The sequence below is a fragment of the Tachypleus tridentatus genome, chromosome 1, assembly GCF_004210375.1.
Source record: "Tachypleus tridentatus isolate NWPU-2018 chromosome 1, ASM421037v1, whole genome shotgun sequence".
NCBI classification, from domain to species: domain Eukaryota; kingdom Metazoa; phylum Arthropoda; class Merostomata; order Xiphosura; family Limulidae; genus Tachypleus; species Tachypleus tridentatus.
The window spans coordinates 174,833,795-174,905,883 of NC_134825.1; the positions used below are offsets into that span (position 1 = coordinate 174,833,795).

A 72,089-nucleotide genomic window follows, 5' to 3' on the forward strand; every position below is an offset into this window, starting at 1 on the left:
CTGCCTTCCCTCTTGTCTTACACTGCTAAATTAGGGACGACTAGTACAGATAGCCCTCGTGTAGCTTTGTACAAAATTAGGGACGACTAGTACAGATAGCCCTCGAGTAGCTTTGTACAAAATTAGGGACGACTAGTACAGATAACCCTCGAGTAGCTTTGTGCGAAATTCAAAAACAAACCTTTACACCTTAACACGAATTAATCGTTTAGGTCACACTTCTGTTTTACCATTCAAATCGACTGTTTGAAAGAAACGCTGTTGGTCACGAATCTAACTTCTTGCTGTTTATTACTTTCTTGACAGTATATGCAGACTGTTCAAGAAAATGTTTTGTTCAATGCAGTGAAATAAAATGAAAAACTGAATATGTAAGATTGTTATTTAAAAATATGAAGTGCAGACCAGTTAAATCCATCACTAAAGTGTACATATTTAATACAGAGGTGGCGCGGTAGCATTTCAGTTATCGATGGCGCAACGAAATTTGAATTTGAGTTTTGTGATAAGAATTTGTTTTTATTAAACAGTATTTTAGTTTAAATATTTTTCTTTACACTTTTGACACAAATAATATCAAGATCGTTAATAGTAATAATTTTATAATGGATACTACAGAAGAAGAAAAAGAAAACCTGCCTGAAAATTTGAAAATCTCACCAGCTTTGCGCTCTGAGTCAGATACTGCAGTTAGTAAGAGAACAGAATCTGATATTGATACTGTGAAAATGGTAAGTTAATGTGCTTGTTCACTGAATAACTAAAAATAAGTTATTGAAAAAAGAATATAGTATTGTTGTTTTAGTCCAGAATTTTCCCAAGCTCTTCCTTGAGAGCAGAAATTTACACATAACCATATGAGATTTGATTATTTTTTAACAGAAATTAGAATAGTATTACCATTAGTACTATGTGGTGTAAAATAAGATGAATTGTAATGTAAATAATATTTAAAATATTAAATGGAATATTAGGTACTGTTTTCTACATGTCATTAATGATTTAATTTAGCTTGCACTTCTAAACACCAAACCCAAACACACTAATGGAGAACAAATATTCTTGGTTTATAAAAGCCTCCACAATATGTGTAGAATTCCTCAAGATAAAAGATGTCTTCATTAATATTTTATACACTTCCTTTAAAGATACAAATCAATGTATTAATTACTTACACTGTTACTTGTGATACGGTTAGCTATAAATTACTTACATTGCTACTTGTGATACTGTTCGCTATAAATTACTTACATTGTTACTTGTGATACGGTTAGCTATAAATTACTTACATTGCTACTTGTGATACTGTTCGCTATAAATTACTTACATTGTTAGTTGTGATACTGTTCGCTATAAATTACTTACATTGTTAGTTGTGATACTGTTAACTATAAATTACTTACATTGTTAGTTGTGATACTGGTAGCTATAAATTACTTACATTGTTACATGTGATACTGGTAGCTATAAATTACTTACATTGTTACTTGTGATACTGTTAACTATAAATTACTTACATTGTTAGTTGTGATACTGTTAGCTATAAATTACTTACATTGTTAGTTGTGATACTGTTAGCTATAAATTACTTACATTGTTAGTTGTGATACTGGTAGCTATAAATTACTTACATTGTTAGTTGTGATACTGTTAGCTATAAATTACTTACATTGTTAGTTGTGATACTGGTAGCTATAAATTACTTACATTGTTAGTTGTGATACTGTTAGCTATAAATTACTTACTTTGTTACTTGTGATACTGTTAACTATAAATTACTTACATTGTTAGTTGTGATACTGTTAGCTATAAATTACTTACATTGCTACTTGTGATACTGTTAGCTATAAATTACTTACATTGTTACTTGTGATACTGTTAGCTATAAATTACTTACATTGCTACTTGTGATACTGTTAGCTATAAATTACTTACATTGTTAGTTGTGATACTGTTAGCTATAAATTACTTACATTGTTAGTTGTGATACTGTTAGCTATAAATTACTTACATTGTTAGTTGTGATACTGGTAGCTATAAATTACTTACATTGTTAGTTGTGATACTGTTAGCTATAAATTACTTACATTGTTAGTTGTGATACTGTTAGCTATAAATTACTTACATTGTTAGTTGTGATACTGTTAGCTATAAATTACTTACATTGTTAGTTGTGATACTGGTAGCTATAAATTACTTACATTGTTAGTTGTGATACTGTTAGCTATAAATTACTTACATTGTTAGTTGTGATACTGGTAGCTATAAATTACTTACATTGTTACTTGTGATACTGTTAACTATAAATTACTTACATTGTTAGTTGTGATACTGGTAGCTATAAATTACTTACATTGTTAGTTGTGATACTGTTAGCTATAAATTACTTACATTGTTAGTTGTGATACTGTTAGCTATAAATTACTTACATTGTTAGTTGTGATACTGGTAGCTATAAATTACTTACATTGTTAGTTGTGATACTGTTAGCTATAAATTACTTACATTGTTAGTTGTGATACTGTTAGCTATAAAATTACTTACATTGTTAGTTGTATATACTGTTAGCTATAAATTACTTACATTGTTAGTTGTGATACTGTTAGCTATAAATTACTTACATTGTTAGTTGTGATACTGTTAGCTATAAATTACTTACATTGTTAGTTGTGATACTGTTAGCTATAAATTACTTACATTGTTAGTTGTGATACTGTTAGCTATAAATTACTTACATTGTTAGTTGTGATACTGTTAGCTATAAATTACTTACATTGTTAGTTGTGATACTGTTAGCTATAAATTACTTACATTGTTAGTTGTGATACTGTTAGCTATAAATTACTTACATTGTTAGTTGTGATACTGTTAGCTATAAATTACTTACATTGTTAGTTGTGATACTGTTAGCTATAAATTACTTACATTGTTAGTTGTGATACTGGTAGCTATAAATTACTTACATTGTTAGTTGTGATACTGTTAGCTATAAATTACTTACATTGTTAGTTGTGATACTGTAGCTAGCTATAAATTACTTACATTGTTAGTTGTGATACTGTTAGCTATAAATTACTTACATTGTTAGTTGTGATACTGGTAGCTATAAATTACTTACATTGTTAGTTGTGATACTGGTAGCTATAAATTACTTACTTTGTTAGTTGTGATACTGGTAGCTATAAATTACTTACATTGTTAGTTGTGATACTGTTAGCTATAAATTACTTACATTGTTAGTATAAATTACTTACATTGTTAGTTGTGATACTGGTAGCTATAAATTACTTACATTGTTAGTTGTGATACTGTTAGCTATAAATTACTTACATTGTTAGTTGTGATACTGGTAGCTATAAATTACTTACACATTGTTAGTTGTGATACTGTTAGCTATAAATTACTTACATTGTTAGTTGTGATACTGTTAGCTATAAATTACTTACATTGTTAGTTGTGATACTGTTAGCTATAAATTACTTACATTGTTAGTGATGTGATACTGTTAGCTATAAATTACTTACATTGTTAGTTGTGATACTATAAATTACTTACATTGTTAGCTGTTAGCTAAATTACTTACATTGTTAGTTGTGATACTGTTAGCTATAAATTACTTACATTGTTAGTTGTGATACTGTTAGCTATAAATTACTTACATTGTTAGTTGTGATACTGGTAGCTATAAATTACTTACATTGTTAGTTGTGATACTGTTAGCTATAAATTACTTACATTGTTAGTTGTGATACTGTTAGCTATAAATTACTTACATTGTTAGTTGTGATACTGTTAGCTATAAATTACTTACATTGTTAGTTGTGATACTGTGCTATAAATTACTTACATTGTTAGTTGTGATACTGTTAGCTATAAATTACTTACATTGTTAGTTGTGATACTGGTAGCTATAAATTACTTACATTGTTAGTTGTGATACTGTTAGCTATAAATTACTTACATTGTTAGTTGTGATACTGTGTATAGCTATAAATTACTTACATTGTTAGTTGTGATACTGTTAGCTATAAATTACTTACATTGTTAGTTGTGATACTGTTAGCTATAAATTACTTACATTGTTAGTTGTGATACTGTTAGCTATAAATTACTTACATTGTTAGTTGTGATACTGTTAGCTATAAATTACTTACATTGTTAGTTGTGATACTGTTAGCTATAAATTACTTACATTGTTAGTTGTGATACTGTTAGCTATAAATTACTTACATTGTTAGTTGTGATACTGGTAGCTATAAATTACTTACATTGTTAGTTGTGATACTGTTAGCTATAAATTACTTACATTGTTAGTTGTGATACTGTTAGCTATAAATTACTTACATTGTTAGTTGTGATACTGTTAGCTATAAATTACTTACATTGTTAGTTGTGATACTGTTAGCTATAAATTACTTACATTGTTAGTTGTGATACTGTTAGCTATAAATTACTTACATTGTTAGTTGTGATACTGTTAGCTATAAATTACTTACATTGTTAGTTGTGATACTGGTAGCTATAAATTACTTACATTGTTAGTTGTTAGTTGATACTGGTAGCTATAAATTACTTACATTGTTAGTTGTGATACTGTTAGCTATAAATTACTTACATTGTTAGTTGTGATACTGTTAGCTATAAATTACTTACATTGTTAGTTGTGATACTGTTAGCTATAAATTACTTACATTGTTAGTTGTGATACTGTTAGCTATAAATTACTTACATTGTTAGTTGTGATACTGTTAGCTATAAATTACTTACATTGTTAGTTGTGATACTGTTAGCTATAAATTACTTACATTGTTAGTTGTGATACTGGTAGCTATAAATTACTTACATTGTTAGTTGTGATACTGGTAGCTATAAATTACTTACATTGTTAGTTGTGTGATACTGTTAGCTATAAATTACTTACATTGTTAGTTGTGATACTGTTAGCTATAAATTACTTACATTGTTAGTTGTGATACTGGTAGCTATAAATTACTTACATTGTTAGTTGTGATACTGTTAGCTATAAATTACTTACATTGTTAGTTGTGATACTGGTAGCTATAAATTACTTACATTGTTAGTTGTGATACTGTTAGCTATAAATTACTTACATTGTTAGTTGTGATACTGTTAGCTATAAATTACTTACATTGTTAGTTGTGATACTGTTAGCTATAAATTACTTACATTGTTAGTTGTGATACTGGTAGCTATAAATTACTTACATTGTTAGTTGTGATACTGTTAGCTATAAATTACTTACATTGTTAGTTGTGATACTGGTAGCTATAAATTACTTACATTGTTAGTTGTGATACTGTTAGCTATAAATTACTTACATTGTTAGTTGTGATACTGTTAGCTATAAATTACTTACATTGTTAGTTGTGATACTGGTAGCTATAAATTACTTACATTGTTAGTTGTGATACTGTTAGCTATAAATTACTTACATTGTTAGTTGTGATACTGTTAGCTATAAATTACTTACATTGTTAGTTGTGATACTGGTAGCTATAAATTACTTACATTGTTAGTTGTGATACTGTTAGCTATAAATTACTTACATTGTTAGTTGTGATACTGTTAGCTATAAATTACTTACATTGTTAGTTGTGATACTGTTAGCTATAAATTACTTACATTGTTAGTTGTGATACTGTTAGCTATAAATTACTTACATTGTTAGTTGTGATACTGTTAGCTATAAATTACTTACATTGTTAGTTGTGATACTGTTAGCTATAAATTACTTACATTGTTAGTTGTGATACTGTTAGCTATAAATTACTTACATTGTTAGTTGTGATACTGTTAGCTATAAATTACTTACATTGTTAGTTGTGATACTGTTAGCTATAAATTACTTACATTGTTAGTTGTGATACTGTTAGCTATAAATTACTTACATTGTTAGTTGTGATACTGTTAGCTATAAATTACTTACATTGTTAGTTGTGATACTGGTAGCTATAAATTACTTACATTGTTAGTTGTGATACTGGTAGCTATAAATTACTTACATTGTTAGTTGTGATACTGTTAGCTATAAATTACTTACATTGTTAGTTGTGATACTGTTAGCTATAAATTACTTACATTGTTAGTTGTGATACTGTTAGCTATAAATTACTTACATTGTTAGTTGTGATACTGGTAGCTATAAATTACTTACATTGTTAGTTGTGATACTGGTAGCTATAAATTACTTACATTGTTAGTTGTGATACTGTTAGCTATAAATTACTTACATTGTTACTGATACTGTTAGCTATAAATTACTTACATTGTTAGTTGTGATACTGGTAGCTATAAATTACTTACATTGTTAGTTGTGATACTGTTAGCTATAAATTACTTACATTGTTACTTGTGATACTGGTAGCTATAAATTACTTACATTGTTAGTTGTGATACTGTTAGCTATAAATTACTTACATTGTTAGTTGTGATACTGTTAGCTATAAATTACTTACATGTGATACTGTTAGCTATAAATTACTTACATTGTTACTTGTGATACTGTTAGCTATAAATTACTTACATTGTTAGTTGTGATACTGGTAGCTATAAATTACTTACATTGTTACATGTGATACTGGTAGCTATAAATTACTTACATTGTTACTTGTGATACTGGTAGCTATAAATTACTTACATTGTTACTTGTGATACTGGTAGCTATAAATTACTTACATTGTTACTTGTGATACTGGTAGCTATAAATTACTTACATTGTTACTTGTGATACTGGTAGCTATAAATTACTTACATTGTTACTTGTGATACTGGTAGCTATAAATTACTTACATTGTTACTTGTGATACTGGTAGCTATAAATTACTTACATTGTTACATACTGTTAGCTATAAATTACTTACATTGTTACTTGTGATACTGGTAGCTATAAATTACTTACATTGTTACATGTGATACTGGTAGCTATAAATTACTTACATTGTTACTTGTGATACTGGTAGCTATAAATTACTTACATTGTTACTTGTGATACTGGTAGCTATAAATTACTTACATTGTTACTTGTGATACTGTTAGCTATAAATTACTTACATTGTTACTTGTGATACTGGTAGCTATAAATTACTTACATTGTTACTTGTGATACTGGTAGCTATAAATTACTTACATTGTTACTTGTGATACTGGTAGCTATAAATTGTTACATTGTTACTTGTGATACTGGTTACTTGTGATATAAATTACTTACATTGTTACTTGTGATACTGGTAGCTATAAATTACTTACATTGTTACTTGTGATACTGGTAGCTATAAATTACTTACATTGTTACTTGTGATACTGGTAGCTATAAATTACTTACATTGTTACTTGTGATACTGGTAGCTATAAATTACTTACATTGTTACTTGTGATACTGGTAGCTATAAATTACTTACATTGTTACTTGTGATACTGGTAGCTATAAATTACTTACATTGTTACTTGTGATACTGGTAGCTATAAATTACTTACATTGTTACTTGTGATACTGGTAGCTATAAATTACTTACATTGTTACTTGTGATACTGTTAGCTATAAATTACTTACATTGTTACTTGTGATACTGGTAGCTATAAATTACTTACATTGTTACTTGTGATACTGTTAGCTATAAATTACTTACATTGTTACATGTGATACTGGTAGCTATAAATTACTTACATTGTTACTTGTGATACTGGTAGCTATAAATTACTTACATTGTTACTTGTGATACTGGTAGCTATAAATTACTTACATTGTTACTTGTGATACTGGTAGCTATAAATTACTTACATTGTTACTTGTGATACTGGTAGCTATAAATTACTTACATTGTTACTTGTGATACTGGTAGCTATAAATTACTTACATTGTTACTTGTGATACTGGTAGCTATAAATTACTTACATTGTTACTTGTGATACTGTTAGCTATAAATTACTTACATTGTTACATGTGATACTGGTAGCTATAAATTACTTACATTGTTACTTGTGATACTGGTAGCTATAAATTACTTACATTGTTACTTGTGATACTGTTAGCTATAAATTACTTACATTGTTACTTGTGATACTGGTAGCTATAAATTACTTACATTGTTACTTGTGATACTGGTAGCTATAAATTACTTACATTGTTACTTGTGATACTGGTAGCTATAAATTACTTACATTGTTACTTGTGATACTGTTAGCTATAAATTACTTACATTGTTACTTGTGATACTGGTAGCTATAAATTACTTACATTGTTACTTGTGATACTGTTAGCTATAAATTACTTACATTGTTACTTGTGATACTGGTAGCTATAAATTACTTACATTGTTACTTGTGATACTGGTAGCTATAAATTACTTACATTGTTACTTGTGATACTGGTAGCTATAAATTACTTACATTGTTACTTGTGATACTGTTAGCTATAAATTACTTACATTGTTACATGTGATACTGGTAGCTATAAATTACTTACATTGTTACTTGTGATACTGGTAGCTATAAATTACTTACATTGTTACATGTGATACTGGTAGCTATAAATTACTTACATTGTTACTTGTGATACTGTTAGCTATAAATTACTTACATTGCTACTTGTGATACTGGTAGCTATAAATTACTTACTTTGTTACTTGTGATACTGTTAACTATAAATTACTTACATTGTTAGTTGTGATACTGTTAGCTATAAATTACTTACATTGCTACTTGTGATACTGTTAGCTATAAATTACTTACATTGTTACTTGTGATACTGGTAGCTATAAATTACTTACATTGTTACTTGTGATACTGGTAGCTATAAATTACTTACATTGTTAGTTGTGATACTGTTAACTATAAATTACTTACATTGTTACTTGTGATACTGTTAACTATAAATTACTTACATTGTTACTTGTGATACTGGTAGCTATAAATTACTTACATTGTTACTTGTGATACTGTTAGCTATAAATTACTTACATTGTTACATGTGATACTGGTAGCTATAAATTACTTACATTGTTACTTGTGATACTGGTAGCTATAAATTACTTACATTGTTAGTTGTGATACTGTTAGCTATAAATTACTTACATTGTTACATGTGATACTGGTAGCTATAAATTACTTACATTGTTACTTGTGATACTGTTAGCTATAAATTACTTACATTGCTACTTGTGATACTGGTAGCTATAAATTACTTACTTTGTTACTTGTGATACTGTTAACTATAAATTACTTACATTGTTAGTTGTGATACTGTTAGCTATAAATTACTTACATTGCTACTTGTGATACTGGTAGCTATAAATTACTTACATTGTTACTTGTGATACTGGTAGCTATAAATTACTTACATTGTTACTTGTGATACTGGTAGCTATAAATTACTTACATTGTTAGTTGTGATACTGTTAACTATAAATTACTTACATTGTTACTTGTGATACTGTTAACTATAAATTACTTACATTGTTACTTGTGATACTGTTAACTATAAATTACTCACATTGTTACATGTGATACTGGTAGCTATAAATTACTTACATTGCTACTTGTGATACTGGTAGCTATAAATTACTTACTTTGTTACTTGTGATACTGTTAACTATAAATTACTTACATTGTTAGTTGTGATACTGTTAACTATAAATTACTTACATTGTTAGTTGTGATACTGTTAGCTATAAATTACTTACATTGCTACTTGTGATACTGTTAGCTATAAATTACTTACATTGTTAGTTGTGATACTGTTAGCTATAAATTACTTACATTGTTAGTTGTGATACTGGTAGCTATAAATTACTTACATTGTTAGTTGTGATACTGGTAGCTATAAATTACTTACATTGTTAGTTGTGATACTGGTAGCTATAAATTACTTACTTTGTTACTTGTGATACTGTTAGCTATAAATTACTTACATTGTTACTTGTGATACTGTTAGCTATAAATTACTTACACTGTTACTTGTGATACTGTTAGCTGTTTGATTTTTAACGTGGTTGATTCTCATAATGAGCATTGAGAATTTGGTCAGTATTTTATTTTTTTTTTAAGTGTTTAAGTTATGAATTTGTTTCTTAGGATACTTAAAACACTTGATTATTTATGTTAAGTATATTAATGTTAAAGAAAATAAATATTAAAAACAACTGCTAAAAATATTTTTTCTTCAGAGTAATTACCAATGAAACACTTAAACATTATTAAATTTTTTTCAGTGGATAAAATACTGCATGTTATTACTTTTGGCTTGTTACTTTTTCCCACGATTCACTTAAAAATATTTGGTTCCCCATTCTTATGAATCCTATATGTTGCATGTAAGGGAAATGAGTATATATTATGATCCAAACACCTCATTGTATTATAAGTATTGATAATTGCAAATGTACCAAGATATGGATAACAGATTATGTTGTGTATGATGAACTTATGAAGAGTTTTTTTACCTATTCATTTTATCTAACAGATGCCAACAATAGAAGACTTCAATGTAATTAAACCTATCAGCAGAGGTGCTTTTGGGTAAGTTGAGTATTGTAATAAAAATAGTGTCATCAATTCTGACAAAGTTGCAGTTTTTATTAAATTGACTATTATATAAATAGATAGGTGTGTATACTTTACATCTATACATAGAATATATATATCTGGTTTGTACAAAACTGAGTTTCTTTCAATTTTTTCCTTCATATTTTGAGTGATGGTTCCTGGTCAACAAATCTTTAGCTCTTCTGTGTTGACTGCAAGTGCTTGAGTTCCTTAGACTACATGCACTCTAGACTGCTTTAGAGCAGTATGGATGAAGCTGCCTAGGTATGAAGTGAAAGAACTTCTGTCATTATAAGGTGTTTCTTAAACAGTCCTTTATACATGTATTTGGTGTTTTTCTACAATGTTTTTAGGGGTATATGTTGTTATTAATGTGACTACTACATTTTTGACTGCTTCTTTATATATCATTTCCAGAATTTATCACACATAATTGGTCTGTTTTCTTAGGAATTATTTGCAATATTTTTATTTGGTGCATGAAGATTGAAGAGCTGCTACTGTTAGCCACATTTTGATAAGAATTGTTTGGAAATTACAGACCAAGTGGTCTTACATCTAAAGAAGCCTAGTGAAGTCAATGTGGATTAACAAAAGGGAAAACCTTCCTTTACTTGTTTGTTAACTTTGAATATGCTACCATTACTACCCAAGCTGGGACCCTTGATAAATTTAGGAACCAGGATTACTGAGGATTGTCCTTTCTTCAACTGGTTTGTTGGACAAACATTTGACAATCTAAGTGGGGGAACATACTCAATAGAATAACGTAAAGTATCTTGGCAAAGCAGTGGATAGGCTTTCCAAGCTGTTTGGTCATTGCTTTGTGGTAGTGGCAAAGTTAATAGAGTTTTTGGATATATTTATTGACATATTGATACAACTGTACATAACAGTGTTTAGGTCTCACTTTGAATACTGTTTATAGTTTTGCTGTCTCATATGAAGAGATATTGACTTGTTGGAAAATGTTCAAAAGAAAGCTGTCAGTGTAGTATACAGATATAACGTATGTTTTAACCGTTTTATTTTAATTTAAAGATTTTTTTGTATTTATTGTACATCTATTAAGTTTTCCATAACACATGATATAGAAAGTCATTAAGTTGATGTCATTTCAGTGTTGCTTTTGTTTTCCTTGTCAAACATATTCTGTCCATGGGAGGAATGTTTTGAGGCTGTTCGTTATAAGAGAGTGCTGGTGGCTGTTGTTTTCCAGTAGTAGATCAGGTTGTATCTCTAGGTTATGGTCTTTTGTAATGAGAATAAGAGATAGACAGCACAAGTGGATTAAGGGCTAATCCAGTGCTTCCTCTTTAAGCAAAAAAATAAAATTTATATTTAAACATTCTTGAATAAATCTTCATAGTACTTGTTAATCCATTGATTTATTAATATAATATTCCTAAGACCATCGTACATACAGACACAAAAAAGTTGATGGTAGGTGTTGCCAACCAGGTACTTTCCCAATACTCAGCAGTTCAAACAATAAACAGAAGAATGTTGCTAGGTGATAAAGATTTTATTCTCCATGTTTCTCTAAAAGCAAAATATTTGAATTGCTGTAATTATTAAATAATACTAAATTAAGTTTACACATTACAAAATCTCACTATAAACTTTAACAAAACCTGTTTGATAAATTATTTGGCATAAATATCTCACAACATGTTGTACAAATTAACAGGAAAACTTGTAGAAGCTCATTTTCTCCAGCAATTAAAATAACTTATTTATCAAATAATCATATTATCCACTATTTGTTTTCCAATGTGGCTTTATAAATTGGTTCACATTTAAGTAAACAGTTTCCTTAATAGATGATTTGAACTCTTAAGACTAACATGTTTCAAGTATTAAATAAGCAGTTTCCTTGCTAAATCTTAAACAGTATCTAAGCACTAGATCAATAACAAACTACAAATGAAAACTCTGTAATCATACTTTCTTCTAAATGTACGTTAACACCCACAACATATGCATTAATTTGTTTATTTTCACTAATATATCAGTGATGTGAGACCACCATACTGAATAATGTAATGATTTTTTGCTGTTGTTCATTATAAAGAACTACTTTTTCTTCCCTTAATTAAATTCCTCATTCTGTATTGCCATAAGTAATAGATTAATTAATTGCAATATTGATTAAACATTTAAAAGTATTAGAAATCCTGTAACCATCAAAGTTATTGACTTACAAGTAGGTAAGAAACATCTGTTTGAAAGGCAAGTGGAGTTCCATGAGGACCCACCACTGGTAATTTGAAGGTTGAAAGGCAGGTGGAGTTCCATGAGGACCCACCACTGGTAATTTTAATACATTATGTTTAACATTGTTCAGCTAATTGTATTGATAACTTATTTTTCTGTAAGAATGACATTTTAGCAAGTAAAATATCTCTAATACTTGATTATATGTTTAACACGTTGGCTCCCACATGGCACACTGATGGGTTGTGATAATGTTCCAGTGAGTCATGTGGCTCCCACACAGCACATTGATGGGTTGTGATAGTGTTCCAGTGAGTCGTGGCTCCCACACGGCACACTGATGGGTTGTGATAGCATTCCAGTGAGTCATGTGGCTTCCACATGGCACACTGATGGGTTGTGATAATGTTCCAGTGAGTCATGTGGCTCCCACATGGCACACTGATGGGTTGTGATAATGTTCCAGTGAGTCATGTGGCTCCCACACGGCACATTGATGGGTTGTGATAGTGTTCCAGTGAGTCATGTGGCTCCCACACGGCACATTGATGGGTTGTGATAGCATTCCAGTGAGTCATGTGGCTTCCACATGGCACACTGATGGGTTGTGATAATGTTCCAGTGAGTCATGTGGCTCCCACATGGCACACTGATGGGTTGTGATAATGTTCCAGTGAGTCATGTGGCTCCCACACAGCACATTGATGGGTTGTGATAGTGTTCCAGTGAGTCATGTGGCTCCCACACGGCACACTGATGGGTTGTGATAATGTTCCAGTGAGTCGTGGCTCCCACATGGCACACTGATGGGTTGTGATAATGTTCCAGTGAGTCACGTGGCTCCCACATGGCACACTGATGGGTTGTGATAGTGTTCCAGTGAGTCATGTGGCTCCCACACAGCACACTGATGGGTTGTGATAATGTTCCAGTGAGTCATGTGGCTCCCACATGGCACACTGATGGGTTGTGATAATGTTCCAGTGAGTCATGTGGCTTCCACACAGCACACTGATGGGTTGTGGTAGTTTTACAGTGAGTTGTACTCTTTTTATACATACATAAAAGGCCACATATTGGCTGGGACATAACAGCTACATATACACTCTTCCTGAATTGTAAAATGACTAGTGGGACCCTAGAAAGTATCAGCAAAGTAGGCCTGGGAGGCAATGCATTAATATGATATGTATTTTGTTGTTTGGGAGACAATGTATTAATATGATATGTATTTTGATGTTTGGGAGACAATGTATTAATATGATATGTATTTTGATGTTTGGGAGACAATGTATTAATATGATATGTATTTTGTTGTTTGGGAGACAATGTATTAATATGATATGTATTTTGTTGTTTGGGAGACAATGTATTAATATGATAAGTATTTTGTTGTTTGGGAGACAATGTATTAATATGATACGTATTTTGTTGTTTGGGAGACAATGTATTAATATGATATGTATTTTGTTGTTTGGGAGACAATGTATTAATATATGTATTTTGTTGTTTGGGAGGCAATGCATTTATATGATATGTATTTTGTTGTTTGGGAGACAATGTATTAATATGATATGTATTTTGTTGTTTGGGAGACCATGCATTAATATGATATGTATTTTGTTGTTTGGGAGACAATGTATTAATATGATATGTATTTTGTTGTTTGGGAGACAATGTATTAATATGATATGTATTTTATTGTTTGGGAGGCAATGCATTAATATGATATGTATTTTGTTGTTTGGGAGACAATGTATTAATATATGTATTTTGTTGTTTACACAATGGAAAAATAAGAGACTATTTGCTTTGACTAATTCGTATTTCTTCACTTTGTGCCTGTAGTATTGTGACAAGTCATGAACAAACAGTATATTTAGCTTTGTGAAAACTGTAGTATTGATTAAAATCCAAATACAGACTGCATTTATCAAAATTTCATAATAATTTTTTCATGGTCTCCACTTCCAGAAAAAGGTCACTTTAACATTAAAAAAACTGGAAGAAATAAAGAAATTAAAATTAAAACTTTTTTGTATTTTTTGTTACATGTATCCGTTTTATTTATTTATTCTAGAAATAATTTAGTGAACTGTAATTTTTCTATTAATAATAAATATTTTGTGAAACACATCATCTGCAAAAAGAGTTAATTTCAGTTTTGCTGTATTTTTGTGATATCAAGTTTAAACTTTTGATAAGTGAAGATTCTTCCATATGTTAAATGTAAATAGAAAATAATATCAAAGTTCACTCATAAACAGATAGAAATATTTCAGTAAAAACTCAGTTCTTTGGATATGTTTGTAGCTTTCAAAAGAACCCTACTGAATATTGCTGGTTTAGACAATGACAGCTAATTTTTATTTGCTTATTTTAAGTGTTTATGTCATTGGTTGATTATAAATAACTTGATGTAATGAAATTCTTGCATTTTAATTGTTTCCTAAAGGAAAGTTTTTCTTGGCCATAAAAAGGAAAATCCAAGGCAGTTATTTGCCATCAAAGTAATGAAGAAAGCTGAGATGGTGAACAAAAACATGGTTCATCAAGGTAAGACTTGTGAGGTACTGTTAGAAAAGACTAAGTTTCATTTTTGGTTATTAATTTGTTATTGGATATTTGTATGACTTTATTTGATATTTTAATCAGACATAAACATTTAATTTAAGGACAACAATGGATTTCTCAGTCCATTTAGACCATCTCATCCACTGAGGTAAACATCAGAATAAAAATAGAAAGTCCTTATCTTTCAAATATTTATCAACAAGTCGTCCTCTATATTCCCTTAAAAAAAACTGCACTCACCACATCTGAAGGCAAGTCATTCTAAAAGCCAACCAACCTGTTAGAAAAATAAACTTGTCTTAGCTGAAGATGACCTCTTGCCAAAATTTGTATTTGTGCCTCCAAGTTCTACCGTTCTCACCATGAAACATGTGATACTCCAACATTATTAACTCCATTAACAATACCATTCTCACCATGAAACATGTAATACTCCAACATTATTAACAATACCGTTCTCACCATGAAACATGTAATACTCCAACATTATTAACAATACCGTTCTCACCATGAAACATGTAATACTCCAACATTATTAACTCCATTAACAACACCGTTCTCACCATGAAACATGTAATACTCCAACATTATTAACAATACCGTTCTCACCATGAAACATGTAATACTCAACATTATTAACAATACCGTTCTCACCATGAAACATGTAATACTCCAACATTATTAACAATACCGTTCTCACCATGAAACATGTAATACTCCAACATTATTAACAATACCGTTCTCACCATGAAACATGTAATACTCCAACATTATTAACAATACCGTTCTCATCATGAAACATGTAATACTCCAACATTATTAACAATACCGTTCTCACCATGAAACATGTAATACTCCAACATTATTAACAATACCGTTCTCACCATGAAACATGTAATACTCCAACATTATTAACAATACCGTTCTCACCATGAAACATGTAATACTCCAACATTATTAACAATACCGTTCTCACCATGAAACATGTAATACTCCAACATTATTAACAATACCGTTCTCACCATGAAACATGTAATACTCCAACATTATTAACAATACCGTTCTCACCATGAAACATCTAATACTCCAACATTATTAACAATACCGTTCTCACCATGAAACATGTAATACTCCAACATTATTAACTCCATTAACAATACTGTTCTCACCATGAAACATGTAATACTCCAACATTATTAACTCCATTAACAATACCGTTCTCACCATGAAATATGTGATACTCCAACGTTATTAACTCCATTAACAATACCGTTCTCACCATGAAGAATGTGATACTCCAACGTTATTAACTCCATTAACAATACCGTTCTCACCATGAAACATGTGATACTCCAACATTATTAACAATACCGTTCTCACCATGAAACATGTGATACTCCAACATTATTAACAATACCGTTCTCATCATGAAACATGTAATACTCCAACATTATTAACAATACCGTTCTCACCATGAAACATGTAATACTCCAACATTATTAACAATACCGTTCTCATCATGAAACATGTAATACTCCAACATTATTAACAATACCGTTCTCACCATGAAACATGTAATACTCCAACATTATTAACAATACCGTTCTCACCATGAAACATGTAATACTCCAACATTATTAACAATGCCGTTCTCACCATGAAACATCTAATACTCCAACATTATTAACAATACCGTTCTCACCATGAAACATGTAATACTCCAACATTATTAACAATACCGTTCTCACCATGAAACATGTAATACTCCAACATTATTAACAATACCGTTCTCACCATGAAACATCTAATACTCCAACATTATTAACAATACCGTTCTCACCATGAAACATGTAATACTCCAACATTATTAACAATACCGTTCTCACCATGAAACATGTAATACTCCAACATTATTAACTCCATTAACAATACCGTTCTCACCATGAAATATGTGATACTCTAACGTTATTAACTCCATTAACAATACCGTTCTCACCATGAAAAATGTGATACTCCAACATTATTAACTCCATTAACAATACCATTCTCACCATGAAACATGTGATACTCCAACATTATTAACAATACCGTTCTCACCATGAAACATGTGATACTCCAACATTATTAACAATACCGTTCTCACCATGAAACATGTAATACTCCAACATTATTAACTCCATTAACAACACCGTTCTCACCATGAAACATGTAATACTCCAACATTATTAACAATACCGTTCTCACCATGAAACATGTAATACTCCAACATTATTAACTCCATTAACTCTTAATTACTTCAATTAGGTTCCATGTAACTCTTGTTTAACAGGAAGTCATTTCAGAGAAGACCTCAACCTGTCATTCTGACAACATGGGAACCCTTTGCAATAGTTTAATATTGTTTCTAAGGTAAAGTGTCACTGACTGAATGCGGTAAATCAGATGTGGTCTGACCAATGGCTATATAAGGATATTATAACCTCTTTAGACTTATTTTCAATATTTCTATAGAAACAACCTAAAATCATATTTGCTCTGCCATTAGTAACAACACACTGTTTGGATGTTTAAAGAGATTGATCAGTTATAAGATTAAGATCCTTTCAGTCCATAATTATGTGATTATGAATGTGAAAATTAAACAACTGTGATATTTGTATATTGAATAAATGATTGCTCTTTGAAGTTGAAGTTTTATAATTTAAAATGTTTTGATCTTCTGTAGTGATGGATAAAATGTAGTTAAAGCAGTCTCTGTTGTTGGGTGGGTTTTTTAGATTATTCAGTGAAGATAATAACACCTAATTAATCCTATCATAGACTCCTATTGGAATGAATAGTTGTTTCCACACTGTTTGAAATGAATAGTTGTTTCCACACTGTTTGAAATGAATAGTTGTTTCCACGCTGTTTGATTTGATGATCACATAACTTCTTATTTTAGTTGTTTATCTGTAACGTTATTTGATTCAAGTTGCCAATTGGACACATATTTTTAAAGATCTTATTTCTACTACTTTGCTTTAGTTTAATTTCATATTGTCATCCACTGTAACATCCATGAATTGGTTGCATGCAAATGAATCCATCATTTCACTTGGAGCTTCTGAATAAGATAATTGGACAAGTCCTTCTACATCTTATCCCTGTCACACCAAACATGTCCGCCCTTTCAGCCATAGGGATGTTATAATGTGATGGTCAAAACCATTATTTGTAAAAGAGTAGCCCAAGAGTTGGCGGTGGATGATGATGACTAGCTGCCTTCCCTCTTGTCTTATACTGCTAAATTAGGAATGTCTCGTACAGATAGCCCTCGTGTAGCTTTGCACAAAATTCAAAACAGACCAAACCTGTTCTTATCATCTCTCTACTCCTAAATTTTAGAAACTTCCTTCTTCCTGATATAGAACTCCAAATATTTTTGTTAGTGCATGTTTGGAAGTTTAGATTGTTTCACATTGTTGAAGCTAGTGTTTTTAAATTCACTCCAGAATAAATAGTTTTTGTTAACTGCTCCGTCCTTACAACTTGTAAGTTATTTCAAACAATACCCGATACATTTTCCTTGGTACCTTTCCATCATAATCTCCTTGGTTCTCAATTAGGTGATGTTCAATTAACGTTTTGAATTCCTTAATTAATTAGTGCTGCAGCTGGAGTAGTTTTGGAAGGTCCTGGAGCTATAGGTAGTAAAACACTGGTGCTAACAAGTTAGATGTATTAATCTTCTTCCATATTGATCTTCTTGCAATTTTCTGACTTTCTTGGTAATATTATTTTATTTTTCTGATTCATTTCTTAATCTTGTTTTCACTGTTTCATTATTTTCTTTAAATTTTCAATTTCCCTTCAAGCTCATGTTGTTATCTTGGAGCTTAATCTTGATTCTATTTTATTTCTACCAAAATAATCCCACTTTTTTCATCAGTGTTTAATGGTTTCTGTTGTGCATGTTCTTAGGGAATATTTAACAAACATAATATAAAGTCCAGTCTACTTAATGTGAACAAAAGCATTTTATTTCTTCAAATACTACTTGTACAAGTTAGCTTAAGTAATTTTCACTGATAGGCCTAAGTTTACAATAGTCACTAATACTAATAAACAATTCCACTTATTAATTTTCTTTGTACCTGCAACAGTTTCTTCTTCTTGTACACTGTTGAAAAACAAACTCAATCTAACAAAAGTAACCTGAAGTAACAGATATACTAAATAATAAGCCAACTCAGTAATCAACCATTTCTTTTAGTCTCGCTTAACTTGCTTTTTACATTGTCCAAATGATTTGCCAAACTTTAACCACAATTACTGTCATTAAACTGTGTTCTCTAATGAAAAAAACAAACAAACTTCTAACGAGAAACAAGTTAGTGTATTGTATTAAAAATACAAATACTAAGTTAGTATTAAAAATCTCAGAAATATCATTTTAAAGAAAGTTAAGTTATTTTGAGATTTTTGTTGTATTGAGATTATATAATGTGAGAAGTAACATTTGGAAGAATGCTATTAGCTGTATGCAGTTTGTTTTGTGAGGTTATTAGCAGAGATTCTTGGGCTGTTAGTGCACCTAAATAAGATGACTGAAATGAGTTGAAAAGTCTTATGTACTACAAACATTTCTTCTAGTAACATGTACATAAATACATCTGTTGACAAGTGTTAGTTTCCCTAGTGGCTCAGCAGTAACTCTGAAGGCTTATAATCGTAAAAACTAGATATTTGTACTCGTGGTAGACAGTTCAAATAACCTATTGTGTAACCTTTTGCTTAACAAAAAAATGGACAGGAGTAAAACAAAGTACATTGTATTCGTAAAGATAAAATATTAAAATAATTGAGGCTTTCAGTAGCAAATCACCATTTTTTGTTAACAGAGTAAGAAACTTTGTTCTAAAAATTGATCTAATTTCACAATAGAAATGTACATGTTACATTCAAGGGTTTCACCTTGTCCTTCTCAGTTTTGAAAAACAAAAAGACTTCTAACAGCCAACTTGTAAAGATTTATATTAAGTCCTAACTGTTAACCCTAGAATTAGTGGCAGGAATTACTTGAGCACAATGGATTTTTATGTTTTTATGTTGTGTCATTACTAGTGAAGCCATGAGTTTATTCTTACAGTAGCCCTACTAAAAATATTCACTCACATAAATAGTACTCACTGTGTTACAGTTAATTTCACTGGTTATTGCTGAGGGCCCTCTGTGTATTTTTATGTTGTAAGTGAAGTAATTACATCTAGATGTTTGAGGGAAGATGCGACCAATATTTGTTACACTAAGTGTTGTAACAAACAAATACATAAAGTTACTCAATATGATCTGTGGGCTGCTTTGGTAGTTAACAGCATAAAAAGAATTTGTATATTAAAGTGGGAAGACGTGTTGATTTTTTTTTTAGTCAACATAAGAAGCATGTGTGAACATCTATTGAGTAATGGTTGTTGGGTGATGACAATACACATAAACGTTCAGAATAACCATAAGTAGTCGCTGAGAACATTACATACACCACTGATATCGTGCATAGATAATTACACAGATCCTTCAGATAGAATGCCATGAAATCATGTTTTTGTGTAAGTATTGACAGTTTAAGAAGGCCAGATCCTTGTATGACTTTTCCCAATTTCTTTTTTTATCCTATATTTTTAATCTTTTATTTTGTTCTAATACTATGACTGAAATCATAACTTATGTAGTAGCAAGGTTTAGTACATACAAAGTTTGTTTTTAGTTTAAGACTAAATAATATTTCAAAACATATTTACCAGTGGTAAAACCAGTTTCCATTTTAAGTTCTAGCCGAGAGGGATGCCTTAGCTCTCAGCCACAGCCCTTTTGTTGTGCAGATTTTCTACTCATTGCAGTCCAGACAGAATATTTACCTGGTACGTATCTTAGTGCCCAGATGAGTGCAGAAAATTTGGATTGCGTATGAACTGCCAGAACGTTTTTTTTTCTTTTCACTAATTATAGGGTAACTGTACCTTATCGTAGTAGTCAATACAGTACATATCTAGATATTGATACTGTGACACGATGTGTCTGGATACAGATAATTTAACAATGGTTTGTTATAAAGTTTGACAGCCTTTTCTGTTGTTTATTACCTGTATTAATAATAATACCTTATTTAAGCACTTCACACTCTAAAGTGTTTTTTTCAAATTCTTGGGTTGGGCTCCATGTATTAAAACATTAATTTTTAGCAGAAATATTGTATTAGAAATTCTAATTTTTTTCTGTACAAAAGACTTGTAATGTTTACTGAAAGCTTGCTGAATTTTATGAAAATACATAACTTATTAGGTAGTGTATTGATATAATCATATAGCTTCATCATACAATACTTGTATAATGTATCAACACCCCTACTAATTACACAAGAGAAAGCACCCTCTTGTGATAAGGATGATAATTATTTTCATCTGGGATAGTAATCTATCAAAATGTAACATGCATGTAAATAAGCACTGCCTTTATCTAGTGTGTAAAGATAGTTATTGTGTGTCTGATTCCTCTCTGTTCTGCACACTACCATTAAAAACATTTAAAATTTTGTATAGAACATTGTTATTCAGGAATGGATGGTTAGGTTATATTGTATAAATAAAAATACTTTAGAATAATTTACTGAATTACTTGAGATGCTACCTCAAATATTCGAAGGGAATTATTTTTAATTACTTACAACTTAGTTAGGCAGCCAGTTATATTATAATAATTATAGTAAACTATATATTGTTTACCAGATTGGTCAAAATGACCTTGTCCATTAATGGAGAGGCAATACAAACAAGAAACGGAGTATCCAGTGCACAGAATAAACTTGTCTTTAAAATTGTAGAACACTGCTGCTTTTTTGGAAGAAATAAACAAAATAAGAAAAGTTAGCAAATGTAATTTTGTTAAGAGTCCTGGTGGTCCTGCTACAAGTACCTTGTAGACCATGCAGGTGACCTCCTTAGTTTTTATTACATGTTTTCACTGATTGTATTTGGTACATAGTATCATTTTGTTGAACTATTTATTTAATTACTGGATTCCTTAAAATTAATTTTTTTCCAAAAATCAATTAAAAACACAACAGAATTTAAGGAAAACAGCTGAGTGGGAACTTTATGGACTTCAACATCAAACCCACTAATATAACTAATTGGGGACAAAGCTTTATGCAGTAACATTATATGTTGTTGGAACAGTAAATGTTGTAAAACAATAAGACTTTGTCAAAATGTTATCAGTACACATCTTTATAAAGAGAGGTTTAAGGCTGTTTAGATTAACTTTTAATTTCATTTCTTGAAAAGTCGATGTATTACCAATCATAATGTTTCCAAATTGTTTTTATGTAGTTCTATAAAGTGACCTCAAAATTCAAAGGTAAATCTAATTATTTTAAAAAGAAAGATACAGCAGATGTTTATTAAATATTTGTACATTTACATGAAAACAAATTTTTGGTCCAGATTATATGATTTTGATTCTCTACGTTTGGTGACTAAAATATGCAGTTTTATTGTCTTCACATGATCTAGATAATGGAATATATGATTGGAGGAGATGCAAAGTCTTTACTTCATATGTATGGATACTTTGATGAGGATATGGCTGTACTCTACATTGCAGAAGTTTCCATGGCACTAGAGTACTTACATCGGCACAACATAGTCCACAGGTAGGCAATGACCTAAATACAGAATTATAATAAAAAGACAAATTAACCTGTTTTGTTTTGTATGATCATAACACCATGTTAAGCTGTTTTGTTTTGTATGATCATAACACCAGGTTAAGCTGTTTTGTTTTGTATGATCATAACACCATGTTAAGTTGTTTTGTTTTGTATGATCATAACACCATGTTAAGCTGTTTTGTTTTGTATGATCATAACACCATGTTAAGCTGTTTTGTTTTGTATGATCATAACACCATGTTCGTTTTTCCCATTCAGATTCAGTAATTCACAAAGTATATCACCTCTTGTCCAGGAAATTTAAAAATTGATTTAAAAAACATAATTTTTGGAATTCATGTTTCCTTGTTATTAGTTTAACTTTCTGTACTGTCACTGTATGATGGTGTTTAATGGTAGTCACATGAGATATGAACTTTCCACTATCTAAATACCAGCAGAGCATTGGATAGTATATTAATCAGTTGTGTGTTCTGTTTTATGAGTTTTTTTATTTCATAACAGAGACTTGAAGCCTGACAATATGTTGATTTCTAGTAAAGGTCACATCAAACTCACTGACTTTGGTTTGTCAAAGATAACTATTAAGAAACGTAAGTACATTGAATTCTGTTCAGGCTGTGACTCTCTATAATATGTTGAATTCTGTTCAGGCTATGACTGTCTAAAATATGTTGAATTCTGTCCATGTTATAAGCATCTGAAAATCAGATCAAACTGCCTAAGAGACCATGATATTCTTCTTGTAATGTTTAATTTTACATACAGAGGACAGCACTTAATATCTTACTTGGTTTCACACATCAGAGTTGCTGAAAATTTCACTTGTATAATTTAGAATTGTGAGTAGCACTGTTTTGTTTTGTTTCATAAAATGGTGCAACAGTTGTAAATTCCACTGTGTAAATTATTGTTTTCTGTGTAAATTCTTTGTCAACATAATATTGCAAACCCATTGTTTTAACTTTGTATTAGAAATCAAACCTCACTTCCCATTGACAACTTTTTGCCTGTGTCAGTATAATGCTTCTAGGCTATTTTTAAACAAACAGTTCAGATGTATCTCAGAACAGCTGGTATGGGTATTAACACTTATTGATAAGTATCTCAGAACAGCTGGTGCGGGTATTAACACTTATTGATAAGTATCTCAGAACAGCTGGTATGGGTATTAACACTTATTGATAAGTATCTCAGAACAGCTGGTGCGGGTATTAACACTTATTGATAAGTATCTCAGAACAGCTGGTATGGGTATTAACACTTATTGATAAGTATCTCAGAACAGCTGGTGCAGGTATTAACACTTATTGATAAGTATCTCAGAACAGCTGGTATGGGTATTAACACTTATTGATAAGTATCTCAGAACAGCTGGTGCGGTATTAACACTTATTGATAAGTATCTCAGAACAGCTGGTGCGGTATTAACACTTATTGATAAGTATCTCAGAACAGCTGGTGCGGGTATTAACACTTATTGATAAGTATCTCAGAACAGCTGGTGCAGGTATTAACACTTATTGATAAGTATCTCAGAACAGCTGGTGCGGGTATTAACACTTATTGATAAGTATCTCAGAACAGCTGGTATGGGTATTAACACTTATTGATAAGTATCTCAGAACAGCTGGTATGAGTATTAACACTTATTGATAAGTATCTCAGAACAGCTGGTGCAGGTATTAACACTTATTGATAAGTATCTCAGAACAGCTGGTATGGGTATTAACACTTATTGATAAGTATCTCAGAACAGCTGGTATGGGTATTAACACTTATTGATAAGTATCTCAGAACAGCTGGTGCGGGTATTAACACTTATTGATAAGTATCTCAGAACAGCTGGTGCGGGTATTAACACTTATTGATAAGTATCTCAGAACAGCTGGTGCGGTATTAACACTTATTGATAAGTATCTCAGAACAGCTGGTGTGGGTATTAACACTTATTGATAAGTATCTCAGAACAGCTGGTGCAGGTATTAACACTTATTGATAAGTATCTCAGAACAGCTGGTATGGGTATTAACACTTATTGATAAGTATCTCAGAACAGCTGGTGCGGGTATTAACACTTATTGATAACTATCTCAGAACACCTGGTGCAGGTATTAACACTTATTGATAAGTATCTCAGAACAGCTGGTATGGGTATTAACACTTATTGATAAGTATCTCAGAACAACTGGTATGGGTATTAACACTTATTGATAAGTATCTCAGAACAGCTGGTGCGGGTATTAACACTTATTGATAAGTATCTCAGAACAGCTGGTGCAGGTATTAACACTTATTGATAAGTATCTCAGAACAGCTGGTGCGGGTATTAACACTTATTGATAAGTATCTCAGAACAGCTGGTATGGGTATTAACACTTATTGATAAGTATCTCAGAACAGCTGGTGCGGGTATTAACACTTATTGATAAGTATCTCAGAACAGCTGGTGCGGGTATTAACACTTATTGATAAGTATCTCAGAACAGCTGGTGCGGTATTAACACTTATTGATAAGTATCTCAGAACAGCTGGTGCGGGTATTAACACTTATTGATAAGTATCTCAGAACAGCTGGTGCGGGTATTAACACTTATTGATAAGTATCTCAGAACAGCTGGTGCGGGTATTAACACTTATTGATAAGTATCTCAGAACAGCTGGTGCGGTATTAACACTTATTGATAAGTATCTCAGAACAGCTGGTGCGGTATTAACACTTATTGATAAGTATCTCAGAACAGCTGGTGCGGGTATTAACACTTATTGATAAGTATCTCAGAACAGCTGGTGCGGTATTAACACTTATTGATAAGTATCTCAGAACAGCTGGTGCGGGTATTAACACTTATTGATAAGTATCTCAGAACAGCTGGTGCGGTATTAACACTTATTGATAAGTATCTCAGAACAGCTGGTGCGGGTATTAACACTTATTGATAAGTATCTCAGAACAGCTGGTGCGGGTATTAACACTTATTGATAAGTATCTCAGAACAGCTGGTATGGGTATTAACACTTATTGATATTCTTTATTTTAATGACATTTTGTGATATTGGAAGTAATGAAAACAATATTTAATTTTCCTAACTGTATCAACATAGAAAGAAAAATTATTCAGTTAAGTAATAATTGTTTGTAATAATTCTTTACATCTTAATTTTTTAACCTTAGTATTTAATTGTCATTTAAATTCTCAAAAATATACAATGTTTTAAGTTTCATAGGTAGCCAAATATTTATTCATGTCTCAACATTTACATATGATTAAGAGTGACACTTAGATGTAGTTTTAAACTGATATCCATTACTTTTCTTGAAATATATTATGATTCTTAGAGAGTTTTTGGAAAAAGGCAGTCAGGACTCTCATGTTGGGTTCTTTACATTAAAAACAGTGTTTTAATTGACACTTTAGAATATAGCCTTAATTTTGTAGATTTGAGCATAAAGTTGTTCTTTCTGAAAGACCGATGACATTTGTGATTCATTACAGTATTAAAAACTAAAGGGTGTTTTAAGGTAGTTACACTTTAGTTTTGCTAATGTTCATCAGATGTTTTATATAACAGAGATAGAGTTAGCTGACGTGTTGGGAACCCCTTCGTGCCTGAACCATTTCGGCTCCCCTTTCCTCAACACCAGAACTCCAGGACAGATCCTGTCTTTAACGTCATCACTAGCATTTGTAAGTTTTTCATTCTTCCCTGAGCATTCCTTACCTGCTTTTGTACAAGAAACACCTTCTTGTTCATTGAATTTCCTGTATTAAGGATTAATATTGCAACTTGTTGAATACTGTTTGTTTCAGACTTAATAGATCACCATCAGTAAGAAGAATAGATGGGCATTATTTTGACCTATTAATCTCCTTTTGGAGTCATCATTGGTTTTGATACATACGTTATTATATTAATCAAATAATTTAATAAGGGCCTCCTCTTCTGTCTTATTTTTAAGTTTTGTTAAATATTTATTAGGTTTTTTCTTTCTTCATAATCACATGATGCTCTAGTTTCAAGCTTCTGTCAGTTGCTTTAATCTCAACAGAAACTGATTATTTCTTAATGATACTGTAAACACAAAATATCTTATGCTTACACAATTAAAACTGATAATGTAGTTTCAATCGTAAATTCATTATACATGAAATGAAAACTAAATTATTATGATGGGTTTTTTCCTCCTAGAATACAACTCCTTCTTTTAGACGACCAACTCTTTTATCTGACGGTGAGAGCCCTTACTTTCCTTACAAGCAAAGAGATGATCCTAAAAAGCCAAACAACATAAGCCCTTCTGGTATTTCCAAAACATATGAGGTAAAAGAATCAAAAATAAGCCCACAAAAGGAGGGAAAATCATCTTCCATAACAGAGGCTATGAAAGGTGTGACTTATTTTATAAATTAAACAATAGGAAATTAGCAAATCAAAGACAATAGGTGTTTTCAGTTTAGTAAATAATCTCAAAATTAAATCTAATTATTAAAAATATCTTGAACGTTTATGTTGATTTTTTCTCATCATCTTCCTCTTCTTGTTCCTTCCCTCTCCATCTACTACAGTGTCTACCCCTAAAGAACCAAGGACACCAGCAAATCTCCATATCAAGCCTACAACAAAAGGTAATTTTAAATGCTCCCAGGCAAAAATTACTCCAGTTGGTGGACGGCCTCGGGTAACACTTCGTAACTCCAACTCTGCCAGAAACTTGAGAGGTTTGAGAGGTATTAGTTCTTCCAAAGACATTGAAGACAGTCCAAACAGTAGTGAGAAAAGAGTGCTTCAATTTAGTTCTCAAACTGATGAAGCTACTGTCTTCAAAAGACCTATTTCACACAGTGTAAAACGAAACCATTCAGACTCGCCCAGCCCCGGAGAGACTGAAGGTGACCAATTTTCTACAGGATTAACAGCAGAACTGTCAGCTTTGGGGATTCAAAAGACATCAAAAAAGATGCGATTTAGCAGCCCTAATCGTTCTTGTACTGTTATGTCGATAGACACAGAGGATAGTGTGTTTGGATCATCCCCTTTCACGAATGAGCTTAGACAACCAACTTGTTTGTCTGACTGTTTATTAGGTCAGACTGCGTTTTCAGAGAAATCAAATGAAGATGGAAACAAACAAGAACAACTTCTTCATAGCAAAGGTTCAGAAAAACCAGTGTCTTTTGCTTTAACAGAACAAACACCGAGTAATTCTGAAGCTCCACAAGTCACAAAATTCACAAGGTTTGCATCTGTTAAGTCAATGATATCGGACATTTCCCATTCCTCTACTGCGAGTTCTTATGTAGGAGGAAACAATTCTACAAAACACGTCTCTCTCATGATTACCCCTTCACATCCTTTCCAAAGGAGAACAAAATCTGTAAGTTGACCTTGTAGGATCTCATAACTAAAAACTGATGAAACTACACTTTGCTAATTTAATCCAGTTCGCACTGTAACAGTTGTTAAGTAATTTGCTAATATAACTAGCATCTAAATCAGTACTATGTCAGTTAACACTGTAACAGTTAAGTAATTTGCTAATATAACTAGCATCTAAATCAGTACTATGTCAGTTAACACTGTAACAGTTAAGTAATTTGCTAATATAACTAGCATCTAAATCAGTACTATGTCAGTTAACACTGTAACAGTTAAGTAATTTGCTAATATAACTAGCATCTAAATCAGTACTATGTCAGTTAACACTGTAACAGTTGTTAAGTAATTTGCTAATATAACTAGCATCTAAATCAGTACTATGTCAGTTAACACTGTAACAGTTAAGTAATTTGCTAATATAACTAGCATCTAAATCAGTACTATGTCAGTTAACACTGTAACAGTTAAGTAATTTGCTAATATAACTAGCATCTAAATCAGTACTATGTCAGTTAACACTAACAGTTAAGTAATTTGCTAATATAACCAGCATCTAAATCAGTACTATGTCAGTTAACACTAACAGTTAAGTAATTTGCTAATATAACTAGCATCTAAATCAGTACTATGTCAGTTAACACTGTAACAGTTAAGTAATTTGCTAATATAACTAAAATCTAAATCAGTACTATGTCAGTTAACACTGTAACAGTTAAGTAATTTGCTAATATAACTAACATCTAAATCAGTACTATGTCAGTTAACACTGTAACAGTTGTTAAGTAATTTGCTAATATAACTAGCATCTAAATCAGTACTATGTCAGTTAACACTGTAACAGTTAAGTAATTTGCTAATATAACTAAAATCTAAATCAGTACTATGTCAGTTAACACTAACAGTTAAGTAATTTGCTAATATAACTAGCATCTAAATCAGTACTATGTCAGTTAACACTGTAACAGTTAAGTAATTTGCTAATATAACTAAAATCTAAATCAGTACTATGTCAGTTAACACTGTAACAGTTAAGTAATTTGCTAATATAACTAACATCTAAATCAGTACTATGTCAGTTAACACTGTAACAGTTGTTAAGTAATTTGCTAATATAACTAGCATCTAAATCAGTACTATGTCAGTTAACACTGTAACAGTTAAGTAATTTGCTAATATAACTAAAATCTAAATCAGTATTATGTCAGTTAACACTGTAACAGTTAAGTAATTTGCTAATATAACTAACATCTAAATCAGTACTATGTCAGTTAACACTGTAAAAGTTGTTAAGTAATTTGCTAATATAACTAACATCTAAATCAGTACTATGTCAGTTAACACTGTAACAGTTGTTAAGTAATTTGCTAATATAACTAGCATCTAAATCAGTACTATGTCAGTTAACACTGTAACAGTTAAGTAATTTGCTAATATAACTAAAATCTAAATCAGTATTATGTCAGTTAACACTGTAACAGTTAAGTAATTTGCTAATATAACTAGCATCTAAATCAGTATTATGTCAGTTAACACTGTAACAGTTAAGTAATTTGCTAATATAACTAGCATTGAAACCAGTACTGTATGTATTATATCTCAGTTGGTCTGAAGAGCCCTGATGGTATTGGGTGAAAAGCCTCATTGGCACTCGATGTGGAAGATAACATGATTGGCATGTCATTAAACATTCTTTACTTTCAATCATGAGTTTTAGCATTTCAGTTTCAAAGCTAGAATTTTAGACTTGGCAGTTTTGATAACAGTGTTGACGTTTAAAAGAATAATTTTTTTAAAATTATATAATGAAGTACAAGAGCAAATAAGGTGAAACAATAACTTTGTTAGTTCTATACACAAGTTAAGCTGTAAAATGATAATTTATTAGTTCTGTTGTATCTGAGGTAATTATTAAAGTGTATACAATATATTCTTTTCAGAGCTTTTGTTTTAGTCATTTCTGTATTATTCTATTTAAGAATGTTATTATGATACTATGAAGGATACAGATTATTATTTTTTATGCATTGTAATGAGATATTAGAATACTTGTGCTTGGATGTCTGGTATTAGCTTTAGTATTGAAACTTGTTTGATATTGCATTTCATGATAAAACCATTAATTGTGTGTTTTGCAGATACCTAGTGCAGCAACCTGTACTCCTACGATGTTAACCCAGACTCCTTTCAGAACACCAAAGAGTGTAAGAAGAGGACCAGCTCCATCTAGTGAGTGCCGTATACTTGGCACTCCAGATTATCTTGCTCCAGAACTATTGTTACACAAAGAACACAGTAAGTTAATTTGGAATGCTACTCACATCTTCACATGACCGTAAGAGTCTCTTCCCTCACTGACACAAAGCTTCCACCAACTTGTAATGTAAATGATACACAGTAATTCCCTTGAGCACAATCATGTGAATACAAACTTGTTCTCCATTTGATATTGGTTCCTCTGTTTTTAATTTACCACCATTTCTACAATTATTGTTTTAATCTATTGTTACTTTGTCATGTTATTTTTTCTTTTCTTAATGTATAAAAGAAATACACTAAATTCTAAACTTTACAGTTAGAACTTTCATTGAAATTATCCTTCAATACAATTTCTACTTTTGAAACATGTCTCACCTGAAGTTATCATTAGGCCTATTCACAGGCTCCAACCCTGGCCTGTTTTCCGTTTTAACTGATAACAAGAAAACAAAAAATAAGAAGACTGTTTTCTATGTACAAAAGTGGACCACCACAACATAAGTTTTGTGTACTAATGGATCATTTATGTTATATTTCTGACATGTCTCAAGGTTTTTAACATTTTTTTCACTTGAACACATTCATGTGATCTCACAATCAGTGATATTACTACCATTGTTGGTTCCATTCTGATATCATATCTAGGGTCCCTTGCTAGGACAGCAGTAAGTCTACGGATTTACAAATCAGGGGTTTGATTCTCCTTGATGGACACAGCAGATGGCCTAGAGTGGCTTTGCTATAAAAAAAACCATAAATACACTCAGATCCAGGATTTCCGACCTCCTGCTTTTATTACTTCAGCTGAGCCTTTTCATCATGTGTTGGTTTAACTACCATTGTCGTCTGCACAACAGTTGGAAGAGAGAATGAAATGAAAGGCAGTATTATTTTTGCAGTTAACATCTTTCTTACCAAAAAGATATTTGTGATAATAGGATAATGGGGCAGAGAGGTTTCTCACCATTTCCAGTCTGTTTAGTTTGCCTCTTGAAGATTAAGCCTTTGTTCACTTGCTACTTCTAGCAGGGATGACTTGGAATGTACGATGTATCAGTCTTCTACTGGTGGAGTAGTCTAAAGATGATTAGATTACAGGCTTGTAACACTGTTACCTTGTCTCTTGTGGGGATGGGATCTCTGTTCAAGATGTTTTATGGGGTTCTGCAGAGGTGAGTATCCACGTGAAATACGTTATCAGATAAGGAAGACATTAACTTCTGGTTGATGAAGTTATGTAGCATGCATTACACAAAATTTACTTATGAAAAAAAGAATAAACAAGTGATAGAAATATTTAAACATTTAAGTTAATGATAAACTCACCAGGTGAAGCATATGAATATTGTGGAAAAAGTTTAATTAGAACCAGAAAACTTAAAAATTTAACTACAATTTGTTTTTCTTTCCTCACAGGTTTTCCAGTCGATTGGTGGGCTCTGGGTGTGTGTTTGTTTGAATTTCTTACTGGTGTTCCCCCCTTCAATGACCAGACCCCTGAGGCTGTATTTAATAACATACTGAACAGAGGTCAGATATTTAAAAAAAATTTAAAGTTTATAAAAAGTGTTTATTGTACATCAGTACAACTTTCTAAAACTGTAAGTTATTTTTTTCCATTAGTTTCTGTATTCATTAGCTTCCAGCTGATATTTTTATGCTATTCCATTTGATTTGGATATATGTTTTTTGCAAAGGCTTAAATAAAAGTGAAACTTATGTTAATATTTCTTTACCTTTTTGTTTTTAACATAAGAACTCTAATGGTATAAGAGACCATATCTTAGTGTATTTCACTACTGGATCACAACTGTTTTGTTTTTGCTAAAAACTGTGAATTACTTAAAACTAGAAGGCCCAAGAGTAGTTACTCCTAGGAGTTAAAGAAGGAAGTCCACAAAACATTAAGGTTTGGAACATGCATCCAAAAGAATGTTTTTTTTAATCATTTAAGATAACTGTCTAATTTCACATTCTCTAATTAAAAATTAACTTCTTCAAGAAAAGTTTTGTTATTGATAGAAAAAGTGAGAAAACGTGCATCGAACTGTATCCACCAGAAATAAAGTAACTCGCATTGAACTGTATCCACCAGAAATAAAGTAACTCGCATCGAACTGTATCCACCAGAAATAAAGTAACTCACATCGAACTGTATCCACCAGAAATAAAGTAACTCACATCAAACTGTATCCACCAGAAATAAAGTAACTCGCATCGAACTGTATCCACCAGAAATAAAGTAACTCGCATCGAACTGTATCCACCAGAAATAAAGTAACTCGCATCGAACTGTATCCACCAAAAATAAAGTAACTCGCATCGAACTGTATCCACCAGAAATAAAGTAACTCGCATCGAACTGTATCCACCAGAAATAAAGTAACTCGCATCGAACTGTATCCACCAGAAATAAAGTAGCTCGCATCGAACTGTATCCACCAGAAATAAAGTAACTCGCTCCGAACTGTATCCACCAGAAATAAAGTAACTCGCTTCGAACTCTATACATAAGATGTAAAGTAATGTGCATCAAACTGACAATGTGCTGACAATGAAAACGTTTTCAATAGTGCCTATGTTTTGGCAGCAATAAAACTTAAAAATATACCATGTTTTTCTTCATCAGTGTTATTTGTTTTGAAATATTGTTTCAAACATTTCAAATAAAATTAATTATCTTCCTTTGCCAGATCATACTTTTCAATTCTGCAAAAATTATCCACGGTAGACAGTTGTTCTGTTATACCAGAAAAAGGGAGGGGTGAGAAAACTTGTCAGTTTGTTTTTTACTTGACTCTACTCATGGTGGACAGTTGTTCTGTTATACCAGAAAAAGGGAGGGGTGAGAAAACTTGTCAGTTTGTTTTTTACTTGACTCTACTCATGGTGGACAGTTGTTCTGTTATACCAGAAAAAGGGAGGGGTGAGAAAACTTGTTGTCAGTTTGTTTTTTACTTGACTCTACTCATGGTAGACAGTTGTTCTGTTATACCAGAAAAAAGGGAGGGGTGAGAAAACTTGTTGTCAGTTTGTTTTTACTTGACTCTACTCATGGTAGACAGTTGTTCTGTTATACCAGAAAAAGGGAGGGGTGAGAAAACTTGTTGTCAGTTTGTTTTTTACTTGACTCTATTCATGGTAGACAGTTGTTTTGTTATACCAGAAAAAGGGAGGGGTGAGAAAACTTGTTGTTAGTTTGTTTTTTACTTGACTCTACTCATGGTAGACAGTTGTTCTGTTATACCAGAAAAAGGGAGGGGTGAGAAAACTTGTTGTCAGTTTGTTTTTTACTTGACTCTACTCATGGTAGACAGTTGTTCTGTTATACCAGAAAAAGGGAGGGGTGAGAAAACTTGTTGTCAGTTTGTTTTTTACTTGACTCTACTCATGGTAGACAGTTGTTCTGTTATACCAGAAAAAGGGAGGAGTGAGAAAACTTGTTGTCAGTTTGTTTTTTACTTGACTCTACTCAGCTGCAGTCAAAACATGTTTTAAGTATTGGGTATTTATAGAAAACAAAATCAATTTACAGTCAGATTCATACATTAGAATAAATATTTCCAAATTAACAAATGTACAAAAAAATTAAATCCTGTAATTATTAGAATGCATTAAATCTTCAGTTTGAATTTTCTATGTTCATGATATTTTTAGCTACATTTTCATTTGAAAGGCATATGCTGTCAATAATTTGTTCCTTTAGTTCAGTTTTATTTTCTGTGGAAGCAAAAGTACAGTGGATAATTCTAAGTAAAGAATGTATAAACCAGTGTAATTATTTATATTAGCCAATTACCCATTGCACCAGTGCATCATATCCACGTGCAATGTATTCATGATGTCATATCTGTACCCTGAGAATGGAAAAAAATAAAGTTTTCCATGATGGGAAATTGAGGAAAAATAGGAATGTTATGTAATAAAAAAAATATTTTTCAAATATCATACACATAAGCAAGAGCTCCATTACAGCGTGAGTATGATGGATTCATGACGTCCCTTCTGCACTCTGAGGATAGAGAAAAATGAACTTCATGACAGTAAACAGAAGCAAAACAGCAAAATTGTGACCCCTATCTCAATCCTACATGCATATAAGATAAAAATTTTGAAAAGTTGGAGGTTACATATCGTGTAATACAATAGTTTTTCCAGTATCATAAAAGCAAGAGTTTCATTATAGTATTGATTTAAGCCAGAGTTGATAAGAAAGCAATTTGGACTTCTTATAAGAATGAGTGAATAATGGTTAATAATTTATTTATTTAATACTTTAAATATAAAAAAGTGTAGTTCACTGGGTAAGATGTTTATGATAATAAAAACCATCCTATTAAAATGTAATACATACCACAGATACATGTTTTATGAAAAAACCTATTACAATAGAGAGGAAAAAATATAATGCAGCTGTTAGGAGTGTTCTAAACATCCATTTCCTAAAGTTTAGAAGATTAATTTGTGTTCATTCCAGACATCCCCTGGCCAGAAGATGAGGAAGCATTGTCAGAGGATGCTCAGCTTGCTGTCAATAAACTTCTAACTCTGGATCCTGTGAAAAGACCCAGTGCTGCTGGCAAGTAGCTTGTAAAGATCTGTCAGAATTAATGTTTGATCCATACCTCTCATTATGTATTGTATGCCATACTATCATTTCATCCACACCTCTCATTATGTATTGTGTGCCATACTATCATTTGGTCCATACCTCTCATTATGTATTGTATGCCATACTATCATTTGGTCCATACCTCTCATTATGTATTGTATGCCATACTATCATTTGGTCCATACCTCTCATTATGTATTGTATGCCATACTATCATTTCATCCACACCTCTCATTATGTATTGTATGCCATACTATCATTTGGTCCATACCTCTCATTATGTATTGTATGCCATACTATCATTTGGTCCATACCTCTCTTTGTGTTCCATACCATCATTTGGTCCATACCTCTCTTCGTGTGTCGTGTTTCATACCATCATTTGGTCCATACCTCTCTTTGTGTGTCATGTTCCATACCATCATTTGGTCCATACCTCTCTTCGTGTGTCGTGTTTCATACCATCATTTGGTCCATACCTCTCTTTGTGTGTCATGTTCCATACCATCATTTGGTCCATACCTCTCTTGGTGTGTCATGTTCCATACCATCATTTGGTCCATACCTCTCTTCGTGTGTCATGTTCCATACTATCATTTGGTCCATACCTCTCTTCATGTGTCATGTTCCATACTATCATTTGGTGCATACCTCTCTTGGTGTGTCATGTTCCATACCATCATTTGGTGCATACCTCTCTTCGTGTGTTGTGTTCCATACCATCATTTGGTCCATACCTCTCTTCGTGTGTCATGTTCCATACTATCATTTGGTGCATACCTCTCTTGGTGTGTCATGTTCCATACCATCATTTGGTCCATACCTCTCTTCGTGTGTCATGTTCCATACTATCATTTGGTCCATACCTCTCTTCATGTGTCATGTTCCATACTATCATTTGGTGCATACCTCTCTTGGTGTGTCATGTTCCATACCATCATTTGGTGCATACCTCTCTTCGTGTGTTGTGTTCCATACCATCATTTGATCCATACCCCTCTTCGTGTGTCATGTTCCATACTATCATTTGATCCATACCTCTCTTCGTGTGTCATGTTCCATACCATCATTTGGTCCATACCTCTCTTGGTGTGTCATGTTCCATACCATCATTTGGTCCATACCTCTCTTCGTGTGTTGTGTTCCATACCATCATTTGGTCCATACCTCTCTTGGTGTGTCATGTTCCATACCATCATTTGGTCCATACCTCTCTTCGTGTGTTGTGTTCCATACCATCATTTGGTCCATACCTCTCTTCGTGTGTCATGTTCCATACCATCATTTGGTCCATACCTCTCTTCGTGTGTTGTGTTCCATACCATCATTTGGTCCATACCTCTCTTCATGTGTTGTGTCCCATACTATCATTTGGTCCATAGCTCTCTTCGTGTGTCGTGTTCCATACCATCATTTGGTCCATACCTCTCTTTGTGTGTCATGTTCCATACCATCATTTGGTCCATACCTCTCTTTGTGTGTCATGTTCCATACCATCATTTGGTCCATACCTCTCTTAGGTGTTCCATGCCATCATTTGGTCCATACCTCTCTTCATGTGTGCGTGTCCCATACTATCGTTTGGTCCATAGCTCTCTTAGGTGTCGTGGTCCCATACTATCGTTTGGTCCATAGCTCTCTTAGGTGTGTGTCGTGTCCCATACTATCGTTTGGTCCATAGCTCTCTTCGTGTGTCGTGTTCCATACCATCATTTGGTCCATACCTCTCTTTGTGTGTCGTGTTCCATACCATCATTTGGTCCATACCTCTCTTTGTGTGTCATGTTCCATACCATCATTTGGTCCATACCTCTCTTCGTGTTCCATGCCATCATTTGGTCCATACCTCTCTTCATGTGTCGTGTCCCATACTATCGTTTGGTCCATAGCTCTCTTCGTGTGTCGTGTCCCATACTATCGTTTGGTCCATAGCTCTCTTCGTGTGTCGTGTTCCATACCATCATTTGGTCCATGCCTCTCTTGGTATTCCATGCCATCATTTGGTCCATACCTCTCTTCGTGTTCCATGCCATCATTTGGTCCATAGCTCTCTTCGTATGTCATGTCCTCGTGATAACAGAATGTTTCTCCTTTGTTTCTGTAATAGATGTTCATTGAAGAAGATAAAGTCTATCACATAATTATCACTAAACATCTCATGCCTAATTGGAAATTTGACTTGATTTTTATAACACTGTAACACTTACCACACAATAGTAGCTACAACACCAGTACTAAAATATTGACATCAGTGTCATCTTACTGAATTTAACACACAAAAGTAGCTATAGCATCTTGGTGTAACATGTAACACATAAAAGTAGCTTTAATCCTGTTGACATCAATATCCTCGTGTTGGTGTAACATATAATAGTAACTCTAGTACTAACTCTATCAAGTAACTGTTTGAACAATTGTGGTAAACATTTTTCAAGTTTTCAACGAACTTCATCATGTAAAAATGTGTCATACATAAGGTTATGTTTTATATGTTTTAGTAATATTAGTTTGGTGAAAGAAATATTATACATGTTTCACTTAAGATCTTCGAACTGTTTAATTTATTGAAAGTAATGTATTGAACACCAGGTTTTTTTCTTTTTCTACTTCAGTAAATGTTGTTTCCTTCTAACTACCTAATTTGAAAGTAACCTCAAGAATAACATAAAGTCCAACAATGTTATTGTTATTTCCAAACATTTTTATAAAGCAGTTTATGATATATTAGGTATGTTAATCTAGGTAAACAGTTATAAATATTACAATAGTTGTGGTAGTACACAACTATCAGGGCCATTGTATGGTCTCCCAAAATCGTCAGATACGCTTTCTAAATTTTGAGGTGTAGTTAAAGGTTGGTATGTTGTAAATAATTTTTTCATTAGTTTGGCAGAGAGGTACCAGAATAATTACCTTCAGACGTCGTATGTGTTTATAAAATTATTTTTACACATGGTGACGTTTGTTTTCATGAACTCCTTAAACAGTGCCAGACTTGTTTAAATAAGTAATAAATACATAAAACAGATTACTTATTTCAAAAATATAATAATAGCAGCTAAACAGTAGGTACGCTCTCACAGTATGAAGTTGATAACTCAGTATGATGGGTTGAAATGTTTTAATTATTAAAATCAGAAACTGTTGTTATCGATATTTTTCACTCATTCAGTCCCATAACTTTCTCAGTAAACACAAAACATGATTTTACTTCTGTTGTAAGTTTATTTTTTGCTTGTAATATTTCCTGTTATTAGTTTTTCTATGTATAACAATAGATAACTATAATTTGTTAAAATGCTCTCTTTAACAGTTTTCCTCTTCAAGAATTGTGAATTAATTTAGTTTGTCATTACTTAGTCTTTCCTTTCATATATATTTATGAAACCTCTACCTCACTGCATTGTTTTATTCATCTCTTAGACTTAAAGTCGTTCCCATTGTTTAAAGAGACTGACTGGGAAAATCTGTTGGTCAAGGAAGGGCCTTTTGTTCCACAACCTGATAATGATATGGACACTATCTACTTCGAAGGTGAGGCCATAAAATATGTAATTCCACTGTTATATTAACTGTGGTTTATGAAAGACTGCTGAACCTTTTCTCTTTTCTTTTCCAGCACGGAACAACATGCAGTGTTTGAATGTATCAAACTTTGAACTTTGACAAGTCAACAGTTGAATATTTATTTCTCTTGAATAGATAGTTGTGAAGAACTTGTACTGTACTGTATGTATAATCAGATCACAATCTTGTATATAATTCTGTAATCGTATGAACTATTTTCCATTTGTTATATGGCTCATATGTGTCTTTTATGACAGCCCAGAAAAATCAAAATCATTATTTAGGAAACAGAACATTTAAATTGTACACTGTGTGTAAGATTAGGTTAGAGATAAATATATAATATTCATAAGATCAGGTTACAGATAAATATATAATATTCATAAGATCAGGTTACAGATAAATATGTACTATTCGTAAGATCAGGTTACAGATAAATATGTACTATTCATAAGATCAGGTTACAGATAAATATGTACTATTCATAAGATCAGGTTACAGATAAATATATACTATTCATAAGATCAGGTTACAGATAAATATGTACTATTCATAAGATCAGGTTACAGATAAATATATAACATTCATAAGATCAGGTTACAAATAAATATATAACATTCATAAGATCAGGTTACAAATAAATATATAACATTCATAAGATCAGGTTACAAATAAATATATAACATTCATAAGATCAGGTTACAAATAAACATATAACATTCATAAGATCAGGTTACAGATAAATATATAATATTCATAAGGTCAGGTTACAGATAAATATATAATATTCATAAGGTCAGGTTACAGATAAATATATAATATTCATAAGATTAGGTTAGAGATAAATATATAATATTCATAAGATCAGGTTACAGATAAATATGTACTATTCATAAGATCAGGTTACAGATAAATATGTACTATTCGTAAGATCAGGTTACAGATAAATATGTACTATTCATAAGATCAGGTTACAGATAAATATGTATTATTCATAAGATCAGGTTACAGATAAATATGTACTATTCATAAGATCAGGTTACAGATAAATATATAACATTCATAAGATCAGGTTACAAATAAATATATAACATTCATAAGATCAGGTTACAAATAAATATATAACATTCATAAGATCAGGTTACAAATAAATATATAACATTCATAAGATCAGGTTACAAATAAATATATAACATTCATAAGATCAGGTTACAAATAAATATATAACATTCATAAGATCAGGTTACAAATAAACATATAACATTCATAAGATCAGGTTACAGATAAATATATAATATTCATAAGGTCAGGTTACAGATAAATATATAATATTCATAAGATTAGGTTAGAGATAAATATATAATATTCATAAGATCAGGTTACAGATAAATATGTACTATTCATAAGATCAGGTTACAGATAAATATGTACTATTCGTAAGATCAGGTTACAGATAAATATGTACTATTCATAAGATCAGGTTACAGATAAATATGTATTATTCATAAGATCAGGTTACAGATAAATATGTACTATTCATAAGATCAGGTTACAGATAAATATATAACATTCATAAGATCAGGTTACAAATAAATATATAACATTCATAAGATCAGGTTACAAATAAATATATAACATTCATAAGGTCAGGTTACAGATAAATATATAATATTCATAAGATCAGGTTACAGATAAATATATAATATTCATAAGATCGGGTTACAGATAAATATATAATATTCATAAGATTGGGTTGCAGATAAATATATAATATTCATAAGGTCAGGTTACAGATAAATATATAACACTCATAAGGTCAGGTTACAGATAAATATATAACACTCATAAGATCGGGTTACAGATAAATATATAATATTCATAAGATCGGGATACAGATAAATATATAATATTCATAAGGTCGGGTTACAGATAAATATATAACATTCATAAGGTCAGGTTACAGATAAATATATAACATTCATAAGATCGGGTTACAGATAAATATATAATATTCATAAGGTCAGGTTACAGATAAATATATAACATTCATAAGGTCAGGTTACAGATAAATATATAACATTCATAAGATCAGATTACAGATAAATATATAATATTCATAAGATCAGATTACAGATAAATATATAATATTCATAAGATCAGATTACAGATAAATATATAATATTCATAAGATCAGATTACAGATAAATATATAACATTCATAAGATCAGATTACAGATAAATATATAACATTCATAAGATCAGATTACAGGTAAATATATAACATTCATAAGATCAGGTTACAGATAAATATATAACATTCATAAGATCAGGTTGCAAATAAATATATAACATTCATAAGATCAGGTTACAGATAAATATGTACTATTCATAAGATCAGGTTACAGATAAATATGTACTATTCATAAGATCAGGTTACAGATAAATATATAACATTCAAAAAGATCAGGTTAGAGATAAATTTTTAACATTCAAAAAGATCACGTTACAGATAAATATTTAATGTTTATAAGATCAGGTTACAGATAAATGTTTATTGTTTGTAAGATCAGGTTACAGATAAATATATAATATTCATAAGATCAGGTTACAGATAAATATATAACATTCATAAGATCAGATTACAGATAAATGTATAACATTCAAAAAGATCAGGTTTCAGATAAATGTTTAATGTTTATAAGATCAGGCTACAGATAAATCTTTAATATTCATTAGATCAGATGACTTAACAAATAATTTAACAAGATGTAACTTTACTCAGTAGACTGATAGTTATTTCTGATCTTAATCAGCAAATCGATATCCACATACAACAAAGTAAAAAATGTCCCTTCACAAACTGACAGTTTCACGCCCCATGTCCCTTCACAGACTGACATGTGCATGTCTTGTAACACATCACAACAGAGTAAGATGGAGCAAGAATGGAACAAAACATTACGAGAATACTAGAGTGAGTTATTGTGACGATACAACCAGTAGCAAGATGTGAAATGAAACACACACTAGTAGGCTTGTATGTGATGTCAAGAAGAGTCAGTGAAGTTCTGTTGAAAACATGCTAAACCAAAGTTTCTTTGTGGTAACTGATTTAAGTAGAAACAAATGAAGGATATCCTTTTGGGATTAATGAACTGGATAAAGATTTTAAGAATGAAACGTTATTGATCTTGAGTGTAAACTTCAAGATGGTGCAGTAATAATCAGGACTTGAATGTGTAAGAAACCAGAAAAATGTGTTAAAACATCACTAATATAATTTACAGAAATAGATATTTTTGTAACGATATAAAAATTTGGTGACATTTTGTTATAGCAAGAAATTCAATATCATTTACAACAATGAAGTAATTTTTAATTTTACTGTTGTTATTTAACTGTGTTATTACAGTTTTTAATTAGCACTACTATTTTCTATAACATCATTGTTTATTATGCACGTTACATTAATATTAAATAATCAGTGGAGATCAAAGGTGGCAACACGTTTCCACAAAGTATAATTTTTAAAGCTTTAATCATGAAATCAGACAAAAGAATTAGACTTACTATCGACCTCCGCTAATGTAATTTTCTGCTGCTGTTCTTAATAGCTAATGTGACCATTCCTGTAAGCTGTAGTTGCTGTTGGATGACAGAAACTTGCTGTGGGGTGGGGAGGCTGGTCTGACACTGTTATTTTGTTAATTTTTAGGCAATTATATTTCTATTAATTATTTTTATTATTAGTTGTGAATCACTGCACTTTTTTTGTCATTTTTCCTACAGTAATTACTTCTCATTCTGTTCATTTAAATACGAAACTCTGAGTTGTTTCAACTGAATATCTTATAGAAGACTGTTTTATTTTTTTGTTGTTGTCAATATTTATTACTTTAGATGAATGAAAAGTATGTACCAATACTATTCATATTTTATAAAAGTAGGTTGAACTTCTACTGTTGCGACATCTTTTGGCAGGATGATTAATCAATATAAGAAATAGAACTACCATCTCATACAATGCGTTGATTATAGACTGCGAACATATGTGATAGGAAAATAATTAGATATATTAATTCCTTCACTCAGTGAAAACAGCAATAGGATTTTTTTTGTTATTCACAGCAGTAACTGTTACAGATAAAAGTTTCCATGCTTTTTTAGATATGGGCGTCTTCTGCAATTTGACATTTCAGTTGGGATATTTTTTTAAAATAAAGTGATGAGAATTGCAATTAATAAATCAATTAAAAGTATAAATCAATGAATAAAACATGTATGTATAGTTTTATGTAATGACTATGATTATTTATAAACCCCAGATATCGATTAATTTATAAAATGAATAAAAATGTTTCATTTTTTACGAAAAAGGAACATTACATTATTGCCAGTTATCGGAATGATAATATTTCGATCTTAAATTCGTATAGCAACACACGTACCCCTGACTATCTTTAAAAGGATTTTAAATATCGTAATAATATTATGCTTTAAGTTTTCTAAATCTAAAGGAAAATAGCTAATTTATTTCACCTAGAAATATTTTATCCATTAATTGTTACCTAAGGTAACAACTTTTTTATCACTAGAGGGTAGCAAGAAAAATTATGTATGCAACCTTTTGACATGGTCAATAAAAATATTGGATTCTAGAACATCAGTAGCTTTGTTTGTCTGAATGTTGTTATATTACAAGACAGGAAATTTACAACTGTTTCAGTGCTAACTCTATAGGTCTTTTATAACCTGACCTATTTAGAGCACAATACATCTCGAGACAAACATAGAATTTATTAAAGGGCAGAATGAAGTAGACTGCTATAACAATTTCATAATTTTTTTCTTTAAAACAGATTTTATTTTGGTATATCAGTGAATTCTGTTTCATCTAGTGTTTCGTAAATATTAAAATATGGAAAATTAAGCATGATGAAAAACGTTCAATTACTTTTATTAAGGTGTATTTCTGTAACTGCTATATTAAGTTGGAAATTTTTTTTTCTGTTGTTAAAGTTAAATATAAAGATCCCCTAGTGGTTCAGTTTATAGGCTTTTTCGATATTTGTGGATATTGAATACCTTTATTACCTTCGTACTTAACAACGAATAAGTAAGGATAAAATGTATAGATTTTTTTTCCTCTGATTTTATAAATTAAAAATCTTGAGAAATGGAGAGAAATCAAAATGTCAACCAGAGCAATGGTTGTAAACTATGGCAAAACTAATTAATGCCAAGGTTAAAAACGTTGTAAAACAATGTTCTGGTTAAAACTTATTAAACATTTTAGGTCAAACTGTGTCCTAGTTAGACCTTGTTATAAAACATTGTCAAAACAAAGTGTTCTAGTTAAAAGTTTTTGGGTACAGCATGGCCAGGTGGTTAAAGCACTCGTAATCTTAGGGTCGCGGGTTCAAAACCTTGTCATACCAAACATGCTCACCCTTTTAGCTGTGAGGTGTTATAATGTGACAATCAATCCCACTGTTTGTTGGTAAGAGTTGGCAGTTGGTGGTGATGTGATGACTATTTGCCTTCCCTCTAATCTTACACTGCTAGATTAGAGACAGCTAGTGCAGATAGCTCTCGTGTAGCTTTGCGTGAAATTTAAAACAAACAAACATTAAAGCTTGTTATAAAACATTGTTAGGTCAAACTGTGTTCTAGTTAAAACTTATTATCAAAGTTTGTTGTGTCATACAGTGTCTCAGTTAAAACTTGTTATAATATATTATTAAGTCAAACTATGTTCTGGTTGAAACTTGTTATAATAGATTGTTAGGTCAAACAGTTTCCTGGTTAAGAACTTAATGTAAATTATTGCTACAAAACAATGTCTCATTTAAAACTGGTCACAAAACATTGTTAAACAAAAATTGCACTAGTTAAAGCTGATTTTGTAATATTGTGAAATCAAATTGTTGGGTTCGTTAATGTTTGATGAACCACCTTTTATTTGTAGTTTTTTAGTTTGTTTTTTACTACAAAAACTACATATTCTTTCGTAAATGATTTGATTTTAAAAATATTTCAAGACAGTTTTTTTAGTGATTTATCCTCTCTTTTTTTTTCAGCGAAAACGTTTTTCTGTGTTGATTTGAGTTGAACTTCAAATCCGTTTTTATTTGTCTTGTTCACCAGGTTTAGTAGATGTGAAGGAATTTTGTTTTCATTTCCAAGCTTTTGGACTGGTAATCATTAAAAACAAAACAGAAAAGAAATTGTGACAAATGATGTACGATGCAGGCAAGATTATAAAGATAGGTAAATTAATAACCACAGTATTAAATTTTTGTACTGTCATGGCCTGTTTGGTTTGCAGTCAAATAGTGCTATTGCTTGTACATTAAAATGCTCTCCACGGTTAAAGAGTTACTGGTAGGTGGTGTTGTCTAGCTGTATTTTCTCTCGTCTATCCCTTTTAAAGTTAGGGGCGACTGGCGTGATAGCCGGAAATAGCCCTACCCAAATCACTGTTGTTGTTTGGAGTTAAGCGCAACGTTAAACAATGGGCTATCTGTGCTCTTCCCATCATGGGTATCAAAACCCGGTATTCTAGCATTGTAAATCCCCCAAAAATGCAATCAAACAGTTTATTGAATTTTAAACAAGCCCCAGAAAACTTCTTAACTCCGTTATATGTTCCATCTTATCATGCTGGTGAGACTGGTTATGTACAACTCTAGTTTTTCTGAATAATATTTTGGTCCTTATGTTATTAAACAATACTTGACCAAGTTGAAATATATTTTCATTTATCACTTTTGGATAGCTGGTTCTCTTCAGCTTAAGAGCATATGGCCCGAGTATTATAAACTAACTCAGTAAAATCTGCAACAAAGGCAATCCAAGTTTTATCTCCAGCCGACTTAAATTTGTGGACTAAAGGTCCAAGTTGACTAAATGTTGTGAGAAAATAAAGTGTTTTAAACCAAAAATCTCACCCTTCTGTGAGTCAGAGACATGAATGAGAGCTTATACAGTAAAACTCAGGTTTAGGTATCTGAAGTGGACACCACAGAGAACACATTGTGTAGTTTTATGCTTAACAACAAAGTATCTATAATTTGTTTCTTTAATGGTTGAAATATAAAGTAACTCTATGGTTATGAGAAAATATTGAATTTATTTTAAAACCACATTGGGCTATGTGCTGTGGCCACAACAGAGAATCAAACTCCAGATTTTAGCTTTGTAAGTCCATAAAGCTTACCACTGTCCTCCTCCACTGGATGAACAAAATAATATATTTTTTTAAATCTGTTTGAAGTTGTGAGAATATTAAGTATTTTAAAATAGTAAAATAGTGTATATTGATGGTCAGCAGACAAAACCAGCTTCAGGTGAGAACACTGGTGTTTAAAAATCAGTGTTTCTTTTGTTGTTTTACCAAAGAGAATGTTTGTAGCAAAGACAAAAATAATCACAATTGTTTATACCATGAACGAAATAATCATGCTATTATTCTTTTAGTGAAACTTTACCCAGAACATTGTTAAATATTATTATTCTTTTAGTGAAACTTTACCCAGAACATTGTTAAATATTATTATTCTTTTAGTGAAACATTACCCAGAACATTGTTAAATGTTATTCTTTTAGTGAAACTTTACCCAGAACATTGTTAATTGTTATTATTCTTTTAGTGAAACTTTACCCAGAACATTGTTGAATGCTCTTATTCTTTCAGTGAAACTTTACCCAGAACATTGTTAAATGTTATTATTCTTTCAGTGAAACTTTACCCAGAACATTGTTAAATGTTATTATTCTTTCAGTGAAACTTTACCCAGAACACTGTTGAATGCTCTTATTCTTTAAGTGAAACTTTACCCAGAACACTGTTAAATGTTATTATTCTTTTAGTGAAACTTTACCCAGAACATTGTTAAATGTTATTATTCTTTTAGTGAAACTTTACCCAGAACATTGTTAAATGTTATTATTCTTTTAGTGAAACTTTACCCAGAACATTGTTAAATGTTATTATTCTTTTAGTGAAACTTTACCCAGAACATTGTTAATTGTTATTATTCTTTTAGTGAAACTGTACCCAGAACATTGTTAAATGTTATTATTCTTTTAGTGAAACTGTACCCAGAACATTGTTAAATGTTATTATTCTTTTAGTGAAACTTTACCCAGAACATTGTTGAATGCTCTTATTCTTTCAGTGAAACTTTACCCAGAACATTGTTAAATGTTATTATTCTTTCAGTGAAACTTTACCCAGAACATTGTTAAATGTTATTATTCTTTCAGTGAAACTTTACCCAGAACACTGTTGAATGCTCTTATTCTTTAAGTGAAACTTTACCCAGAACACTGTTAAATGTTATTATTCTTTTAGTGAAACTTTACCCAGAACACTGTTGAATGCTCTTATTCTTTAAGTGAAACTTTACCCAGAACATTGTTAAATGTTATTATTCTTTTAGTGAAACTTTACCCAGAACATTGTTGAATGCTCTTATTCTTTCAGTGAAACTTTACCCAGAACATTGTTGAATGCTCTTATTCTTTCAGTGAAACTTTACCCAGAACATTGTTAAATGTTGTTATTCTTTTAGTGAAACTGTACCCAGAACACTGTTAAATGTTATTATTCTTTTAGTGAAACTGTACCCAGAACACTGTTAAATGTTATTATTCTTTTAGTGAAACTTTACCCAGAACATTGTTGAATGCTCTTATTCTTTCAGTGAAACTTTACCCAGAACACTGTTAAATGTTATTATTCTTTTAGTGAAACTGTACCCAGAACACTGTTAAATGTTATTATTCTTTTAGTGAAACTTTACCCAGAACATTGTTGAATGCTCTTATTCTTTCAGTGAAACTTTACCCAGAACATTGTTAAATGTTGTTATTCTTTCAGTGAAACTTTACCCAGAGCACTGTTAAATGTTATTATTCTTTAAGTGAAACATTACCCAGAGCACTGTTAAATGTTATTATTCTTTAAGTGAAACATTACCCAGAGCACTGTTAAATATTATTATTCTTTAAGTGAAACTTTACCCAGAACACTGTTAAATGTTATTATTCTTTTAGTGGAACTTTACCCAGAACATTGTTAATTGTTATTATTCTTTTAGTGAAACATTACCCAGAACATTGTTAAATGTTATTATTCTTTGAGTGGAACTTTACCCAGAACATTGTTAAATGTTATTATTCTTTTAGTGAAACTTTACCCAGAACATTGTTAATTGTTATTATTCTTTTAGTGAAACATTACCCAGAACATTGTTAAATGTTATTATTCTTTTAGTGAAACATTACCCAGAACACTGTTGAATATTATTATTCTTTAAGTGAAACTTTACCCAGAACATTGTTAAATGTTATTATTCTTTTAGTGAAACTTTACCCAGAACATTGTTAATTGTTATTATTCTTTTAGTGAAACATTACCCAGAACACTGTTGAATATTATTATTCTTTTAGTGAAACTTTAACCAGAACATTGTTAATTGTTATTATTCTTTTAGTGAAACATTGCCCAGAACACTGTTGAATATTATTATTCTTTAAGTGAAACTTTACCCAGAACACTGTTAAATGTTATTATTCTTTTAGTGAAACTTTAACCAGAACATTGTTAATTGTTATTATTCTTTTAGTGAAACTTTAACCAGAACATTGTTAATTGTTATTATTCTTTTAGTGAAACATTACCCAGAACATTGTTAAATGTTATTATTCTTTGAGTGGAACTTTACCCAGAACATTGTTAAATGTTATTATTCTTTTAGTGAAACTTTACCCAGAACATTATTAATTGTTATTATTCTTTTAGTGAAACTTTACCCAGAACATTGTTAATTGTTATTATTCTTTTAGTGAAACTTTACCCAGAACATTGTTAATTGTTATTATTCTTTTAGTGAAACTTTACCCAGAACACTGTTGAATATTATTATTCTTTTAGTGAAACTTTACCCAGAACATTGTTAAATGTTATTATTCTTTTAGTGGAACTTTACCCAGAACATTGTTGAATATTATTATTCTTTTAGTGAAACTTTACCCAGAACATTGTTGAATGTTAGTATATTATCAGTGAAACGTTACCCAGAATATTGTTGGGAATATATTTATCATTGAAACTTTACTTTTTCGATGCTGTGTAGAATTTTGGCGTCACTGTTGTGTAGACTTTTGACGGCACTTTTGGGTGGCCTCTATGTCTTGTTGTACTGAAACATTGAGACCAATTAAAAGAAATAGAGAAGTCTATCATCCTGATCCATGGTTATTAACATACCAGTCGAAGTCTTTCTGGCGGTTTTACTTGTTAGTTCGAAGTATCGTTATCTTGAAGGATTCATTTTACCTTGACATACTATAGTTGAGACAATTGATTGGTTGGTCAGGCAAAATGTTTTTTTTTTCTGAAAGTTAATTTCCCCTAATCATTGTATCAACTAGTTTTGACCTCTTGTCTAAGACAGTTTTATTCTTGTCTTTACTAGAAACTGGCGGTTAGTGCATTCAGGTCACGGGTTCGAATACCGTTACTTAACATGTTCACCCTTTCAGCAGTGACAGCGTTGTTGTGACAGTCCATCTCATTATTCGTTGATAAAGAAGAGCCCAAAAGTGTTTACCAGTTCTAAATTAGGGACGGCTAGCGCAGATATCACTCGAGTGTCTGTGCGCAAAACAAAACAGACAAAAATACAAAATCTGTTGAAGTCTGACTGTGTGAGGGAACCAACAGAGTTCGATGACAACAGTAGTAAATGAAGTAACATGATTATAAAGGCCGTGATAGCTATAGGGTAAAAGTTATTTTTTTTAAATCGTCAATCAAAGATAATTTTTACAAACGTCACCAAAGATAAATCAAATATATGATATAACTGTCAAATAGATATATGACACGATTTTTATAATCTTGCAGTTATATTTCTTAACATATATAAGTAAGTTATACAAATAATTCCTCATTTCTGTAAAATTTCAGTCATTCGACAGCAGTGAATTAAACTGAAATAGGGGGAGCCACTGGAATACCGTACACAATGGGCAGTATTCCAAAATGTACTGTAATTAGACTGGTCAATTATACTACCAGATTGAACGAATGTTTTCATATAATTTACATGTCTAACTGATAAAGACAGACACCACCTATACTTCCACGAATTAAAACAAACATGAAACAGTGAGTGTATTAATAAATGTGATACAAAACAGGTACCGAAATCTAAAAGTATTCGAATTTCTTTTATATATACTGCTGGCTAATATCTTAAGGCCAATGAACATAAAGAAAAAATATACATTTTGTGTTGTTAGACTCAACCACTTATTTGAGTAGAGCTTCGAAAGATAAAAATAAAAAACTTTTATAGCAGTTAATAGGTAAAATGTGAACATTAAAATTAGCCTAAATACTAACTGGTCAAAAGTTTAAGACCATACTGAAACGAAGCATTAATCAGTAAACACGTAACGAAATTTAGTCATTTGTGTTCAAGCATTAGCGTTGTAAACATCTCCCAATGGCATCTCCTGTGTTACATTGGATAAAAACATAACAAAGGTTAAAAAGTTGACAGAGTTTGAACTTGGCAGAATTGTCGAGCTGCAAAAGCAAGGTCTCTCTCAACGTGCCATCGCTGGTGAAATTAGGCGTAGTAACACTGCTGTTGCAAGTGTCTTAAAAGACCCTGAGGGATACGGAACGAGAATTTCAAATGGTCGGCCCAAGAAAATTTCGCCGACGTTGAGCGGGAGGATATGACGGTTGCCCGGCAAGACACCAGCCGATCGCCGAACCAGATTAGACCCTTACGGACGCAGAATGCAGCTCAAGAACAATAAGACGGCATCTACGAAAGAAAGGCTTTAAAAACCGAAAACGTCTTCAAAGGCCACGCCTCCTTCCACACCACAAAACATCTCGGTTAAACTTTGCTGAGAAGCACCGAACATGGGACGTAGAAAAGTGGAAGAAGGTTTTGTTCTCTGATGAGAAAAAATTTAACCTGGATGGTCCAGATGACTTCCAACGTTACTGGCACGATAAGGATATCCCACCAGAGACATTTTCTACACGACATAGTAGAGGAGGTTCCATCATGATCTGGGGGGCTTTCTCCTTTCATGGAACATTGGAGCTTGAGGTTATACAGGGGCACCAAACAGAAGCTGGCTACATTGGCATGTTGGGGAGAGCATCCTTATTGACTGAAGGCCCTCGCTTGTGTGGAAATGATTGGATCTTTAAGCAGGACAACGCTGCAGTCCACAATACCCGCAGGACAAAGGACTTTCTCATGACAAATAATGTGATTCTTTTGAACCATCCAGCATGTTCGCCAGAACTGAACCCCATTGAAAATGTTTGGGGTGAATGGCAAGGGAAGTCTATAGAAATGAACGTCAATTCCAAACGGTGCATGATCTTCGTGAAGCCATCTTCACCACTTGGAATAACATTCCAGCCAGTCTTCTGCAAACGCTTATATCGACCATGCCAAAGCGAATGTTTGCAGTTATTCGCAATGACGACCGTGCAACTCACTATTGAGACCTCTTGTTGAGCATTTCCTACCCTGTTTAGGACTTCTTTTTGGTATGGTCTTAAACTTTTGACCAGCTAGTATTTAGGCTAATTTCATACTGTTCACATTTTCCCTATTAAATACTAAAAAAGTTGTTTTTATTTTCCCTTTTTTTATTTTTATCTTTCGAAGCTCTACTCAAATAAGTGGTTTAGTCTAACAACGTAAAATGCATATTTTTTCTTTATGTTCATTGGCCTTACGATTTTGGCCAGCAGTGTATCATTACTTATCTCTGATGAACTGGTGAATTAAACTATCAAGCCGGAAGTGAAATTACTTTTTTCACAGTAATTTTTATCTTAACGAGAAAAATCTTTCGCGTAAATTAAGGGTACACTTGAATAGATATTGAATATTCTGTAATATATGTAATTGCACTGCTTTAAAAAAAAAGAAAAAAAAATGATAAAAAAAAATTAGCCCTTCAGTAAAAGACTTTTGGTGTTTTTGTTTTCTGAATTCAACACGTCATGTCTTCAGCGGGGAACTGACTAAAACAGAAAAAATGTGAACATTTTAATATAACGCTTATAAACAACAACCGAGTTTCTATAGCAGTGGCAGGTACTGTACAAATACGAGGTCTGTTCAAAAAATACGCAGACTGACGTCATAAAACAAAATGTACTTTATTTAGAAGTTACAGGTCTGGGATCCCTTCAAAGTACTCTACTCCCCAACACACACACTTATCCCAAAGGTGTTTCCACTTGTTGAAACAGTCCTGGTACGCTTCTTTTGTAATGTCCTCCAGCTCCTTCGTCGCATTTGCCTTAATCTCGGGAATCGTCTCAAATCTTCTTTCTTTCAAGGGTCTTTTGAGTTGGGGGAACAAAAAAAAATCGCAAGGAGGAAGGTCAGGTGAGTAGGGGGGATGGGGAAGAACAGTGATCGAGTGTTTGGCCAAAAACTCACGAGTTCTGAGGGCTGAATTTCGCAGCAACGCGGTGCATCTTCAATCTTCCGGTCAAAATCTCGTAAGAAGATCCAACTGATATCCCACATTCTTCAGTAAGCTCCCTGACAGTCAGACGTCGATTTTCCCGCACCAGGGTGTTGATTTTGTCGACGTGTGGGTTGTCAGTTGACGTGGAAGGACGTCCAAGACGCTCATCATCTTCAATGGACTGTTGACCATCCTTAAAACGTTCATGCCACTTGAAACATGCCGTACGCTTCATTGCAACATCACCGTAAGCCGTGTTAAGCATAGCAAAAGTTTCAGTCGCAGAATTTCCAAGTTTAACACAAAATTTCACAGCAAGTCGTTGCTCCTTCAGGTCATTCATTCTGAAATCCGCCAAACGAAAAATTCGCACTTCACTTAAAACCGCGTAGCTAATACACAAATGAAGATATCTGCAATCGGGAAATGGCGTCGTAATCAGCTTATCTCTGCGAACCTAGCGGCACCAAGCAGATTCCCCTGGAACCAACTGGAGCCGCGCAATTCAAACAGTCCGCGTATTTTGTGAACAGCCCTCGTAGCTTTGTACTTTATACCAACCTCACAAGAAAGACCGAAATTCACACAGAAAGTGTTATAACTTCAACATTGTTTTCATGCACTTTTCAATAAGCAGATTACAGAAAGTGTTATAACTTCAACATTGTTTTCATGCCCTTTTCAATAAGCAGATTACAGAAAGTGTTATAACTTCAACATTGTTTTCATGCACTTTTCAATAAGCAGATTACAGAAAGTACTATAACTTCAACATTGTTTTCGTGCACTTTTCAATAAACAGATTGCAGAAAGTGTTATAACTTCAACATTGTTTTCATGCACTTTTCAATAAGCAGATTACAGAAAGTACTATAACTTCAATATTGTTTTCATGCACTTTTCAATAAGCAGATTACAGAAAGTGTTATAACTTCAACATTGTTTTCATGCACTTTTCAATAAGCAGATTACAGAAAGTACTATAACTTCAATATTGTTTTCATGCACTTTTCAATAAGCAGATTACAGAAAGTGTTATAACTTCAACATTGTTTTCATGCACTTTTCAATAAGCAGATTACAGAAAGTGTTATAACTTCAACATTGTTTTCATGCACTTTTCAATAAGCAGATTACAGAAAGTGTTATAACTTCAATATTGTTTTCATGCACTTTTCAATAAGCAGATTACAGAAAGTGTTATAACTTCAACATTGTTTTCATGCACTTTTCAATAAGCAGATTACAGAAAGTGCTATAACTTCAACATTGTTTTCATGCCCTTTTCAATAAGCAGATTACAGAAAGTGTTATAACTTCAATATTGTTTTCGTGCACTTTTCAATAAGCAGATTACAGAAAGTGTTATAACTTCAACATTGTTTTCATGGACTTTTCAATAAGCAGATTACAGAAAGTGTTATAACTTCAACATTGTTTTCGTGCACTTTTCAATAAGCAGATTACAGAAAGTGTTATAACTTCAACATTGTTTTCATGCACTTTTCAATAAGCAGATTACAGAAAGTGTTATAACTTCAACATTGTTTTCATGCACTTTTCAATAAGCAGATTACAGAAAGTGTTATAACTTCAACATTGTTTTCATGCACTTTTCAATAAGCAGATTACAGAAAGTGTTATAACTTCAACATTGTTTTCATGCACTTTTCAATAAGCAGATTACAGAAAGTGTTATAACTTCAATATTGTTTTCATGCACTTTTCAATAGGCAGATTACAGAAAGTGTTATAACTTCAACATTGTTTTCCTGCACTTTTCAATAAGCAGATTACAGAAAGTGCTATAACTTCAACATTGTTTTCATGCACTTTTCAATAAGCAGATTACAGAAAGTGTTATAACTTCAATATTGTTTTCGTGCACTTTTCGATAAGCAGATTACAGAAAGTGTTATAACTTCAACATTGTTTTCATGCACTTTTCAATAAGCAGATTACAGAAAGTACTATAACTTCAATATTGTTTTCATGCACTTTTCAATAAGCAGATTACAGAAAGTACTATAACTTCAACATTGTTTTCATGCCCTTTTCAATAAGCAGATTACAGAAAGTGTTATAACTTCAACATTGTTTTCATGCACTTTTCAATAAGCAGATTACAGAAAGTGTTATAACTTCAACATTGTTTTCGTGCACTTTTCAATAAGCAGATTACAGAAAGTACTATAACTTCAACATTGTTTTCATGCACTTTTCAATAAGCAGATTACAGAAAGTGTTATAACTTCAACATTGTTTTCATGCACTGTTCAATAAGCAGATTACAGAAAGTGTTATAACTTCAACATTGTTTTCGTGCACTTTTCAATAAACAGATTGCAGAAAGTGTTATAACTTCAACATTGTTTTCATGCACTTTTCAATAAGCAGATTACAGAAAGTACTATAACTTCAACATTGTTTTCATGCCCTTTTTAATAAGCAGATTACGTCATCAAAGCTGTGGCAGCTTCATGGGATATTGTTCTGTTTTTCACCTGAATATAAACAGTTTGTTTTTGTTTTAACCATCGATACAATAACAAAGTAATGTGTTTGTGTTATTCAATATACCAGTGAAGTTTCAAAATCATTGTTTTTAGTCATGTTCGGGTTTAAAAGTTTTGAACACGTAGACCCTCGAGAGATTGCGTGATACTTTTGCACCAATGAAAAATTGAAGTTCCAATTTTAGATGTTAGATGTCTGAAACGTTCGATAATTCAGTGCCAGAGTTATAAAGTGTCAGGAAATGTTGCTTCTGACTCAGCTGAAACGTGCAGTTACTTCTGGTCTGTTTAATTCGTGAGATAAATGCTTAATACATATAAAAGATCAATTGTTCAAGCTGTTATTAATACTTGAATAATCTAGCTAATGTTCTGTTTGATATACAGTCACGCATTTCAATAACAAAAAAATGAAGCAAGACAAACCCTAATAGACTAATTTCATTATTAACAGTGGACTTGGTCAAATTAACAGAATCATTTTCTCACAATACTGAAAGTGGTTCAAACTGCGCATAGTAAGTATTTTCTGTCGTCGTCCCACCATTGGTGGTTCAGCTAGTGAACCATATTTTGTAGAAAGTATGATTTCTCAAAAATCTATTCAATTCTAAATCGAACATTTCTGTATAAATTATATTTTAAAGAACCTAACAAGCTTAAACAGCTTATAGCTGGATGTTGGTTTTCCAAAGGTTTAACAACAGGTGATCATATTGGCATAAGGAAATGTTTATATTAGTGAAAAAAAAAATCACAAAAAGTTATACAGATGAATGAACTGAAGATGAGAGCATCAGTTGGGTGGGTGGGGGTGGTTAAAGGTATAGATGAATGAACTGAAGATGAGAGCATCAGTTGGGTGGGTGGGGGTGATTAAAGGTATAGATGAATGAACTGAAGATGAGAGCATCAGTTGGGTGGGTGGGGGTGGTTAAAGGTTAATACCCGTTAACAGTTTTTAAGATTGTCACATAAACTATATGTTCGTGTATAACTTTGGAACTGTTCCATTTGCAGATTATAAAGGACACGTTTCCTGGGGAAGAACAAACCTGAGGATTTCAATGGACTTATCATATTCAGATCTCAAATGCACTTTCTAACCAATCCTTCAGATATCTTTTGTTTCTTCCGTCTCTGAATCAGACCCTTAATTTAACCTGCAGTTGATAGTTTCTATATTGTTCTAAGTTATATTCTGATGTTGTAATCTGTTTGTTAGCCAGAGGGAGCTGCGGGTCGTAAGGATGTTGTGAATTAAAAAAAAAAAAAGATAGGTTTAGATCATCTAGAAAGTTCTAAAAGTTTGACGTCAGAGTTTCCAATAACTGCAAGGGTAACTAATAAGTACGAGGTTCAGCTGTTTTCAGAAGGTAGAAATCTTTCTATCCAGTAGAATAAAGCAATTAAAGTGTTTTCGTAACAGTCGTGAAATGGTACAAGTTTATACTTCACATTAGTAAATACTGTTAGTTTTCATAGTACGTGTACAAGTTACCCCAGTGTTTACATCAGTAAATACAGTTAGTTTTCATACATACGTGTGCAAGTTACCCCAGTGTTTACAACAGTAAATACAGTTATAAAAACAGTTAGTTTTCATACATACGTGTACAAGTTACCCCAGTGTTTACATCAGTAAATACAGTTAGTTTTCATACATACATGTACAAGTTACCCCAGTGTTTACAACAGTAAATACAGTTATAAAAACAGTTAGTTTTCATACATACGTGTACAAGTTATCCAGTGTTTACAACAGTAAATACAGTTATAAAAACAGTTAGTTTTCATACATACGTGTACAAGTTACCCAGTGTTTACAACAGTAAATACAGTTATAAATACAGTTAGTTTTCATACATACGTGTACAAGTTACCTCAGTGTTTACATCAGTAAATACAGTTAGTTTTCATACATACGTGTACAAACTACCCCAGTGTTTACAACAGTAAATACAGTTATAAAAACAGTTAGTTTTCATACATACGTGTACAAGTTACCCCAGTGTTTACAACAGTAAATACAGTTATAAATACAGTTAGTTTTCATACATACATGTACAAGTTACCCCAGTGTTTAAGTTAAGAACGACATTACAGTATCGGACACGTGTGCTTACTATCTGTCTCTCATCCTATTCTCTCAATAAAAATAGGAATTTTAGCGTTTGATACATAACACTGAAACAGAACGCTCAGTATATCTTTCGAAGCTCTTTTGTTTTCAGCGACAATATGATTTCCCCCCTAATACAGTTCTGTTTTATGGATAAACCAGAGAAACGAACCATGAAGTGCGGTTGGCGATGACAAACGTGACGTAATCAGCCACGCCATCAATCTACTTACCATGTAGACTCGCGTGACTATATTGGCCGAACTTTCTTTGCTACATGCATACGTTAAACGTAAGTTAAGTGACACGATCTGTCTTTGTTCGTCTAAAACTATATGCATAATCTATGACACTGTTAGGACAAAATGTCGAAAATCTAGAGAAAAGACTTATGAGAGCGGTCAAAGGTTAGCGAATTGTGGTTGTCCGTAAACACATTATTAATTTGACATAACAATGGATTGGTCATTATCAAACACGGTTATATTGTGGAGGGTTTATCTACGCTTCTCGAAACTAGCACAAAGTCCATAACATTCTCACTGCTCCCCGCTAGTACAGCGGTATGTCTCCGGATTTACAATGGTAAAATCAGGGGTTCGATTCCCCTCGGTGGGCTGAGCAGATAGCACGATGTGGCTTTGCTATAAGAAAAACACACGCATTCTCACCACTGTTTTACGTATCACTTCCCAAAGCGGTAAAGGTTTTATTGTTTGACTGAGAAACAGTTATAAAGTAGTCTAGTTACTGGTTATACATTGCATTTTAAAAAGTCTAATTCAATAAATTGCTCAATATATTATCTCATATCCCTACATGTCGACATTTTTGGGACACCTTGTATACTTGAAGACGGGATTCAACTTTAAAAAATATTTATAGTTTTATTGCCTCAAGAAATCAAATTGGTTCAATCTGTTTCGTAAAGGCTACATTATAACTACATTCAACATAATACAAGTTCAACCATTTTATTCTGTAGATTAACTAAGCTGGACCGACTTGTACAGTTGTAACTTCCAGAGTTATCCGCACATAGTAAAAAAGGTCTTATAAAACTATGTGTATTTTTTTCCGCAGGGCCCCTGAATGTGTTCTGTTTCCAAAATAAATAAAACTAAAATTAAGAGTAACAAATATTTTTTTTATTTTTTTACTTTTCAAGTTCATATGGTATGCTCTGTTGTAGCCTTCATAGTGCATAATTCTTCTCGTGATTCATAGCATGCACACGTTTTACTAACTTCACGACAATAGATATTGTAACGTTAAGAGTTCTTTACATAACGTCATTTTAATGTCTGCTGACTGGCTGACAGATAATACGTTACTTTATAATCGTTAGAATGGTTAAAACAGATGACCCCTTTAGGCACCCTTCTGCCTTCTTGTTAAATCTCAGAAAATATATATATATATATATACATACTTCAGTTATATTATGACAGATTATTTTGACAAAACAGTAATAAGTTATATATACAAGCTTGGAATATGTGTAGCAAACCAGGTGAACACAAACCAAGTAAAGTTAGATGAATGCAGGATCTAGCTTAAAACTTTAATTAATGATTACTATAATCTAACACTATTGCTCCACTGTATTTAACTGTACAGTGCGAGATAAACCTTCCAAAGTACTGGTATATCTCTATCAAAGTCCTGCCCTCACTGTGATTTTTCTGTGTATCAGTTTTGCGTTTCACTAACTGATTCTTTGATTTGGTTACACAAACTGTAGTCATTAACTTTGCATAATGAGTTCAACTGGTATTGTTATGATATTGTACTGTTATGACACATACGATGGACATTTCCAACAGCTGTAAGATTGTATAAGGGTTTTTTAAACGAGGGCTATCTGCTCTAGCCGTCCCTAATTTAGCAGTGTAAGAAGGCAGCTAGTCATCACCACCCATCGCCAACCCTTGGGCTACTCTTTTACCAAAGAATAGAGGGATTGACCGTCACGTTATAATACCCCCACGGCTGAAAGGGCAAACATGTTTGGTGTGACGGGGATTCGAACCCGCGACCCTCAGATTACAAGGCGAGTGCCTTAACCACCTGGCCATGCTGGGCTCTTTTAAAAAAAAGTCATAATAGTGTGACACTTTTGCAACACTCTGCGTTAGAAACTATCCAATAGGAAAGTAGCTCCACTAGACGTCACTCAAAACAATGTTTTTAGCAAAGGAAGGGTAACCCATGCTGATATCTGTTAGTCTGTTACACAAAGACGAATAAATGCTTCGCTTCGTCCACTTAATGAGTTCAAAGTTCGAATCTTTTTAATTCGATCTCTTCCTTCTTATCTGTGGATTGCACAAAGTTCACTCTCAGAGTCGTGTTTACCAAATCCTTTATACTGTTAAGCCTTTTTAAAACGTCTTGTTATCACGCAGTTTATTTGTTTTTTGTGATAAACTTAAACTGTTCAGATAATAAAGTTTATAGAGAACTTGAATAGGTTTTTATTACAAATATCAAGTGTACAACGTTTCGTCAAGTTACTTCTTTGTAATAAAGTTTATTTCATTAGCCATTCCAGCCGTTCGTAAACTTGTCATCATATCTACTTATTTAGTACTGAATCCTGGTTCATCAATAGATGTCTACACGTTTACTGACCAGTAATACTGAATCTTGGTAAGAAGGTCAAGCAGTATCTGAGAGTGAAGTGGATACTGGTTTGTCTACACCGTACAGAAGCTCTCTCCAATATCATTGGACAATGTCTCATCTGGAATCCACAGATGAAGAGGAAAAGAAGAACAAAGACCACGTGGAATAGTGAGAGACACCTGGAGGAGATAACCAAGTGTCGGACACGTGGAGGGTGAATAAAGATTGCTCAATATGAGATATTTATAAAGCTATATTCACTAAGAGAAAGTTTTTAAATCTGGAAGAATTGAAATAAAACTTAAAAGCAAAAGGTTAAAAAGAATTACAATGTCATTGATACAAATGACTGCGTTTTACAGTTGTTACACCATTCTGCCTTTCAGACAAGACCCTTGACTAGAGAAATTACGTGAAGTTGGTTGTATCCTTAGAAGGGTATGTTATAAAGCTCCTGGTAAGCTAATCACTTCGTATATACCATACACGTATCTATTTCTATCATTAAACATCTTCAGTAATACCTCATAAAACAAATATATTTATAACATAGCACAGTGTTTAGGGACAACAAAGTCAGCCTCTAGCATTCATATAGATTCAAGTCTTCTCTTAAGCTCGCTCATATTTACTGTTTCCTCAACATTTAAATTCAACCATTTCCAGAGTCCAACCATCCTGTTAGAAGAATAAAACTGTCTTAGCTAAAGCTGACTCTTATTATACCAAAATCTATGTTTGTCTCCCCTAGTCGTACCGTTATCAATGTTAAATCTGTGTTTGTGTCCCCTAGTCGTACCGTTGTCAATGTTAAATCTATGTTTGTCTCACCTACTCGTACCGTTATCAATGTTAAACCTATGTTTGTCTCCCCTAGTCGTACCGTTGTCAATGTTAAATCTATGTTTGTCTCACCTAGTCGTACCGTTGTCAATGTTAAATCTATGTTTGTCTCACCTACTCGTACCGTTGTCAATGTTAAATCTATGTTTGTCTCCCCTAGTCGCACCGTTGTCAATGTTAAATCTATGTTTGTCTCCCCTAGTCGTACCGTTGTCAATGTTAAATCTATGTTTGTCTCCCCTAGTCGTACCGTTGTCAATGGTAAATCTATGTTTGTCTCCCCTAGTCGTGCCGTTATCAATGTTAAATCTATGTTTGTCTCCCCTAGTCGTACCGTTATCAATGTTAAATCTATGTTTGTCTCCCCTAGTCGTACCGTTATCAATGTTAAATCTATGTTTGTCTCCCCTAGTCGCACCGTTCTCAATGTTAAATCTATGTTTGTCTCCCCTAGTCGCACCGTTCTCAATGTTAAATCTATGTTTGTCTCCCCTAGTCGCACCGTTGTCAATATTAAATCTATGTTTGTCTCCCCTAGTCGTACCGTTATCAATGTTAAATATATGTTTGTCTCCCCTAGTCGTACCGTTATCAATGTTAAATCTATGTTTGTCTCCCCTAGTCGTACCGTTGTCAATGTTAAATCTATGTTTGTCTCCCTAGTCGTACCGTTATCAATGTTAAATCTATGTTTGTCTCCCCTAGTCGTACCGTTATCAATGTTAAGTATGAATACATCAAAACTATCAATTCCTTTTACAAGCTTAAAATCCTCAATCAGACCTCCTCTAACTCTGTTTTATCGAAAGAAAACAGTTTCATAAATCTTAATCTCTCCTCACATAACAACATCTCCGTCCCGCGTACCATTCTAGTAACCCTTCTCTGAACCCTTTCCAATGATCCAATGTCCTTCCTCAGGAGTGTTATGTGACTTGGACTCATTCATTAGTGACTATCAATCTAACTGATCTAACTCACTTGGACTCATTCATTAGTTTACCTATGTTGTGTACATATCAATCTAACTGATCTAACTCACTTGGACTCATTCATTAGTTTACATATGTTGTGCACATATCAATCTAACTGATCTAAGTCACTTGGACTCATTCATTAGTTTACATATGTTGTGCATATATCAGTCTAACTGATCTAACTCTGTAAAAGTGTTCATTGTTTTTCAGTCATTTATATATTTAATTATAAATAAAATGTACTAAAGAAAAGAATTCAAAGCTATTTAAAGTTATATAATTTGACAAATCTAGAAATAACTAATTATAAAATAAACTCATCTATTCTTCTTCCTCGACTTATTTGTGTAAATTAGCAGCTGATAATCCATCTATCCTGTAACCTGAAGTACAAATGATTGGTCAGTCAACCTATGGTCAACAAGTGGCATCTGTAAGAGATAGCTTTACATTTTACCGTTCATACCATTGAAATGGAATGTGTTCATAACATTGAAATATCGTATGGAATGTGTTCATGACATTGAAATGGAATGTTTTCATACCATTGAAATCTCGTATGGAATATGTTCATACCATTGAAATGGAATGTGTTCAACACCGTCATCAATGAAAGTAGATGGCATTGACCACTTTATCTGGCCAATCTCCTCTTCAAGTTTAAAGGGGGTTATCGTCCACCAGACTGCAGTCAAGACCCATTACACCACAAAGAGTGGTATTCTGTTGTCACTATGATGTAAGACATTAGTGGCACGGTTCTTCAGAGATCGAGAACCAATTCTTATTTCTATCAACACCACACTCTACCCACCATCATGTATAAAAACGACGTTGAATCGAAATTCCAGATCCTCTCCAAATAAGTATAATGAAATGACCACCTAACTTCAGGGTAAAATGTATCTAAAATATTCTACTTTATGTCGTTGGTCCGTTTAATTTATTGTTAACACCGCCGTAAGCAATCTGTTTTACGTTTGTTGCGACTGAGGGTATTTGGTTCATGCTCGGAGCTGGTATACTTTATAATTAAGCCGAACAAGAACAAGCAGACACATGTTGTTTTTTAATTATTTGTTGTTTGTTTGAATTATGGATGGTGGTTTGTCGAATTCAGAGCTACGAGCAACTCTACCGTAGAAATGGTAAAAGTTCTACTAATTTTTAAGTAATTTGTACACATTTCGCAACATTGGCTGGTTCTCTTTTCTGAGGTCTAGCAACGGTTCATGAATAATTAGAAACTCTCACTTTAATGTAATGACTGTGAGAAGCTTCACGATGTTGGATGATAGATACATATCATTTCAAATCACACAGCTAGCTAGGCATAATACACTTGATATTCATAAGAACTTATGACAATAATAAACATGATTTTACATTATGCATATTGTTTAGCATGTATAAAATAAATTTCGAACAGTAAGATAACAAGAATTGAACAGTTCTTAAGCCTACAAATAAAATATTCCACAGAAAAGCAAACTTTATTGAGTCGTTAGAGAAATATATATACCTGTGTGTGTGATGAACTTGTAACTCCAATCAAATGCATGGTATTAGAATGACTTGTTTTATTCAAAGCGTCGACACTTCTTACTGCTTGATGTTAAGTGCTTCTGTTAGTACTGTATTATTACACTTGTATACACATGAAACCTTCAAAGAATAGCTGTTTTTTTCTTTTCCAACACCAATTCACGCACTCTACTTTTTCGCTTCATCTGAGACAGACAGACAGACGCCTTGGAATGTCTTATGTATTAGAACAACCAATTATTTTAACTTTTTCCTAACCAGGAAGCTAAAGTATCAGGACAAAAATGGAATATTTGTTAAATAAGTTTATACTTTCCTTTAGGCAGGAATGTTATTTAATAATACTAAATTATACTAAAACTCGAAGTTTAAAAACATTTAAAAGTATTTTTGTATCATTCCTTTCAAAATACTCTGAGTGATGAATATATTTCAGTTTTAGTAAATAGTAGTCCTAGAATTCGATGTATTATTTTATGTTTTCATATAGGAATAACTTTAACATCATATATATATATAATGTGTGTACTGCTCTCATATTGTGTTTATCCGTCACGTGTTTATTAAGCTTCCACTTCCATTATTTTATTTTATGTTATTTTACTCTTCTTATTGGAAGTTAGACATGAAGCTACAAAATGGCTATCATGCTGCGCCCACCTACAGTGTCAAAACCCGCTTTATAAACCTTCAGACTTACTGGTCTGCCACTGGAGATCATTTATTTTATTTTATTCAGAACGAGAATATGGTAGTTAAACCTTAATTTAAACAATTTAAAAGTGAAATGAATTCAGTAATCTGAGTTTCCAGATTGTAGCAGTAGTCACAAAAAACTGTAACAGTGGTCAGAACAATAAATTGTAACAGTAGCCAGAACAATATATTGTAACAGTAGTCAGAACAATAAATTGTAATAGTAGTCAGAACAATAAACTGTAACAGTAGTCAGAACAAAAATTGTAACAGTAATCAGAACAATAAATTGTAATACCAGCCAGAATAATAAACTGTAACAGTAATCAGAACAATAAATTGTAATAACAGCCAGAATAATAAACTGTAACAGTAATCAGAACAATAAATTGTAATAACGGCCAGAATAATAAACTGTAGTAGTCAGAACAATAAATTGTAATAGCAGCCAACAAAAAACTAATAGTAGTCAGAACAATAAGTTGTAATTGCAGCCAGAACAATAAACTGTAACAGTAGCCAGAACAATATATTGTAACAGTAGTCAGAACAATAAATTGTAATAGCAGCCAGAACAAAATATTGTAACAGTAGTCAGAACAATAAATTGTAACAGTAGCCAGAACAATAATCAATAACAGCCAGAATAAAAAACTGTAACAGTAGTCAGAACAATAAATTGTAATAGCAGCCAGAACAAAAAACTGTAACAGTAGTCAGAACAATAAATTGTAATAGCAGCCAGAACAAAAAACTGTAACAGTAGTCAGAACAATAAATTGTAATAGCAACCAGAACAAAAAACTGTAACAGTAGTCAGAACAATAAATTGTAATAGCAGCCAGAACAAAAAACTGTAACAGTAGTCAGAACAATAAGTTGTAATTGCAGCCAGAACAATAAACTGTAACAGTAGTCAAAACAATAAACTGTAACAGTAGTCAGAACAAAAAACTGTAACAGTAGTCAGAACAATAAACTGTAACAGTAGTCAGAACAAAAAACTGTAACAGTAGTCAGAACAATAAACTGTAACAGTAGTCCAAATAATATACAGTAGTTAGAACAATGTAAGTGTAGAACTCAAAACCAGAACAGAATTATCAGATGTGGAATAAAATAATCTTCCATACCAGGTGACTGTAATGATTTTTTGTCGTTAAAAAAAAAAAAGGAGTGGAGGAACCAGTTAGCGCAATGTACACTGGGTAATGTTGTGACGAAACGTTTGATCTCATTCGAAGGTGCTATTTTCTGGTGCTTATAAAAATAATTAAATATTTTCACAACTGCCACAGGGAATTTATATTCAGTCAAAGTTACGTAAGAGTCATAAGGAAAACTAGGAAATAAAACGGGCAACCTTTCTTAAGCCACATTAACAAGCATCTAATCATGCGGGCACACAGTGAAAATGCTTGTCTTCTAGGCTATTTGCTATATAATAATCTGATTTTATAACTAATTCTAATTACAATGGGGGTATTACGTCAACTGTAAATAGGACGATGGTCCCTCATCTTAAAGACATGTGACAACTGTCACCGAGTTTCAGAGCGCACACGTTTCTAATTTTGAAACTTGTCAGAATGTTTTCGTCGGTAGGGTTGTCATTTAATGGTACGAAAACAGATTTAAATAAATTATTTCAAAATTTGTGTAAAAACATAAGGCTTTGTTTGTTTGTTTTTGAATTTCGCACAAAGCTACTCGGGAGCTATCTGTGCTACCCATCCCTAATTTTGCAGTGTAAGACTAGAGGAAGGCAGCTAGTCATCACCACCCACCGACAACTCTTGGATTACTCTCTTACCAACGAATAGTGAGATTGACCGTCACATTATAACGCCAAGACGGCTGAAAGGGCGAGCATGTTTGGTGCGACGGGGATTCGAATCCGCAATCCTCAGATTGCACGCCTTAACATAAAGGCAGCATATGTTCAAGCTATAACCACGATACTTGTGGTTGCGAACATATGTTAAAGCTCCATTAACTTATGTTAATCTTATTTTTCCAAAAGTTCAGAAAGGGAAACAGACAACATTTTAACTATATAATGAAGACCCATGACTATGCTTTTGGTAGTGTTAACTAGATGATTTCACTTTCGTCTATCACTCCAAGAGTAATGACAGCTAGCGCAGTCTTTGTGTGAAAGTCAATAGAAACAAACATCTTTTCTTGTATGTGGGCACAGAAATGAGCTCCAACTCCTCGAATTTAGCGGTGTCTATTTACCAACGTAGATATAGCGTTCTAATACGATCTGTTGATTTATAAGTATTTGAATTTTTTTGAGAAAATAATGCGAAGTCTACTCCACGTAACTATAAGGAATAAACTTCTACAATGTTTGCTAAGGGCTAGGTTCGCTTTGACAAAAGTTGTAGGCCTAAGTTCAGAATCAACAGATACTTATCGCTAATAGTACCTACGTCTAACTTATATAACTTTGACCGACAAATATAAACACGTATCACATTTGTTAAAGGAATTAGAAAACAGAACTGGAACACTCATTAACACTTTATTAATTTTCAGTAACTCTTTATTCATTACTCTAACTCATCACAAACTGGTTTCCCTTGTTCATAAATTATGTACCCTTGTCTCTAAATAGTAATCGAAATTATTATATAATTGACGTCATCAAAATGACGAGCTTTCTCTATCGAACATCTAATTAAAACATCAAAAATATAGCTTAAAACTATAGTTCATTTCTGACTCTTATCACATGAACTTAGCAATGGATATTTAACAGCATAACCATATTTTAAACACGATCTTAATAGCGATGTTTATGTACTGATCATCAAGGTACAGTGAAGAAGTAGGCTTAGTGAAATATCTTGTGAACGAGATTATATTAGCAATGCTTGCAAATCTTCTTTTCCAGATCGAGGCTCGCGTCAAAAATCTAGCAGACTTGTAACAACTACAAAAGAACGTCAAGGGTTACACACTAAACAAAAGATATATGACACTGATATATTATGTAAAAAATAAATACAAATAAGTTTATTTGTCAGCTAGTGTGAAACTTACCTTTACTTCATGTTGGTTTATTATGTTATGTGTATCACAAAACTATTCACGTATCTTGAATATTAGGTGATGTTTCATAAGTATTAAGTTTTAACTTGATAATAGGGGGCAGTATTGTTTTAACAATACTGTTGGTGTATTGTGAATCTTTTATGACATCTTTGTCCCTTATAATCAATCCCGTTAGCCAGGAATTAAATAAAGTTATTTTCAACTATGGATTTTGCTCTGCTCGTGGTTATTCCCTTTCGCCACGTGACCTTGCTTCCCTTGTGTGGAGACGTCTGAACAAATACGTTAAAATTAATAAACAAAATATTAAAAGACCAAATTCAACTTCCAACTGCCTCATAACCAGCGTAGGTAGACTTGTCTCAGAAGATGTATCTAAAAGACAATCTGTTAAGCACTCTGGTGGTGAAATTCTTAATATTGTTTCATCATGCTTGTTTTAAGAAGGCTCATGAAAATGGAGTTTATCGTAACGTTAACGAGTACAATACAATATCTTAACTCACTATAATAACATGAAACAAAAACAACTACAGTACAGTATCTTAACTTATAATAATAACCCGAAACAAAAATGGCAACTACAAAACAATTTATTCATTTAAACATTGTTTCGAAGCTAATTAGTTGTAATTTTTCAATCAATATTTATGATAAATAATATTTTCGAAACTTTAAACCCCAGTGAGTCTGAAAGCTTATCACGCTAAAAATTAGTTTTCGGTGCCCTCGTTAGGCCTAGCTTAATAGCCAATTTTGTAGTTTTGTGCTTCTCAACAAACAAACATATCCAACATGAGTGCATCACAAAATTATCTACGGATAAAAATGTTGTTGTTTTGAGTTAAGCACAAAGTTACACAATGGGCTATCTGTGCTCTGCCCATCACGGGTATCGAAACCCGGATTTTAGCGTTGTAAGTCCGCAGACATATCGTATAAAAATTCATGAAGTTTAAGTTAATCTGAGATTTTTGTAATGAAAATATATACTCCAAAAATACGCTGTCACATACAACACGTTAGGTCACCACAGGATATCAGGGTTAACTCTTATGATGGCTGACTGTTTTGTGTATTTCCCTATAATGTCTGGTATTCTCAGTTTAAACCTATTTCTCTATAGTGTGTGGTATTATTAGGCTAAACCGATTTCCCCAAAGAAAGATAGGTATGTGCTGTTTGTGTCCCAGTGAGACAGCGATAAGTTTATAGATTTTCAACCCTAAAATCCAGGACTCGATTCCTACGGTGAACACTGCAGATAATCTATCATGGCTTCGCTATAAAACAAATAAAATATCCGTTTTATAACGGACGGATTGGCAGGATGAGTTACTAAGTAAGTATGAATTTATCTGTTAATTGAAGTTTGTGCTAACGAGGAAAGAGACTGGACAAAATATGTAACACAAAATGGAAACAATCTTTATTTATTCAATAAACAAAACGCGGTTTGTGTACTTGAATTAAGAGGCAGGATGTGCGACTACTACTTGAATCGTGAATTGGTCAAGTGTTTGTTTGTTTTTCCCTCTAAGATGTCTTCCCGTTAACCAAGTCACTTTAAATTCTGTGTAGACTGTTTAAATCTAACGTTTTACTTCACACGAATTGTGTAACTTCCCCACAGCGACTAGCGTTATTCACGTGACTGATCATCCTCTTTCAACTTCAGAAGGCCGTAACCTCTGTATATATAATCTGTCCTGTTGTTACCCTTCTTACACAACATGTAGCGTTACATCAAAACTGGCCACCAGTGGCACAGTGGTATTTCTGCGAACTCATACCACTAGAAACCATGTTTCGATACCCGTGGTGGGCAGAGCACAGATAGACCATGGTATAGCTTTGTGCTTAATTCTAAACAAATAAATACAAATAGAGCAAAACCTTCTGCAGGCAGAACAGATATTATTACTAGAAAACAATAAAAGAACAAAAAAAAGCTAGAACAAAGTGAACTTAACAGTGTGTTTGTTGGTTTTCTTTCCAGGGGGTAATTATTCTACACTAAATGTATATGTAAAGAAAAACTAAAATAAAATCTTAGAAATTTTCCATATTAAAATAAAGCGTGAGAACTTGTATGGTATGCCTGCAAACTACAGCTTGTATGTTAACAACTGAAAGTTAGAAACACATTATCGTAAAGAGGAGATTCCTGTGCTAATCTAATTCTTACTTTAACAGAGTTAAAACAGCTTATTTCACACTATAACACTGCTGTGATGTTTCAAAGTTGTCTCATAACAATGGAAATATGGTAGATGCTATTTATATACATAAATAAGAATAGTTTAGTTCTTACTTTAACAGAGTTAAAACAGCTTATTTCACACTATAACACTGCTGTAATGTTTCAAAGTTGTCTCATAACATTGGAAACACAGTAGATGCTGATGTAATAAGATTTCTAAGATATGTGTGTGTTTGTTCTAGCGTGGTAAGTTTGGAGACTAAGGAAACAGTTTTTGGAGATTATCTTAATGCTCTGGTGGTATTCTATCGGGAACCGGAGTTCCATAACCATTTGAAGGTGTGTAAAGTTTCATGAATCGGAAAATTGAGCGTCAGTCACATCTTACAAGCGAAACTGGTTTGTTTCTTTAAAGTGAACATTCTCATCTGAACAAAATATCAGAAAATAGAATAGCTAGCAGTCACACCGAGTTTACGATTGCTGGTTGGCTTGGCTCGTAATTTTAAAAATAAACCAGTGTTACCAGGTAAAACGATTTTTGGTTGCCTTGGCTCGTAACCTCAAAAATAATCCAGAGTTACTAAGTAAATCAATTATTAATATGTGTAATGTGAACAATAATTACCAGTCAATATACGTTTCTAATGTTACAAAATTCATTTTGTGTAATACAAACAATAATAAACAATACAGGTTTCATTACAAAACTTTTGTTATATGTATTAAAAATTGTCAAACAGCACTAGTACGTTTACGTTTCTTATGTTACAGAAATTATTATTTTGTGCAATAATTTTTTTTTTTCGTATTTCGCGTTTGCCTTCCCTAATTTAGCAGTGTAAGGCGAGAGAGAAGGCAGCTAGTCATCACCACCCACTACTAACTCTTGGGCTACTTTTTTACCAACGAATAGTGGATGGATCGTCACATTATAACGCCATCACGGCTGAAAGAGCGAGCATGGTTGGTATGATGGGGATTCGAACCCGCGACCCTCAACTTACGAATCGAGTGCCTTAACCACCTGGCCATGCAAGGCAGTGAATAAATAATACAGTTTTCCTGATGACGAGAAGCCCACTTGACGTAAAAATGTATCTCAGAACGGCTAGTATGGGTATTAACACTTTTACTGATAAATCAGAGACCAACATTTCGACCTTCTTAGGTCATCTTCAAGTTAACCTTTGTTACGTTACGAATATTGGTGTTTACAGCTAGAAAAGTGAATTATGTAATTTACTTATCGTACTGAGCAGGGATCGTATTTTTAATTCATTTTGTAGAAGTATGAATCTCGTTTGTTTGTTAAAATAACACTGAAACTGTTAGTGCTAATAATACTGATATTCAAAAAATGTGCAGCCCCCTCTGTGTATCTCAACGGAAGTTACACAGTTAATGATTTGGAAGTGTGAAAACTACGTAGTTCTTGCAGTTTAAAATGACGATACCGTTACAACACGTGACAACCTGTCCCAGAAGGGACCTACTGCTGGCATAACTTAATTTTAATTATATCTTAGCAAAATACATGACCTTCAAGACAAGGACGTCTAGCTTCAGTGCGTATCGATAAGTGTATCTGTTTTAATCTTGTGTAGGAAGGACGCGACGATTCTGAGAACCTAAATAGCCTAAAACTAGCTTTCTGTGTACTTCATTTTAACAATGATCCAGTCTTTCATGTCCTCCTCCAAAACTTTGTAAACACTAAAAACAAATAAACAGGTTCTGGAGTTTCGACCTTCCTAGGTCATCTTCAGGTTAACCTTAGTTTTTGTTTTGTTTCATGTGCTAAGTCCCAGGAAAGTACAGTCCAGTATGGGTGATTTTTCCGTGGATTTATGTTTTGAATTGTGTATCAGTTCTAGTGATTTTGAGGTTAAGAAATGTTATTTGGTTAGTTTATTCCTGTTCACAGGTGAACTTAATGTTGGGATGTATCGAGTTAACGTGACTGAATAAAACTAAATGTGTGTTCTGTTGATGTGAATCCAGCAACTGTATCATCAACATATTTGTACCAGTATAGTGGTGGGTGTAATGTATTGTCAACATATCTGTACCAGTATAGTGGTGGGTGTAATGTATTGTCAACATATCTGTACCAGTGTAGTGGTGGGTGTAATGTATTGTCAACATATCTGTACCAGTATAATGGTGGGTGTAAGGTATTGTCAACATACCTGTACCAGTATAGTGGTGGGTGTAATGTATTGTCAACATACCTGTACCAGTATAGTGGTGGGTGTAATGTATTGTCAACATATCTCTACCAGTATAGTGGTGGGTGTAAGGTATTGTCAACATACCTGTACCAGTATAGTGGTGGATGTAATGTATCATCAACATATCTGTACCAGTATAGTAGCGGGTGTAATGTATCATCAACATACCTGTACCAGTATAGTGGTGGGTGTAATGTATTGTCAACATACCTGTACCAGTATAGTGGTGGGTGTAATGTATTGTCAACATATCTGTACCAGTATAGTGGTGGATGTAATGTATTGTCAACATACCTGTACCAGTATAGTGGTGGGTGTAATGTATTGTCAACATACCTGTACCAGTATAGTGGTGGGTGTAATCTATTGTCAACATACCTGTACCAGTATAGTGGTGGATGTAAGGTATTGTCAACATACCTGTACCAGTATAGTGGTGGGTGTAATGTATTGTCAACATATCTGTACCAGTATAGTGGTGGGTGTAATGTATTGTCAACATACCTGTACCAGTATAGTGGTGGGTGTAATGTATTGTCAACATACCTGTACCAGTATAGTGGTGGGTGTAATGTATTGTCAACATACCTGTACCAGTATAGTGGTGGGTGTAATGTATTGTCAACATATCTGTACCAGTATAGTGGTGGATGTAATGTATTGTCAACATACCTGTACCAGTATAGTGGTGGGTGTAATGTATTGTCAACATATCTGTACCAGTATAGTGGTGGATGTAATGTATTGTCAACATACCTGTACCAGTATAGTGGTGGGTGTAAGGTATTGTCAACATACCTGTACCAGTATAGTGGTGGGTGTAAGGTATTGTCAACATATTTGTACCAGTATAGTG

General features: G+C 32.4%; 1 protein-coding gene across 2 annotated transcripts; it reads left to right on the forward strand.

Moving 5' to 3' along the window:
* The first annotated feature begins 456 nt into the window (after positions 1–456).
* LOC143230576 (serine/threonine-protein kinase greatwall-like) lies at positions 457–39,102 on the forward strand. 2 transcript variants are annotated; one of them, XM_076464380.1, is made up of 14 exons: positions 457–731; positions 10,478–10,533; positions 15,233–15,333; positions 21,160–21,251; positions 22,902–23,041; positions 23,564–23,652; positions 26,633–26,748; positions 27,251–27,449; positions 27,628–28,436; positions 30,574–30,730; positions 32,111–32,224; positions 35,172–35,273; positions 38,730–38,840; positions 38,926–39,102. In XM_076464380.1, the coding sequence occupies exons 1-14, from the start codon at positions 606–608 to the stop codon at positions 38,970–38,972; spliced, it is 2,259 nt and encodes a 752-aa protein (XP_076320495.1). In that variant the 5' UTR covers positions 457–605; the 3' UTR covers positions 38,973–39,102. The 2 variants fall into 2 exon arrangements, with proteins under 2 accessions (XP_076320495.1, XP_076320504.1); XM_076464389.1 differs by lacking the exons at positions 457–731; positions 10,478–10,533 and adding an exon at positions 12,771–12,873.
* The last annotated feature ends 32,987 nt before the right edge of the window (positions 39,103–72,089 follow it).

Coding starts and splice junctions, on each gene's coding strand:
- LOC143230576 (XM_076464380.1), top strand. CDS start 606: ATGGATACTACAGAAGAAGAAAAAGAAAACCTGCCTGAAAATTTGAAA. Junction 15,334..21,159: donor CAAAAACATGGTTCATCAAG/GTAAGACTTGTG, acceptor TTCCATTTTAAG/TTCTAGCCGAGAGGGATGCC. Junction 23,042..23,563: donor CGGCACAACATAGTCCACAG/GTAGGCAATGAC, acceptor ATTTCATAACAG/AGACTTGAAGCCTGACAATA.